A 72,089-nucleotide genomic window follows, 5' to 3' on the forward strand; every position below is an offset into this window, starting at 1 on the left:
TTTCTTTCAGTACATTAATACTATATATCATTTTTTTTTCCTCCTGCTTCTTCCATCTCTTCCGGCGCCCCTTTTCCTTTCCTTCTCGTTTACCTTGTTCGTTGGTGCTGCGGGGCTGTTAGGACTCGGCTGGGGGAGGTAGTCGTTCCCCTCGTAGACCAGTTGATATGAGCCCGAGATTGCAGATAGAAACCAAGAAGAAAGGGAGCCTGTTTGGTAGCGGGATTCCCTATGATATCTGCAATCTTCCAGATTATTCTGAGATTGGGGGCGTGGATTATTCTGAGATTGGGGGTGTGGATTATTCTGCTGGAGTGTATTTTTTCGTGGTGTTTGGTTATAAAAGGTCTTAATTCTTTTAACCAAAAAAAAAAAAAATGCAAACCAAACTGTTTGTAGTTTTCATTTTCTCAGTTTAATGGAAAAGGTCTGGAACACATTTTTTATGAACGTTGTCGGTGTGCAGTAAATTACAACATTATAGGTTGTCTTCTCCTTTTGTTAATCTACCCAAATATATAAATTTTTCATATTTGTATTTCTAAATTGTTCATGTCATCTACAATATCCATAGTAAATGTCTACGGCTAGTGACGTGTCGAGTGGTCCGTCGTTGTGTCACTGTGGAGTCCCAGCACAGGTGAGGAAGTCCCGTACGTCAACAAACCCCGGTAGAAAGTGGTATGGATGTATACATTATAAGGTAATTTCTTATTTAAATATTGTATGTAATTCATCCTAAGTGTTGTAGGGTCACTTTACCTATTATGCTTGCATGCAGAAATCTGATGATTGTGATTATTTTGCGTGGGTTGATAATATGTCTGCTACTGAAAAGCTCTTAATGGAACGTCTCGAGGAATTGGAGAAGAGATTGAATGCTTTTAATGACGGAGTTGATGAATTAGTTGAAAGAAAATGCAAGCACCATTGTGATGTCATACGACGGGAGTTAGGGTCGGGCCAAAAAAATATTACTCTTTCTCGGGCTATGGCATTACTACTCATGTTGTTAGTCTTCTACTATATTGCTCATATTGGGTCTAGAGGTCCCTCATCCTTTATGTTAGAATGAGGGATCTGGGAATAGGTTACTTCTATCTGTCACTTTGGACTTGTTTGGCATGTCATGGTTTCTTCTATATGCAATCTACTTTGGATGTAAATATTGGACTTTGTTTAACCTTGTAGTCAAGATATCTATTATCAATTGAAGTTGCATCACGGTGGATGGAGAGGCTAGTACGTACCCGGTATTGCCAAAATAAGGACATAAAATAAGGACCTGATCAGCACCTAATTAAAAATTTTGCAATCTGCATGCGCTTGTAAGGTAATTGGAGACAAAATTCAACTTGATTCCTTCCTTCATTATAAAGCAATATAAATTATAAAGCAACATCAACGAATATACTCCCTATTGTGAATACAAATCACGTAGTCCATAATTAATTTCTTTTATCTTCTTCTATTAGAAACAGCTCAAACAATTATTTTTCAAATTCCCATTCTCCCTTGTATTTGGCATGCTTTTTAGTTTTTCTAGTTTTTAAAAAGTAAGGGTATATTCAAACGGTCAATACTGATAAGTAGATGAAAAGAAAAAAAACATTTAGTATAAATTTTTTTTAAAAAAAATTGTGTCAAAGTTGATATAATTTAGACTCATATCAACAAAGACAGGAAATTAACTCAAAATTCATATAACAAAATAACACACACACACACACACACACACACACACACATATAACAGCCGAATTTCTTCATCAACAAAATGACTAAATGTAATCTCCTCGAATCTGACTACTTAGAATATCAAACTAGATATTGTTTGTCCAAAACCACTAGCCTAGAACTAAGGATAAGCCTAGAACTAAGGATATTGTCTGAAGTTGCACTTACAAAGCAATACACTAGATACAAGAAGAAATAAATGCACCAGATTCACATTTGCATCAATGCCTTGCAAAATGTAATCCCATGTAAATTCTAGTCCTCTAGCGCCCACCCAAAGAGGTGCCAATCTATGCAGAACAGAATCAGCAAAAGCCCACCCTACCAACAGGTAAAAAGGTGTCATAGCCCTAATAAAGTCAATAAATATGCAGTTGCAGAAAAGAAATTTCAAAGACAACAAGTGCTTGAAAGTTGATCTAGAATAAAAGAATAAGCCACTATTTTTTGAAATAAATTAAATAATCTTTGACTCACCAAGTCCAGCCTTTTATTTACAATCCTTGTGCATAGAGTTCCATATGCTCTCGCACATGGCATCCCGGTAAAGCTCCATATACCGTTTACTCTCGGCGTATTTATTCGGCCGATGACCCGGTATCACGGTTTGTAGGAATGGTAAATGATTGCAATGTGATAGATTGTACCATTCGTCCCCGTACATTTGTCGTAAAGCTTCTTTGAATAACTCATCGGACTCTCCGCAATCCTTGCGTATAAAATTATGAATACAACAGCATGCAACTATGATAAGTCGCTGGAAGTCAGTTGCGTATGGGTTCATTTTGTTCAGGATACGGAACCGTCTCTTCATTATTCTAAACGCTCGCTCTACTATTGACCGTAGTGATGAGTGTATATAATTAAATGTTTCGAGCTTACCCCTTGGACCACCACGTCTGCCACGAAAACTGGCTAGATGATATCTCTCGTTGCGATATGGTGGCATGAACCCCATAGAACAGCCGTATCTTGAATCCACTAAGTAAAAGTAACCTACCAAAGTAATTGTCACTCAGTCAATATTAATGCCACAACGGAATAAATAATTTATGATGCGATCAATCCACATTATAAAACATAATGTACAAATCATAGCTAAAAAGTACCGTCGGTCGGCGCCGGGAAGCGAAGTGTAGGATCATTTATGCACTCCGAAAAAATACGCGAGTCATGTGCGCTTCCTTCCCACCCAGCATACACATACGTAAAGCAGAGGTCCATGTCGACCACGCACATGACATTTTGCGTGGCTTTTTTCTTCCTACTACGGAATGGCAAGGCGCTTATACCCCTAACCTCAGCGTCAATCTGCGTGCCGTCAATTGCACCAATGCAGTTCTGCAAAAAAGTAATTGATGAATTCGCAATACATCCGAGTTAGCATAGGAATTGACAAATTTTTTAAAATATCTATTTCACACCCCTGGAATGTTGCTTACCCCAAACCATGGATAGAATTTGCCATTGCTGGAGACATATGGGTGAGGCGTTACTTTTAACGTGGGCTGTATGACTGTCTTCCCGAGCCTGCAAAGTGCCTTGCATGTCTGATGACTGTATTTATGAACTGTTTGAAGTGATCTTTGCAACCTATCAGCCACCGCCCTCATTGTGTGACCTTGACAGACGACAAGTAAAAACGTAGCCACTTGTTCGGTAATCTTGACAAACCGACTAGATATCAGAAGATGATTAATTTTCAGAGTGTTACAAAGACGACAAAACATTGTAGGTGACATTCTGAATTGCTCCTTACACGTTCTCGGATTCGGATTCGTTAACACCCAATGTATCCACATTGGTCCCCTCAGAATTGAGGTCCGTTGAGGAATACGCATCAATGGTGGTAATTGGTCTGCCACAATCTCGTGGTGTTGCGCCATCTCGAACAGTTGCTCTAGAACATAGTCTAAATAGTTATGAACGTTGTCGGTGCTTCCATTATTTCCTCCATACCGTGAGTCTGTCTTGTTAGAGTCTGGATCAGGCAGGCCATCTATGAGATCCTCCCAGTGTACCCATTCATCCTCTTCCCCTGATGGTCCACCTAATTCCATCGTTGGCAAAAGAACTATGGCAAACATGTTCGAAAAGAGAAAATAGTACATTAAATGGTATACATACAGTATTAGAAACAAAATTATAGACAATTCTATACGTACGCGGTTTTGAATATGAGGGAAAACAAGTACTCTATCGATAAAATGATAAAGAAACTAAGAAGTTCAGTTAGTAGTGATATGATGTCCATGTAGATACTAAATATACAACATAATAACTGCATAATAAGATGAAATAGTGGAACTCATGCATCCCCTCAGTCCTTAAATTCGTGTAGCAATTGTCGTTGTCCGTCTTCATCCATGTGAATGAACATGGTAGCCATTAGTGGTTGGGCTACAATGAATTTGCACACTTTTACGTATGAGACCGAGTCCAATCCAAGTTGGTCCCTCATTTTATTAATAATTGGCATGGCCACAGCTAAAGGGTCCTGTGCGACTGGAGGGGGGCTGGGTTGGATCTGCTGGGGCGAGGGACGACTAGATCCAGCGTTGCTCCGGCTTGAGCCGCCTACTGAGTGGACGTAGAAGGACTCGAACTGCTCACGCATGCAGTCTAATTTGCTGGTCCATTTCTCCACAACAGCGGCATCTTCTGCGGAACGTTTACTTGCTGGCTGGCTTCGTGTTGGGGAGGCAGCCCTCTTTAACTTGCCAATCTTCCTCAGTGGTGGATTGCATTCCTGGTCGGATAAATCTACGACATCCGGTGGGAGATTGAGGTTGACACCGCGCTGCTCCCCATTGTCCGGTGGGGACTGTGTACTAGCGTACCATAGTTTCCCCGTGGCGTGTGTCCCCTTGAATATGTAGACCAAGTCGTTGTAATGTGCGGGCGGCCCACCACGGAATCTATAGTACTTATCGGATCCATAGACCTATAAAACAACAGTACATTTCGTAAGCATGTGAAATTTTAACATCGCATGTGTCCTAAATTATTGGCAAAAATACTTACATCTCTCAATTGTATCCATTGATCGGCGGTCAAAGCAATTGTATTTCTCTCAGTGTCCCACCCCGATCCAGTAGTTACCACACCGTTGATAAGATTAGTGTACTCTCTGTACATCGTCTTGAGGTAAGTGATCTTTCTTTTGACTTGATCTTTTCAATAAATTATGCTGTCACCAATATGACTATTGAGATCCTTGGTAATTAGATGGAAGCGTTGCCCGTATGAGCCTTTTACACCAGCCTTGACCAAATCCATGAGAATATCTAGTAACACTCTCGCGTGTGCAGGCTTCCAGTTCGCTTGAGCATTTTGTTGGGCCTCTAGTTCAACAACTAATGGTGGTTGTCGGGGATTCTTACGGGGAGACCTTCTTAGAATATTAGACGTTGACATCTATGGGAACAAACATAACTTTATGACACATGAAGTTATTAAAGGTTTTTTATTTTTGAATTATTATTTTTTTATCTTTCTAAGGTAAATCATTGTTATAAAACAACATAGTAGGTAAGTGGTACTATGAAATAGTAACATGAATAACTATATATATATATATAAAGTACTAGGTATGTATTGTAAGAAAATTTTGTATATATGAATACAAATATAATTCGAGCGATAGTTGAGATAGCGACATACCTCTCGTTTCGCAGATTGGGGTCGAAGGTTGTATGGGTGACAACGCTTCTGCAAAGTGACATCAAAGTAGTTGTCGTTAGAAGCCATAAAGTATAAAATTATATATATATATATATATATATATATATATATATATATATATATATATACGAAATTATTTGACTTGGCAACATACCTTTTGAATTGTAGTTTGAGAACGAATGTTATATTGGTGACTGCGCTGGCAAATTGGCATATAGTATGTTTATTAGCATATACTGTTGGTATGTGATGTATATTTAATAGTGCAATGCATGTCAAAAGTGCAGAGACATAACTCTAGTATAGAGGAAGTATACAAGAAAACACCTATGTAGAAGAAGGAAAAAGTTGAAGGAAATCTTTAGATCAACCCTAGTATCGCATATAAATAAGACTTCTATCTACCATGTAGATCAAATCTAACAGCCATTAGTCAAAATGGTGTCATGTTAATGTCCAGATAGTAATTACCAAATTAGTGTGCAAAAACCATATTATATTCGGTAACGATGATGCTAGACTGGTTTCCAAGAGACAGTAAAGTGAAAAGAAGCTAAATTTTTTTTTTCTCTCAAATCAAACATTTTCCCTTATTTGGGACCCAAAACACCACAACTCAACCAGGCGCCGTACTGATACTTGGGTTGCTTGGCATAGGTTTCTTTGAACTTCCATCTGAAAACCAAATGCTTTGGAAATTCCTAATTTATTTTCTTCATTTTTATCATCAATCAATAATACAATAAGAAAGCAACAAGCACTTAAAATGAAAGTTAGCATCTTATAGCATAAACTAGAATCAGACTCTCTCTTCAAATCAAAGCCTACAGCCAAGTACTATAATCCTCAGGAAAAAAAAAAAACCAAAAGAATAGAGGCGAAAATAAAGACCCAGATGACTAACTTACCGGATAATGAGTTATTTGTCATTTTTGGTAGCTTACACATAAGTTTTATGTTACATTTTAAATTCTATAGATCTTATTACAAATTGGTGTAACTATAATAACTTAATGTAATTTTTATTTTTCCTCTAAATAAAATACAAATATATGGTTTCCTTTTTCATTGTTTTAATCAAAATCGATATATTTTAAGTAGGCAAACAACTCAGCGAGACCACATGGGGTTCGGCCAGCAAATCCAAGTCAGAATAATTAATGTCCAATAGCCTGGCACCTCAACAGCATTTCAAAGTATGCTTAATTGAAGGAAAAATTGTAAAGAAAAACTGTAAATATTAGATAATAAATTAACTTTCTTCTCATCAACATGTAGAATTTCCTAGGAAGAATACAGAAAACTGCCAATCAGAGAATATCACTATGGTCCTAAGAATTCCCACAACATGAAGAAATATCAAGCATAGCTTAGCACTCTGTGTTAATGGAAGAAAATCATCTAGTATACTATTTTAAACGAGAAAAAAACAAAAACAAAGAAAACAAATCTGGATCTCAAAATCTGGATCTCAAATAGAAGCACAGTACCTGTATATGTGCCGTTGCTCTAGTAGTTGGGCCTGTAGGAGGCATAAGCACCCTGCCGCCTCCTCCTCCCGACTCCCCCAACGGGTTGATACCGGCCAAACACCCATTCTTTTTGTCTGTTGTCTTCTCCGCATGGGTAAGGCAATTTATAGAAATTGCACTTGGGCGTTGGGGCATTAACGTCTCTGCCCTGTTCTTCCAACAACTTCGTCATGTCTACCAGGTACGGAGTAGATTGCATGGCTGCCTGAGATCTTCCTTGGCCGTATCAATTTCAGGGGCTCGTGCAGAGGAGACGGATGTTTCAGAAGAAAGTTAAAGAAAACAGCAAGCTAGAGAAGAAGCACTGCTGCGTTTTTTGACTTGAGGGCAAAATGGGAATAAAACTTACATAAAAAATGCAGGAGCACGTTAAAAGAAGAGCATCACGTGATGGAAGTCAAATTTGAACTGAAATACAGAATTATACTGTAGAGTGGGACCCTTTTGCACTACACAGTACTGCATTGTGTCTTAACAAACAAGCCCTGTATCTTTGGGTTTAGGCTTCACACAATTTTTTAAGCAAGAATTTTCAGAATCATCCAAACATGCAGTGTCTATTATCATAGGCTTAATAACAATAGAATCTAATTCAGAATCAGAAGCATGTGAAGTAGAAGCACTCAAATCATCAACAATTAAGTTAGACTTGTTAGAAATATTTGAATGAATACAAAGCATGCTCTTTAAATTATCACTAGAGAATTTTTTCAAGAGATCTTCAGATTCTTTTAATTTATTCTCAAGTGTATCAATAATGTGAAATAGCATGGTATTCTCAGATTTCAAAGAGTCAATCAAAGCATATGATTTAAACAATTTAATAATTAAAGACTCTTTTTCTTACTTAACCTTTTTGAGCCCTTTATTGAAATTTTTACTCAATTTAAGAAAATTCTCAGGAAGCTCATTATCATAATTCTCTTCAGACAACATAGAAAAATTCATGATAAAAGAAGTCAATAGAAAACAAGGATCACACTCAGTAAATTAATCCGAACACAAGTGTTCTTGCTCTGATATGAGTTGAAAAATTGATGACTTCTAATTTATCATGTGTCTGTGCACAATGTGTAACAAAATATTGTAAATGCAAAATTTAAATGACACAAATATTTTGTTAACGAAGTAGAAACTCAATAAAGAGAAAAACCACTCCGGGACAGCCAAACCCAAGAAATCAACTATCAGAAGACAAAGCTAGTACATAGACAGTAACACTCACATACCCATATACAGCGATCGTATCTAGCACTCTGAAACGTAACCCAAAGTGAACACCTCCCAACCAAGTCTCCTACTTGAAGGGGTCTTCTATGGATTCCTTTATCTTAGAGCTCCTCCCTAAGATAGACTTCAACGATGAGCACAGTAACAGCACAACGGCAACCCTTAGAGAGCTAGCATATCTTCACAATATCTACCTAAAAACCATCTCTAAGTACAGAAAAATTCAATACCGAATTCATGATTATTACATGCCTAGAGGCCTCTATTTATAGGCTACAGAAGACCTAAATTGACTCTGATTCGGTTTTCTCTAGGCGGCGTCCGGAAGCAAGCTGAGGCGGTCCGGATGGTGAACTGTGCAACTGACTTTCTATAAAGCGCTGAAAATCTTTCCTGAATAAGACCGCGTCCGGATGGTTGCACCTCTGCTGCATGCGATTACCATAATAAGGACTAGTGTCCAAACAGTGTTGCCTTGACGTCAGCACGGTTGTAATTCTTCTCCACTTCTTACCTTATCAAGGATGGCGTCCGGACGTATGCAGCTGTCTTCCCATATTTGTATCTGTGAAGGAAAACCTAATTCTCCTCAAACTCTTACTAGCATCTGGACAGTATTGTCACGTCATCCGGACGAATGCAACCTTAAACTGTTCGAAGCTTCTAGACACTGATGGGTGTCTAAATGGTATTGCTACGTCGTCCAGATGGATATTGCTGACTGATGAGCGTCCGGACGCTTTACTGGACCATCCAGACAGAAACAAGGGATCCGACTTCTGCTGAGTTGGAATTTGCACAGAATCTTCCTGGAACTCTGAAATTACCTTCTTGAAACTTGTGATACTAAAACTTGTCACATTAATGCCCTTTCCATATCAGAGAAATAAACTCTGAATATCTAAAGACTCTGAAATATACGACATCCCTGTTAAAGCAGCAACATTACATGATAGCAATTTTGTCAACATAATGCAGCCAATCAAAAACTAACACCAGGCAATGGCGCCAAAAACTTGATGTGCAAAGTTTAATACTCGCAAGCGCATGAATCGTATGTAGCAATGTGTATGCAAGTGCGAGATCGTATCTATAGGGAAGTGTGTGCGAACAAAAATCAACTCCTATTTAAATGAACCTTTTTTTAACTTAGTTCCGCGTTTTGGATTTTTTTTTTTTTTAAAAAAAAAAAAAAGGTAAAGATGAGTAAATAAGCAAAGAGAAAAGTACTTAGGTTTTGGAATCCACCAAACCAAATCGAACACTACATTCCTACACTCTATTCATAAATACGATTCAAATGTGTTTGTTATTCAAGTTCTTTAACAATAAATTATGAAATCATTTAATGAATTCAATAAATTAAAATGATTACCCCTTTGAGATCAAATCATCCCTTATATCCGTTTGTCAAACAAATCACAATGGATATCCATTCTCAAAGAAATCATCAATGTATCTATCGGTTGAAACACACCAAATATCCACTGAACAATAATAAAAATTTCAATCTAAAGGCATAAATCAATAAGCTGAAATAGAACTTGAATATAATCTTATAAATATCGAATTTACAAATATCATGACAAGAATGTAGGTGTTATCAATGATAAGTGATGTGTGTTTTAATGAGTACTCGCAAGCACACGAATCGTTTGCAATATAGTGTGTGCAAGTGCGAGGTCGAATCCACAGGGAAATGGTCAAATGTTGGTGTCTTGTTTAATCAACTTCATTTTAACCTAGTTCCAAAGGTTTGAGGATTGATTCAAGAGTAAAAAACTAAACAAAAGAGATGAAATGAAATGTGCAAATTAAAAGGAACTAAGGCTAAGGAATCTACCAAACCAAATCCAACAACTCACACTTCTTGGTTTCTACTTGAACACCCAAAGAACATTAAGCTTAGGATGTCATTCAAGTTTCTCAAGCACATATTCTAGAACCATTAAATGAATCCAACTCAAAGATAAATCACAAAGAGTACCCATTTGAAATCAAATCATCCAATGTATCCATTCAATGAACAAATCAAAATGGATATCATCATTCAAACCGATAAAACAATGTATACATCGGTTGAAACACATTCAATGTCCTATATCTACCAACAACCACATTCATTGCAAAAGATAAAGCATTTAAATGAATGGAACTTGAATAACAAATATGATATATCATCAAATGTGCAAGTATTATAACAAGAGTGTGAGTGTCATCAATGGAAAGGTTTCATCCTCAACCTTAGTTGAGGTTACTAGCCTTCCATGACTAAGAACACCACAAGAAAATGAAGAACAACCATGGAAATAAAAGGAAAGCTTTACAAAAAGAAAGTATCTAAGAACAAAAGCTATTGGAATACACTGCAAAATGCACGAAATTAAACCTAGCTACTGTTCTCTGAACTCTCCCAACAATGAGGTATGGCTATGGCTTTTATAGAAGGAAATTAGGGCTAGAAACCCATGTAAAATGACTCCTCTAACCCCCTCTAGGGTTCCTCTCTTGCTAGAGACAACTAAGGTCATGCAACCAGCGTGTTCTGCTGCGAAAATCAGAGTGAGAACTGCTTTTTGTCATGGAGAAGCTCCTGATTGGGTGTTCTGGTGCGCTTCTGCAAAAATCAGTTCTAGGAAATTTCGATCGATCGACTTTTATTCGATCGATCGATCGACTTCGGGCAAAATTCGATCGATCGACTTTTAGGTTCGATCGATCAAGTTCTGCAGAACTTCCGAATTTTCCAAGCAATTCCACATGAATTTTGCCATTCCTCACTTATTAACCTACAAAACATAAAAACACAAAAACTAACCAAAGCATCAGAAAATAACAAGGCTAAAGGTCTAACTTATGTAAATCAAGGGGTCCAAATACACAATATTTGGCACTCATCAATAAGGTTTCATCATCAACCTTAGTTAATGATTTTAGCCTCTCATGACTAAAAACACCAAACACACTTCTAATGAAAATATAAAAAATAAAAGAAAATAAAGTAGAAAGAAAGAATTAATCTAAATTGCAAATGAAAGAAAAGAGCTAAAAACATGCTTTGAAAAAAAAATGTGAATCCTTAAGTGGTGCCTATCTGGGGTTTTTATAACGAAACATTAGGTTAAACCCTATATTTTCAAAATGGAACCTCTACCCCTCAAAACCCTAATAAGAGAAAAGAATGCTAGGGTTTGGGTCAGATGCACTTGAGCTCACTTGGTTTCAACAAAACTGCTGCCACGTCAGGGCTAACACCCGTGCTTGAATGGCTCTGAAGACTTCTTTTCCTGCTTATTTGTAATTCCACATAAATACCGCAATTTTCTCTCAATGACCTGCAAAACACTAAAATACCAAAATTAACCAAAAACTTTAGAAAATAACAAAACTAAAGGTTTAACAAATGCAAATTAAGGGGTCCAAATATACAATATTTGGCACTCATCAGTTGCTACTATTATATTCTTTCTTAACGGTTGAGTACTTTATACTAAATAGCTTCATGTAAGCGGCACAAATAAATGACGCGTAGTTCCTAAATTAAAAAAGTATACACAATACTACCCAATTAAGGAATGGTACCTGTCACCACGTTGGTGCCCTCCTCTTCTTCGACATTATTATCTATCGGAGTAAGCGTATATACGCGTGCCAGAGCTGATTGCCTTTGTTGAAATCTGCCTCCTTTTGGGCAGTCCCTTACGAATGGCCAGTTTGGCCACATTGATAACAACTTTAATTTTCAAACCTACAATCCCCATTATGCAACTTCGCACACTTGCCACATGGAGATTTTTGGTTTCTTACTACTAGGGAGAAATTCCATTTCTCATATGGTTGGGAATTATCACCTACAACAAGTCTTTTGGAAGGGTAGGATGCTTGAGGCATCGATCGCTTTTTCAATTCGTAAGTAACAGTTGACTCACGAATCCCTCTCTCAGCAAGAGACACTATGTCAACCAGCTTGGCATAATCCCTTATCTCATGACAACTCACCCTTTCTCTAATGCGAGGGTTCAGTCCATTTTCGAAACGTTCCGCTCTTGACTCTTCATTTGGGACTAGGTTTGTGGCAAACATTGCTAACTCAACGAATTTCGAAGAGTAATGCTCCACAGTCATACTTCCCTACACTAGATTCTAGAATTCAATGGCTCTTAACTACCTCTGAGCCCTAGGAAAGAATGGTCGATTATACTCCTCCACAAACTGCGCCCATGTTATGGTCGTCCCTGGTGGTAGGTTCATTCGCATTGATTCCTTTTAAGATTACCACCATAGAGCGGCCTGATGTGTGTTTTAATGAGTACTCGCAAGTGCACGAATCGTGTGCAATATAGTATGTGCAAGTGCGAGGTCGAATCCACAGGGAAATGGTCAAATGTTGGTGTCTTGTTTAATCAACCTCATTTTAACCTAGTTCCAAAGGTTTGAGGATTGATTCAAGAGCAAAAGACTAAATAAAAGAGATGGAATGAAATATGCAAATTAAAAGGAACTAAGGCTAAGGAATCTACCAAACCAAATCCAACAACTCACACTCTTGGTTTCCACTTGAACACCTAAAGAACATTAAGCTTAGGGTGTCATTCAAGTTTCTCAACCACATACTCTAGAACCATTAAATGAATCCAACTCAAAGATAAATCACAAAGAGTACCCATTTGAAATCAAATCATCCAATGTATCCATTCAATGAACAAATCAAAATGGATATCATCATTCAAACCGATAAAACAATGTATCCATCGGTTGAAACACATTAAATGTCCTATATCTACCAACAACCACATTCATTGCAAAAGATAAAGCATTTAAATGAATGGAACTTGAATAACAAATATGATATATCATCAAATGTGCAAGTATTATAACAAGAGTGTGAGTGTCATCAATGGAAAGGTTTCATCCTCAACCTTAGTTGAGGTTACTAGCCTTCTATGACTAAGAACACCACAAGAAAATGAAGAACAACCATGGAAACAAAAGGAAAGCTTTACAAAAAGAAAGTGTCTAAGAACAAAAGCTACTGGAATACACTACAAAATGCACAAAATTAAACCTAGCTACTGTTTTCTGAACTCTCCTAACAGGGAGGTATGGCTATGGCTTTTATAGAGGGAAATTAGGGCTAGAAACCCATGTAAAATGACTCCTCTAACCCCCTCTAGGGTTCCTCTCTAGCTAGAGACAACCAAGGTCATACAACCAGCGTGTTCTGCTGTAAAAATCAAAGGGAGAATTGCTTTTTGCCATGGAGAAGCTCCTGATTGGGTGTTCTGGCGCGCTTCTGCAAAAGTAAGTTCTGGAAAATTTCGATCAATCGACTTTTATTCGATCGATCGACTTCGGGCAAAATTCGATCGATCGAATTCTTCAGAACTTCCGAATTTTCCAAGCAATTCCACATGAATTTTGTCATTCCTCACTTATTGACCTACAAAACACAAAAACTAACCAAAGCATCAGAAAATAACAAGGCTAAAGGTCTAACTTATGTAAATCAAGGGGTTCAAATAGACAATATTTGGCACTCATCAAATACCCCCAAACTTACATTTTGCTAGTCCCTTAGCAAAAACAAAATGGAAAACAAAATCAAAGCATGAAACATAAGTCCTCTTTCGTGGGAGAAACGATTGCATTTAGCATATGCAACAAGCCTTTTAAACCCCTAGAACTCCCTAGTGGACGAGTGAAGTCTCGTGAGGGTTTGTCAGAAATGATACCCACAAACATTGAAGTACTGAATTATCAGTTGAGCAAAAATCATCATTCAAACACATGGTTCACACATCATGAGTATATTTAACAAAATGAATATCATATTATCATGTTATCAAAAATCGATCAACTCATAGATGGAAAATTGAGACAACACATGGTCAAAAGTGTAAGGTGTGAATAACATGGAGTCATGGGGTTTCGATTTTTCTCAAAGCACATATATCCAAAAATTCGCAGGACTTCCATCAAATAACCAAGGCTTATCTTACGTTTATTATTGTTTATTTATTATTTTTGTGTCGGCTATGCAATGCTTGACTCCATTAAGCTTTCTAATTGACCCATGTAACGAGTGTTAGGCCAGTGACTCCCAAACCAGATGGTTTTAGGGCACTAGATGTAAAAACATCCCTAAGGGCTTAATTACTCAAGTCAAAAAGGCTACGAAGTCAAACTAGCCAAACAATCATCCAAGTTGAAATTCTCATCTTTTTACGCGAACACCCAATGTTTAATGAGGCAAGGGGCCCGGTTACTCAATGGGAAGTCAAATTGGTGATATTATTCTAAGCAGATTTTTTTTTAAAATATATATATATATATAACAATAAGCCAAGGTTTCATCAACAAGTCATTCTACAAATCTCAAGATACATTATTTTTAATTCAAATCTCATACCCCACAGAAACAATGCTAATGTGCTTGTGATAAACAATTTAAACATGTCAAGTCTCTCTAATCCAAAGATGAGTCAAAAGATCTTAGATTTTAATGATATGCAAAATTCAAAATGTTAAACAAACCAATGAGATGCAAACCATAGTAAGATGTAACCATGCTCAACTAACAATAAGGTATGTATTAACAAGTATTAACAAAGCAAACATAAAATGAAAACAGACAGAAATGTCTACCCCACCCCCAAACTAGAATAACACATTGTCCCCAATGTGGCTAGAGATACAATACCGAAATGGTGATGCAAGTTAGGCACACTGCAAGAGAAGCGCTCCCCCAAACTTGAACGGCAGACACTGTTCTGAAAATCACAACTAAAACACAAGAAATAAAATCAAATGATAAGGAAAAATGATGAGGGTTGCCTCCCACAAGCGCTAAGTTTTCAGTCTTCAGCCAGACTTTCCATCCTGACGACAATCACTCCAAGTAACTCGGATCCTCTAAAAGGGTCGTCTCAACCTCCGAGCTCTGTAACTCCAAAAATGGCTTCAGTCGTTGCCCGTTCACCTTGAACCTGCTGCCATTTTTTGGATCCTCAATCTCAACAGCCCCATAAGAAAACACTAATCGAACTATGAAAGGGCCTGTCCATCGAGATCGGAGCTTCCCTGGAAACAGATGCAGACGTGAATTGTAAAGAAGGACTTTCTGACCGGGCTCAAAGAATCGCCTCAATATGTTCTGGTCGTGAACCTTCTTCATCCGTGCTTTGTACATCCTAGCACAATCATAAGCATCGTTCCTCAGCTCTTCCAATTCATTGAGTTGGAGCTTCCTCTGTGAGATCGAAATTCAGCTGCTTAATGGCCCAATAGGCTCTGTGTTCCAACTCCACAGGCAGGTGGCATGCTTTTCCGTACACGATACGGTAAGGTGACATGCCAATCGGCGTCTTGAAAGCTGTCCGGTACGCCCATAATGCATCGTTCAACCGGAGAGACCAATCTTTCCTTGACGGGTTAACCGTCTTCTCTAAAATCCTCTTGATCTCTCTGTTTGAAACCTCCACTTGTCCACTCGTCTGAGGGTGATAGGGAGTGGCAACCTTGTGCGTGATGCAATATTTCTTCATCAGCTGCTCGAAGACCCGATTGCAGAAATGCTTTCCACCATCACTAATAATTGCTTGAGGAGTACCAAAACGAGCAAATATAGTGTCTTTTAAAAACTGAGCCACAACTCTGTGGTCATTGGTCTTGCAGGCAACCGCCTCCACCCATTTGGACACGTAGTCCACTGCAACCAGAATATACAGATAGCCGAAGGAGAGTGGGAAAGGTCCTATGAAATCGATGCCCCACACATCAAAGATCTCAACAATAAGAATGGGGTTGAGGGGCATCATATTTCGGCGTGAAATACTCCCTAGCTTCTGACAGCACTCGCATGAAACACAATAAGTGTGAGCGTCTTGAAAGATGGTAGGCCAGTAAAAACCATACTGCAAAATCTTTGCAGCTGTCTTCTTTGCACTGAAGTGGCCTCCACAGGCATGATCATGACAGAAGGAGATGACACTAGATTGGTCAGGCTCGGGAATGCACCTCCTAATGATCTGATCGGGACAATACTTGAACAAGTAAGGATCGTCCCAGAAAAAATTCTTCACCATGGACATAAATTTGGACTTATCTTGCCGCCCCCAATGCAAAGGCATTTGACCGGTGACAAGATAGTTCACTATGTCAGCAAACCATGGTGAGTGAACATGAGCAATATGCATCAACTACTCATCGGGGAAGGTCTCAGAAATGGGGACGGCTTCTTCCGTGAAGTCCACGGTAATCCTCGAGAGATGATCAGCCACCACGTTTTCGGAGCCCTTCTTGTCCCGAATCTCAATGTCGAACTCTTGTAAGAGCAAAATCCACCGGATGAGCGCGAGATTTAGCATCCTTTTTGGAGAAAAGATACTTCAATGCCGCGTGATCCGAGTAGATGATGACTTTCGATCGTAGTAGGTAGGATCGAAACTTGTCCAGAGCAAATACGACTGCCAGCAGCTCCTTCTCAGTGGTCGAATAATTCAGCTGGACGTCGTTCAGAGTTCGACTTGCATAATAAATGACGTGGGGAAGTTTGTCAATGCACTGCCCCAACACAGCTCCAACAGCATAATCGGATGCGTCACACATGATCTCGAAAGGTGTACCCCAGCTCAGGGGCCGAATGATGGGTGTGGACGTCAGAATTGCCTTCAAGGCCCCAAATGCCTTCTTGCAGTCCTCGTCAAAAATGAAAGGGGCCTCCTTCACCAACAGATTGCACAAGGGCCGGGCGATCTTGCTGAAGTACTGGATGAATCGCCGATAAAATCCTGCATGGCCCAGAAAAGAGCGAACCTCTTTCACCGTTTGTGGGGGTGTAAGGTTGGATATCAGATCTACCTTCGCCTTGTCTACCTCTATCCCCCGACGAGAGATGACGTGCCCGAGCACAATTCCTTGTTGTACCATAAAATGGCACTTCTCCCAATTGAGCACCAGGTTCTTCTCTTTACACCTCACCAAGACTAACGTGAGGTGGTGCAAACACTCCTCAAAAGATGACCCAAAAACCGAGAAGTCATCCATGAATACCTCTAGGAAACGCTCCACCATGTCAGAAAAGATGCTGATCATGCACCGCTGAAAAGTAGCGGGTGCATTGCATAAGCCAAAGGGCATGCGTCGATAGGCGAACGTCCCGAATGGACAAGTGAAGGTCGTCTTCTCTTGGTCTTCAGGGTCCACAGGGACCTGGTTATATCCAGAATAACCATCCAAAAAACAGTAACATTTGATCAATGAACGGAAGAGGAAAGTGATCTTTCCTAGTGGCGGTGTTCAGCTTACGGTAGTCGATGCAGACTCTCCATCCAGACTGTACTCGAGTTGGGACCAACTCGCCTTCCTTGTTCTGCACGACTGTTACTCCAGCTCGCTTGGGCACTACATGAATGGGGCTCACCCATTTGCTGTCAGAGATTGGGTAGATGACTCATGCATCCAACAACTTGATTACTTCTCCTCTGACGACTTCTTGCATGGTCGGGTTGAGCCTTCTCTGTGGCTCCCTTGATGGTTTGGTGTCTTCCTCCAGATGTATCTTGTGCATAACCACCGAGGGGCTAATTCCCTTAATATCTTCTATGGTCCAGCCTATAGCTTCCTTATGCTCTCTCAATACGTCCAACAATTTCTCCTCCTGAGAAGCATGTAGATCCGAAGCTATGATTACAGGCAAAGTTTCGGCTGGACCTAGGAACTTATACTTAAGATTGTCCGGCAGGGGCTTAAGTTCCTTCTTAGGAGGCTCAGGTACTGTTGCCTCCTATTCTTCCTTGCTCACCAGAGGAGCAAACTCTAAAATGGCGTTTGCTTGCTCAAGTAACTCATCCAAGTCCAGATCCTCTCCGAACTGAGCAAAGCATGCCTCCAAGGGGTCTTTAGTGCTTGATTCTTCCTTTATGATCTCCTCAATCAAGCAGGCACTTCCGATCTCATCACATTCCCTCGGCCTTTTGCTGATGTCAAAGATGTTCAGCTCCACTGTCATATTGCCGAAGGAGATCTTCATTACCCCCGTCCTACAGTTGATCAAGGCGTTAGCCGTGGCTAAGAATGGTCGCCCTAGGATTACCGGTATCTGAACTCCAACGTTCTGTACCGGCTCGGTGTCAAGCACTATAAAGTCCACGGGGAAATAAAACTTGTCCACTTTAATCAAAACATCCTCCACTATTAACTGACTGGTCAGCCAGCTGGTATCTTAACTGGTATCTTAACTGACCGGTCAGCCAGCTGCAGTGTCATAGAGGTGGGCTTCAATTCTCCTAACGCCAATTGCAGGTAAACTGAATAGGGCAGGAGATTGACACTGGCTCCAAGGTCTAGCAGTGCCTTCTCAATGTGGCTGATGCCTATTGTGTAGGAAATGGTAGGACATCCGGGGTCCTTATACTTGATAGGCAGCCTACATTGGAGGATTGAGCTGACTTGCTCGGTCAAGCAAACTTTTTTCGGGACATTGGTTTTTTACTTTACAGTTACCAAATCCTTTAAGAATTTAGCGTAAGACGACACTTGCTGGATGGCATCCAAGAACGGGATGTTGATCTGCACTTGTTTGAACACCTCCAGAATGTCCTCGAACTTTCCTCCCTTCTTTGGCGCGAGAAGTCTATCAAGGAATGGCGCCTTAGGTATGAACGACCTAGGAGGAGTCTCTATGGTCGGAGCTAGTGTAGATGGCTCGGCATCTCTCTTCTCTACGCTCTTGCTTCCTTGTCCTTCTTGTGCAGCAGGGTTCTCCTCAGGGTAAACCACTTGGTTGTCTACTTGTTTCCCTAGCCTCAGTGTGACAACGGCTTGCACATGCTCCAGCCCATGCACTGCATTTGACGAACTTCCCTCATGGAACTGCAACTTTGGATTTGGCATAGGCTGACGAGGGAGCTTTCCCTTCTCTCTCTCCCCTAGGTGACTAGCAATTTGCCCGATCTGGGTCTCCATCTTGGCAATAGCATGAGTGTTCACCATGGTACCATTCTTCATGTCATTGATGGATTGGCTTGTAAGCTGAATGAAAGCCTTAAGAGTGTCTTCCAAAGAAGACTATGAAGAAGAGGCAGGGGCTTGAGTAGGGGCTTGGTATGATGGTGCTGGCTGGGAGGACGGGTTTGATGGTGAACCGGCTGATGAAATCCAGGGGGTATTGAGTATGGGATTGGTGAGGAACTCCCCCTTGAGCCATAGGCTGGTTCTGCTTCCAAGAAAAGTTAGGGTGGTTCCGCCACCCTGGATTGTACGATTCGGAGAAAGGTCCATTGGCTTGCTTCTTATAGTCGTTGAAAGCGTTCACTTGCTCCATTGGTGACTCGACAAAAGCCGGCAATGATGAGCAAGTCTGTCCTACGTGCATGGGACTAGCACAGATGGAACAGCAGTCAACATGGAATGGATTGGCAGCATTCATGGATTTGCTAACAACTAGGGCTTCGACCTTTTTGGTGAGGGCATCTATCTTCATTTTTAATTCTATATCCTCCTTAACCTCGTAGATGCCTCCCTTCTTCTGAATGCGAGCAGCTTTATCTCGATAGTTTGAAAAATCCCACTGTTGGGAATTGTCGGATAACTGATCTAAAGTCCTATACGCCTCCTCTCCCGTCAAACTCAGAAATGTGCCTCCGTTCATCGACTCGATCATGCTACGGTTGGATTGAGTTAATCCTTGATAGAAAAATTGCACGAGTCTCCACTTCTCGTATCCATGTGGAGGGCACTTAATCAGCATATCTTGAAATCTCTCCCAACTCTCAGAAAATTTCTCATCTTCTTCTTGAGTAAATGAGCTTATCTCCTTCCTACACTCATTGACTTTGGACATGGGGAAGAATTTGTTGTAAAACTTGTTTAGCAAGCTCTCCCAAGAAGTGATGGAATCAGGCATGTTTGAATCCAACCATGCCTTGGCTCTATCATGGAGTGAGAAAGGAAAAAGCCTAAGATGTACAGACTCTTCAGAAAAATTTTGAAATTTGAAGGTGGCACAGATGTCCTTGAACTTCTTCACATGGCTATAAGGATTTTCGAGGTCCAAGCCATGGAATATGGGTAGGAGTTAGATGACATGAGGCTTGAGGTCAAAGTGAGTGGCATTGGTTGGGGGTAATACATGAAGGAGAATTTGTTGCAACGGGTGCAAACAAATCCCTAAGTGTCCTAGTATGATCAACGTTTTCCCCCCGATTCCTCTCATTCTCATTCGCATGCATGTTATCTCCCATCTCAACAGAATTTCTAAACCTTCTCCTAAGAGTTCTTTCAATTTCGGGATCTAAAGATGTCAAGTCTAGGTTCAATGATCTTCTACCAAGCATACACCAAGCATACACAAATGTTTAATCAAAAGACAAACAAAAATAAGGAAAAGAATTTTCTAATGGGGAACAAAATTCTCCAAAGTACAATCTAGGCTAGTTCCCTTGTAGGTGAGGGGGGTCACACTGGACACACTTAAATCCCAAGACCTTTCCTTGCCAGAATTCACCTTGTCATTGCCTTTAGATAGCTAAGTAGACCCACACTAGCAAGAAATGTTTTTTTTTTTTTTTTTTAAATCAAAGAAAAATAATACAACTAAGATAAAATGTAAAGACTAAAAAAAATGCATACAAAGATAGCAGCTAAAGTAAAAATAAGAATACTTACAAATTGGGACCAAAAAGAAGTTTTGGTAAAAATTTCTGCTACTAATCTTATCCAGGAGCTGCCTTCTGAGTTGAGGTCGATCGATCTAATTTAAAGTCGATCGATCGAAAATCGATCTATCGAAATTGTAGTAGATCGATCGAATATTTGTGCAGGAACAGAAACAGAAACAGGAACAAAAACAGAACAGAAACTCTCTTCTTCTTTTTTTTTTTTTATCTTTTGTTAGAACAAAATAAAACAAATTGAGGGTAATATGAAACACAAACTACACAAAATTTGAACTAAATTATAACGAACTAAAAGAAAATTAAACAAACAGCAAAATACTATTAAACAGAAACAAATTATGAACAAAAATGAACAAAATGGACTAAAAGAAGTACTGGAACAGAGATACTCACCTAATTCCGAGCTGCTGCTGTGCAGAAAGTTCGCTCGATCGAAGTCTATTTCGATCGATTGATCGACTTTATATGAGGCAAATGCTAACTCGATCGATCGAATTTATTTTCGATCGATCGATTCTTCAGGGCACCCAGTAAGTTGCAGAAGCTGCAGAACAGATCCGGGAAAAACAAAGAAAGGACTTAGAATGCAGAACAGAAGCTAAACAACAGGAAAATGAAACAAAAATCTATCTAACTAGTAGAAAAACAAAATCAATCAAACAAAAACCAATTTTTGAACCGATTTCCCCGGCAACGGCGCCAAAAACTTCATGTGTGTTTTAATGAGTACTCGCAAGCGCACGAATCGTGTGCAATATAGTGTGTGCAAGTACGAGGTCGAATCCACAGGGAAATGGTCAAATGTTGGTGTCTTGTTTAATCAACTTCATTTTAACCTAGTTCCAAAGGTTTGAGGATTGATTTAAGAGCAAAAGACTAAATAAAAGAGATGGAATGAAATATGAAAATTAAAAGGAACTAAGGCTAAGGAATCTACGAAACCAAATCCAACAACTCACACTCTTGGTTTCCACTTGAACACCCAAAGAACATTAAGCTTAGGGTGTCATTCAAGTTTCTCAACCACATACTCTAGAACCATTAAATGAATCCAAATCAAAGATAAATCACAAAGAGTACCCATTTGAAATCAAATCATCCAATGTATCCATTCAATGAACAAATCACAATGGATATCATCATTCAAACCGATAAAACAATGTATCCATCGTTTGAAACACATTAAATGTCCTATATCTACCAACAACCACATTCATTGCAAAAGATAAAGCATTTAAATGAATGGAACTTGAATAACAAATATAATATATCATCAAATGTGTAAGTATTATAACAAGAGTGTGAGTGTCATCAATGGAAAGGTTTCATCCTCAACCTTAGTTGAGGTTACTAGCCTTCCATGACTAAGAACACCACAAGAAAATGAAGAACAACCATGGAAACAAAAGGAAAGCTTTACAAAAAGAAAGTGTCTAAGAACAAAAGCTACTGGAATACACTACAAAATGCACGAAATTAAACCTAGCTATTGTTTTCTGAACTCTCTCAACAAGGAGGTATGGCTATGGCTTTTATAGAGGGAAATTAGGGCTAGAAACACATGTAAAATGACTCATCTAACCCCCTCTAGGGTTCCTCTCTTGCTAGAGACAACCAAGGTCATGCAACCAGCGTGTTCTGCTGCGAAAATCAGAGGGAGAACTGCTTTTTGTCATGGAGAAGCTCCTGATTGGGTGTTCTGGCGCGCTTCTGCAAAAGTAAGTTCTGGGAAAATTCGATCGATCGACTTTTATTTGATCGATCGACTTCGGGCAAAATTCGATCGATCGACTTTTAGGTTCGATCGATCGAATTCTTCAGAACTTTCGAATTTTCCAAGCAATTCCACATGAATTTTGCCATTCCTCACTTATTGACCTACAAAACACAAAAACTAACCAAAGCATCAGAAAATAACAAGGCTAAAGGTCTAACTTATGTAAATCAAGGGGTCCAAATAGACAATATTTGGCACTCATCACGGCCTCTTCAGTTAATCTTAACCCTATGTACCTGAACTTCTGCTCGTTAGTACACCCGAGCATTTCATGTAGTAACTGGATGTTTGTCATTTAGGCTTCTGCTGCCCTAGGTCCTTCAGTGCCGGCAAACATGCGAAATTGTTGACTTGCAAAATTTTGCATTGAGCAACCTACATGCTCAACCTGTACTATAGGCTGAGGAATTTGCGGAATTGCTTCTGTGAATTGCCGAGTGGTATTTGATGAGTGCCAAATATTGCATATTTGGACCCCCTTAATTTGCATTAGTTAAACCTTTAACTTTGTTATTTTCTAATGTTTTTTGTTAGTTTTGGTATTTTTAGTGTTTTGCAGGTCATTGAGAGAAAAATGACGATTTTTCATGTGGAAATACAGAGAAGCAGGTAGATTATCTTTCCCCTGAAAGAAGCGATCGAGTGCAACATAATGCGCTTGAGCGCATCCCCCGCACACAGCGCAAGCAACGCTCATGCGCTGTGCCGCGGAAGCCCTTATGAACGCCTGAGTGCGCGCGAGCTCACCTATGCTGACCTGGATTCACAGAAACCCTAGTTAGCTCTATAAATACCATTCTTTTCTCTTATTAGGGTTTTTAGGGGTAGAGGTGTCATTTTAAAAATATGGGGGTTTAACCAAATATTTTGCTATAAAAATTCCATGATAGGCACCACTTGAGATATTCACATTTTTTTTCAGAACATGTTTTTAGCTCTTTTCTTTTGTAATTTAGATTAATTTTTTCTTTCTATCTTCTCTATTTTACTTTAGTTTCATTTATTTTTTATGTTTTCATTACAAGTGTGTTTGATGTTTTTAGTCATGAGAGGCTAAAATCCTCAACTAAGGTTGAGGATGAAACCTCATAATTGATTACACCTACATTCTTGTCATGATATTTGTAATTTCGATACTTATAAGATTATATTCTAGTTCTATTTCAGCTTATTGATTTCTTTAAATTGAAAATTTTATTATTGTTCAGTGGATATTTAATGTATTTCAATAGATGGATACATCGATTTATTTCTTTGAGAATGGATATCCATTGTGATTTGTTTGAGAAACGAATACAATAGATAATTTCTTCTCAAAGGGGTAATCGTTGTGATTTATTTTTGAGAATTCATCGAATGATTTCACGATTTATTGTTAAAGAACTTGAATAACAAACACATTTGAATCGGATTTATGAATAGAGTGCAAGAATGTAATGTTTGATTCGGTTTGGTGGATTCCAAAACTTTAATACTTTTCTCTTTGTTTATTTACTCATCTTTACCTTCTTCTTTTTTTCAAAAAAAAAAATCTAAAACGCGGAACTAGGTTAAAATAAGGTTCATTTAAATAGGAATTGATTTTTGTTTGCACACACTTCCATGTGGATACAGTCTCGCACTTGCATACACTTTGCTACATACAATTCATGCGCTTGCGAGTACTTTAAAACTCACATCAGTTTCAGCCATGAATTGGGCCAAAGCAAAGTGCATTCCATCATAAAATGGTGGAGGTGGTGGTAGAGATTCACCATCAACAATTTTGTAGTGAGGTGCATCTCGGTTTTGTCCATGGAGCGAACAACGTTGAGGTGGCATATTTATGTACCATGTCATTCTGGTAACAAACATTTAAACAAAACAACATAGTTTATTCAAACATAAACAAAGATTAGCTTTTGTAGACCATTTCATTCACTACTAGTCCCGTAAAGAGATAGTAAACATAGATATAGCTATCTACCTATTTTGGGAACATAGTAGACTCCCTTATGAAGTTGCCCTGTTACGGTCTTATTATTCCTTTTGACTAAGGAGGAGTTCTTCTCTTATTCATTGTCCAGGCTTCAGGGATCATTTAAGAATATTTCTCTACTTTTACCGAATTAGGGTCTACAATTGACTCAAGATTAAGAGCTTGGGTTCATTCTTCAGATGAATCGCTATCAGTTGTCATAAGATAATTTTCTATCCTTGGAATATAGATCTTTCTCAAGAAAACCGTTCTAGGTATTTATCCAAAATCTTAATATATTTAACTGGGGCTCTTAGTGTACTACGAAAACACCATCACTTTTGATTTGGCATATTAGATCCTCACTACTAAAACTAGTCATTAATCATCGGTCCATGAATTCCTAATTTTCCAAGGTTAATCAGATACGTATTACAGCCTTAATATTTGGTCTTTTCACTCTAAGGTTGCTCTTACTATGGACGTAGAAAAACTTCTTCTCTAAGTACACGAAATATCAATAAGCCGCTTAATTAATTCATCATCTTAATATTCCATAAATCTGCAAAGGCAATAAGCATCAAAACTTAACCGATTGATTAGATTTAGGAGAAGAAAATGTTGAAACAGTTTTCTGACTAGTGAAATCTTTATATTTCCGAAACAATTGAAGAATTAAACACAAAAGCTTGTCGGAACGTGTTGGCAAGGGATAGCTTCGATACCTAAGTCAATGAGTGGTCTTTGTATAAGGTGATCGCAAGAACACTTATAATTCAAGTGTCAAGAGTCCCCATACATGTGTCCCCGTTCTCCATTTCCATCTATAATCGATAATCGAGCATTGCTGGTCGGTAGGGATAGCTTTAACTTTCACAACTGTACAATGCCCTTTTCTTATTTCTTAGGGTATGTTCCGCTGGAGGACGTATTATGCATCATCTCTTTCCAAAAATCATATACAATAATATTTATAATATAATACACAATGGACCAACACCAATCCCATGACTCCCAACATTTCCAACTCCAACAAGTGTGTTCTGGATTTCTTACTAACATGCCCTTTTAAGAAATTCTCAAAAACCACTATTTTCCAGTGCCATTAAACATAACTTACACATGCATTATGCTGACAAAATCATGTCGCATGAGCACCATGTGTCCGCGAAGCCCATATGCCAAAGACAAGAAACCAAAAGACAAACAAGATCGCCCAGTAGCGTGCAGGTCCATACTTGATTCTGGTAAGCACAAACTGCAAAATTCAAAATCAAAATTATCAGACTCTGGACAGAATGAAATCCATACTTGCTACATTCCAATTGGAATTCAGTTACAACTGCAAATAATATCTGGATGACAAAATACTTCAAATAACATCTAAAATGTTCTGATTATGTATCAATTAATTCACAGAAAAGAATCCATGTAGATGAAACTTGAGATGGCTAAGAATTTCTAGTAAATCTTATTGGTCAAGAAAAAAAAAATACAAGCCCTATGGCCAATGTTACATATTAGTTATGACTTGCTTTTGGAATCAAATTTAAGGTGGCACACAACTTCAGTTCCACAACCCCAACCACAGAATCTGACTTGAATTTGTCTTAAAATTAGGTATAGTAACCTCTCAAAGGTAAATCCTATCAGCTGCAAGCCTTAACAAGCCTCTTCCCTTCCATAATAAGCAGCCTCATAGTCAAAGATGCCCAAGGCTTTAATCCATAGACAATAATGGTAAACAACGTGCCCAAGTGAGTTGCACATTCTCTATGCCTGATGTCATATTCAAAGTGCTTTGTGAGTGTGCGTGCTTGCGCACACGGGCATGCCCGTCTAGGTAAAGCAGCGCAATAGTATGGCAGGATAAAACCTCTCTTTTTTTTCTGATAAATAATGAATATAAAGCGCAAAAGGATGCAACCTAAGTACACATAAAGTTTAAAAAGAAACTCCTAACCTATACAGAAAGAAGAACATAACCCTAAAAACTCAGAAAAAGTAGAAACAGACGAAGTATGCCATGCCTCTCCATGTATACAAGGTTTCGAGCACCAACTTTTTCAAATCTAGCAAGCCATTTTCACGGTCATCAAAGCTTCGGGCATTCCACTCTCGCCAAAGACACTACATCAAACACAATGGATCCATCTGTCACCCAACGAGGGTTTCTCAACTCACCCCACGAGGAAAAGCTGAAGACCTCCCTTTCTAAGCAAAAGCTAACAAGGAGTATCAACAGAATGGATGGAATTGAGTTTCTTTGAAACTCAGAATGGCCCTACCTTCTCTAACTGGTCTTTCTCTCATCTCTCTCCATCATCTTATCTTTAGAAACTTCTACTCTCTTTCCTCTAGGTAAAAATTCTCAGCAGTTCAACATTTGTCCCCTTTCCCCCTTAATCTGAGTTTTTTTTTTTTTTTTTTGATAAGTAGAGAATTTTATAAAAAGCGTAAAGGCACCCCTAAGTATACAGGAAGTATACAAAAGGACACCAAAACAGGAAAGAGAGGGGAAGGGGAAAAACACCCGAAAAACTCAAACAGAAGGAAACCCCAAAAACCCCTACAAAACCAGCCCACAAAACCCAAAGACTAATACATCACATTATGCCACTTTGCCTTGCCCTGGCTAGAACCAAAACCTCTAGCATCATAATTAATTGAGCACTCTAGGTTCTTCACTTCACAACTCCCTTTAAACTTATAAGAGGAAACAGAGGCCTCTAGACAATGCCCCCCATCAATTAGAGTCATGAAGTCTAAAAAGCCATTCACATTCCCCTAGTGGGAGACCCCCAAAGTATTACAACAGAAGTTAAGATCAATCGCCACCTCGGGAGGACCACCAATCTCTTCAAAACCACCTCCCTGCAAAGATTCACTCACCTCTGAGAAAGACAAAAAAGGCAAGCACCCAAGTACAGACTGGACCAAAGAGAGTGGAACCACACCCACTTCTGACAGAGGAAGAGCCGTGTCTCTTGGGAGAAGGAAGCCACGCCGAAGGAGAAGCTGATAGCCCTCGTCTTGAGCAAACATAGACTTAGCAGGAGCTGACAAGGGCTTGGAGACAACCCCACATAACGGCCCGGAAATATCCTTGGGAACACTGAAAGTCTCACGAGCCTCCGCAAGCAGATGCTTATCCAATTTGCCAACCTTGTTCTTCCGAGAGAATTTAAGCACCGACTTGAATTCTGACAGGTAAATAGGCACGCCAGACTCCGACATCACAAGGAGAGAGTAACGCAGTCTTTCACCTAGAGCGTCCGCGCCTGAAGAGCAGTTGTCGAGAGCTGGATCAAACCCAACAAGAGCCGAAGGAGTTGTCTCAGACGAAGGCGGCAAAGGAGGATCTCCACTCCACCCAGAGCTGACCTCACCAAAGCAGAGACAGTTGGTTGAACACTCAGCGTCGCAGCCCTTGAAAGGACACCAAAGCCCTTGGAAGCAGAAGTATCGGCCGTCGACAACACGTTAGAAGCTTCAAAACTGGACGGAGTAAAGGACTTTTCCACGAGTAACTCTGTAGCAGAAAAAACGGGAGGATAGGGAGAGGAACGCTCTTTTAACGCCGGAAAAGAGGCTAATGAAAAACCCATAGCTTCCAGCGCCGGGGCCCCCTTAATCTGAGTTATGACACCTAGAATATAGGAAGCTGATCATAAGAATTGAGATCGAGGTTGAGGATGAACACAAAGCAAACAAAAGGGGTTTGGACTGAGCTTTAAGAATTTTAAATATCCAAACCAGGGGGAAAAAGCGCCTTGGGATTTTGACATTTCCAGTCCCTCATAATTTTAAATGTTTGCACATTGTTAATCCAAGTGATATTATTGTCTCAAATGAGGAGACATGAGCATGTGAGTGAGTGCATGCCCATGTTTTCAAAAGGCCGAGCTTTCATTTTTCATTGTGTGGTGCCAAGAGTAAGAAAGGTACTTTTATCACCCGACCTGCTTATTTATATACCAGCTCAGGCTTTTGAGCAGAAACAGTAATATGCTAGTCAGAAAAAATAAACCACTAAAACTCTAGAACAAAGAAGAAAAAAAAACTATTCTCACACAGACACATTAAGATTTTTAATCCATTATTGTAAAAAATCTAAGATTTTTCACTTCAAACAGTAGCTTGAAAATCAGGGTGACCCTAATCCCACCTCTCAGGCCCTGTTCTCAAATTGAATTGTCAAAATTTTGTTGGAATAGTGAACCAAGTCAAGCAGACATTAACTAATGGATAAGGAGCAATTAACTTATGCCCCAGAAATCAGGGCAAATTTTGGTTGAGAGATGAAGCAAACAGGTGAGTCATCATAGAAATGCACTCTCTTTGGCTTGTATGGCACCTGCTTCATTGCCACTGCTGACTGGATAATCTGCAGCTACAGGTGCTGTTGTTGAAGGGAGGAAAAACCTTCAGCCTAAGTTATTTGCCAGATGCAACCTAGGAAATACAAATATCTACTAATATAACATGTCGGTAGATCCACTAAATCGTGAGAGATGTATTGGAAACTTGAAAGAGCAATTACTCAACCTGAAAATGAATTACATGAAAACTTAACACCCCCTGCCCAAAAACCCCAAAAAATAGAAAACTCTTATCTAGTATCTTCCTCACTAAAGACCCTCATGTTCTTTTGTAATTGAAAATTAAGGGAATCTAGCATCATTTTTTATCAACAAAATAGAAAAAAGGCACTCTCTTGGGATCCTCAAAAAATCATATGCACTCTAATTCCGATTTGTTCATCAACAAAGTTTGTAAAGCCTATTAAATTTCTTTAATGTAAGTATAATATTATGGTCCCAAAATGGGAGTAATCCACGTAGAGAGTGGGTGGTTTATAAGAGATAGTCCCACGTGCTTGCTTACTAAGTGAAATTGGACTTTATATGTGATTCTAGATAAGCTCCAAATTGACTAGTTCTTTTGGGGTGATAGCACAGATGTGGCTAACTCTTTTCTCTGGGCTATTACAAATGGTATCAGAGCCACCTAGTAATACGTCATATGGTACTGTCAGCACAATATGATGTGGTCCTGACGAGGACATCAGGGATATAAGTGGGGAGTTTGTAATACTCTGATTCCATATTAGAAAGATGAGTAGCTCACATAGAATTGATGGTTTATAAGAGATGTTCATGAGCGGTAAGTCTCACATTGCTTACTTACTAGGTAAAACTAGCCTTTTTATAAGTGATTCTATGTTAGTTTTAAATTGACTAGTCTTTCTAAGGTGATAGCACAAACATAACTAGCGTTTTTCTCTGAGCAATTACAGTTAATGGAAGACCTGAAGCACAATCTCAAAATCTAAACTACTTACAAAGCGAAAGAAAACCACAACGGTTAGAGCACAAATGCCTCCAAGGAGAATATGAAGACCACTTCTGGCAGTTTTCTGCATATCAAAGAAGAACGTGTCAAATAAAGCATAAAATAAAGACATGATGACTAAAGTGATAAACACAAGCACCACTGAAAAACAATATAAATGGATATCCTTAGATGTATATTTTTTTTTTAAAAAAAAAAAAAAAAAAAAAAAAAAAAAAAAAAAAAGGAAAAAGAAAAAAGAAAAAAGAAAAAAGGAAAGAAAAGAAAGAAAGAAATGAAAAAAAAGAAGCCAGCATTTTTCTTAGCAGTTAATAGCTCCTAGCCAGAATCGTAAGTATATGATAACTATGACGATCTGCAATTTTTTCTTTAATAATTAGGATGTAGACATACAATATATTAGAGGCTTATATAATCATATTCCTATTTTCATTCACCATTTTACAAGATGTCTTGAAAATGGGTCACACATATAGGAAGTATCATTTACCAAACAAGTGAAATAAAAATATTTGCAAAGATGAAGAACTGGTCAAGAGGGAGAGAAAAAAACAGACAGCTGCATTATATAAATCCAACCAATCTACTCTTTAACCATCAAAGCACTATAAGTTAAGAGAGTAGCTCATCAATAATAAACCAGATAACACAAATCAAACCAAGAAAGTAATACATCCCAACACTTGATATATTTCACAAAACTGACGTCCACAACAGGAAATCTCCAACTCATAATGACGTTATTCTAGTTCTTCTTGGCTCAAAATATCACAGCACCCAGCAATAGTCAATAAGAGGTATAGAGCTAAATTTGATTTACAAGAAAATGCAAACTCACATGCTTAACACCAGGGTGGAACCAGGATTTTTTATGTGGGGGTCCCAAACCCACGTAAATAAATAAACACATAGATACATATATTCTCTGTGTGTGTGCACATGCGTTAATGTAAAATAAAATCAGACTAGTCTTAAATTTATTTTCATACCAAGTTACAAGTCATAACTATATAGAAAAGTTACACATCTATAAGATCATCTTAAAAAAGAACTCTCCTTTCGAATACAAAAGTTTCTTAGTTTGCCATAAACATGTACCAAAAAAAAATTATGTTTAAATTAAAAAGATTTGACATAAGAGTAGTCATGTCATCTGGGGGTGAAAAGTTAAACATTTGACCGGGCCACGGTATAAAAAGTAATTATAGGAGTTCTAAAAAATTTTGAGGATGCCGAAAACCCCCAAGGACTAACGTAGGTACGCCCTGCTTAACACATTGGGGGGGAAATGCACCTAGTAATTTTGGGGATATATCTGTTGAAATATGCTAGATTTCTCCCTCAAGAAAATCATGCCTGGATTTATTTATATAAATACATGCATAAGGGTATGATAGTGATTGTTCTATGAATATATTCTTATTATGAATGTATGCATATTAATATATAAAATAAATCTGGACATGACTTGCTTATCAGTATGCATGTATGTAATTCTGTATGAATACATGCACACAAGCATAAATGTATTTATGTCGATTACATAGATCCAGGCACGATTTCCTTATAAAAGTGGTTATAATAGCAACTGTATTATTCTCCATTTGGCACATTTTACAATTAGAAAATACAGTGAAGAGAAGTAGGGAGTACTGAAGAAAAGAAACCAAGAATTTATTATTTTTTCAATTTTTTAGCTATTAAAAAAGGTGGAGAGAAAATAGAGGGAAGAAAAATGAAGTTTCAGTCCTCTCTTCCTTACACCCAACGTTGTCTCCAGATCTGACCTAGTCTGGAGAGAATACTTTGGTGGACCTAAGAGGAAAATGTTGGCATCTTTTCCTCACATTCCTTTTCTTTTCTGCCCCTTTTGACAAACCAAACATTCTATTCTTTTCCTTAGGAACGAAACCAATGTGGTGTTAGTGCTTGGCTGTGTCCAATAAATAAACACCAATCTTACCACTTGCTAGTTAATAGAAATTCTGCCATGCATTTACACAAGCTACTGTACAGGAAACAATATTTGGCACCGTTAGCTTATAACAAATTAACAATATTTGCAAAGTGCCAAACAGCACATGCAACTCCAACCAGCATGACACAGAATTGACAGAACAAATAGACAAAGTGATATTCCAGTAGTTCCTATCATTTCTATCACTTGCCATGTTCATCTTGAATGGCACAAGGTGCCTAAACTTTGGAAAGTATTTTAATCCGGACCAAAGAATTAAAATGCCTCTACACATAAGACGAGCTAATAACCCTATAAATTGAATTTCCATGTGATTGCAAAGTTCCCTGTGTGCACTGTATTCTTAATAAACAAAAAGAACACTTAATCGAACTTACCTTCCCAACACGAGGGGCAATGAGCCATGCAAGAGTAACAGTAAGAAGCCCTGTAGCAAGTAGAATCCCAGTACCTTCTACAGCCCACTTAGTTGCAGGATTTTCATCAGGGACAACATCTTCAGAGACAGTATTCACAGGTTGTTCAGATGCAACCTGTGAAACTGCAGCAGAAATATTGTAGTTAATATTATTATGTGGATTAAACCACAATGAAATCTCAATAAGCCGTTGCCTTCGGATAGCAGCAACAGCATCAGGATCCACACCTGTACTTGTATGCACCAGTGCAGGATTGGGTTCTCCACTAGCAGTCCTTTCTCTCAATGCTTCGTATTCTTTCAAAGAACCCACAACCTTTTTGAAGTCAGCAGTTCTAATATTTTTCGCAACATGTCCACAGATTTCACAAACAGTGGATCCATGGTTAACAAACCATTTTAGAGCACAAGCATAGTGTACTAAAGCAAGGTCATTTTTGCAAGAGCAACCAAGCTCCACCAATGTGTCATGATGGTAACATGAACCCATCTCCAAGTCAGTATTACAAATGAAAACCTCTCCGTCAGGACTAATAAACTCCACAAGCCCAGCTTCTCTTCCAGCATTCTTTTTGAGGGATAATCTACTTTCAACATCTTTAAAAACTTCCTTGCTACCAGGCTTCACCTCCCCATAGCTTTTACTTGCTTCTTGTAAAGGAGAAATGATTCCCAAAAATCCTAATGCAACATCCCCTCTTTTGTCAGATTCAGAACATTGGCATACACGACAGGCTGGCAGGCCTGCCTCCTTGTCTAGACTATGGCGTGGATGAGTCCCTAATTCTTCACTCTCAATGGGTAAGCAATCCTCATTGCTGACTCCATCATTTAACAAATTTTCCATGCCCATCAAATTAGTCAAGTCTTTGGATTCAAACACGCAACTTGCATATCAGATTATTGCACCATTTGGCTTCAATATATTCTACTTAATCAAGCTCAGGAGGCCAATGTCCCCATTGTGTGTTTCTGTGGCAAAGATAACAAGCACTACTGCAACATAAAATTGACAAGTAAATAAAGCTTTTGTTCCAGCTGTAAAAGAAACTCAAGACCTTTAGCATAACTTAAGGCTGTGGTGTAAGTCAAGAAGATGGAGAAATACACATGCAGAAGAATATTCCCAACTTTCTGTTCCCACAAATTCCTCTTTCAGAAGCACGATGACATGAAAAGCTGTTATACTGTGACTTGAGGCACATCAATCTCCTCCATAGCACCTTTATTAAAAGCTCTGGTTAATGCACTGACATGTGGAAATGGTATCATCATTAGGAATTAATAATTTCAGTATCCAAGAGATCCAATGATCCAAAACAAATTGAAAAAGAAAACAAATAATAGGGAAAACTTCCCTTATAACCCCTGATCTTTCATCCCTTTTACAATTAAGTACTCAAACTGTAAAAAATGTTAATTTAAGGTATCCATCTTTCAAAGTACGGTACTGCTTGGGCTAGGTGGTGTTTCTTAGATCTCCCTAAGTCTTACGGAGTGGGGCATTGGAAAGACATAAAGGGTGGCGTTTGTTTTGTAGTCATACCAGACTTATTTTGGGAAATGGGTCTAGGATCAGATTTTAAGATGATGTGTAGTGTGGAGAGATGCCCCTCAAGGAAACTTTCCCGATTTTGTATAGCATAGCTTGTGACAAGGATGCGCTTGTTGCAACTCATTTGGTTTCGAAGAGTGGTTCCTTTCAGTGGGATGTTAGCTTTATTCAAGCGGCCCACAACTGGGAGGTGGACGTCTTGACTTCCTTTTTCACCTTGTTGTATTCCATTAGAGTGAGTCGTGAAGGGGAAGACTAGCTTTGGTGGTCTCCTTCTCACAAAGGGAACTTTGATGTTAGATCTCTTTTTTTTATATAAGTAAGAATTCATTAAAAAGTGCAGAGGGATGCAACCCTAGTACACAGGAAATATACAAAAGTGCCCCTAAACAGAGGAAATGAAAGAACAAGAAAGTAAAAAGTTAGCGAACAACAAACTACCCGAACTATGCGCCGACACCCAAAGATATAACAAATTAAGCACCTTTCTACAAATAGCCCCAACCGAAACCTCCACATCCTCAAAAAGCCTAGAATTTCTCTCACGCCACAAGCCCCACAAAACACATAAAGGAACCTGCTTCCAAATACGAAAAACAGGACCACGACCCAGCAAAGTGCCACAACCACTCAATAAATCCACAACACTACTAGGCATAACCCACTTCACCACGAACAAGCTATAAAAAAAAACTCCAAACAACCCGTGCCACATCACAATGAAGAAGAAGGTGATCAACGGACTCCCCATGCTTTTTACACATAACACACCACAATACCACCACAATACCACGCCTACGTAAATTGTCATGAGTTAAGATCTTTCCTAAAGCCGCTGTCCAAACAAAGAAGGCCACCCGCTTCGGAGCTTTAACACGCCCTATACCCTTCCAAGGAAAAGAGGCCACCTCGTGACAAACTAAAGCTTTGTAGAAAGTCTTTACTTCAAAATTCCTCATCTTGGAAGGATTCCACACCACCCTATCAACCTCCCCATGCCGAACCCGAGTAGAGTATAACTGATCAAAGAAGGACATCACCATCTCCACCTCCCAATCCTAAGCATAGCGCGTAAAGAGAACATTCCAATGAACCACGCCTCCTACCACAGATAAATTATCCACCACCCAAGCATCAGGAGAACGCGCAATAGAGTACAAAGCTGGAAAACAGAGCTTGAGAGGCTTGTCCCCACACCAAAGATCATGCCAAAAGCGAATATGAGACCCATCACCCACCTCAAAACGCAAAAACTTGGCAACACTATCCCACCCCTTTGAATAAACTTCCAAACACTGACACCATAAGGCCCCGTAACCGGTAAAGAACACCAACCTCCCCTCACACTCCCGTACTTCACCTCAATCACCGATCTCCACAAAGCATCACGCTCCTGAGAGAACCTCCAAATCCACTTCCCCAATAAGGCTTGATTAAAATTAATAACATTACGAACACCCAGTCCACCAGCCTTAATTGGAGTACAGACTCGATGCCAATTGACTAAATGAAATTTAGTCTCATCACCCAAACCACTCCACAGAAACTCCCTTTGAAGCCACTCCAGTTTCTTAGCTACACTCACAGGAATAGGGAACAGAGATAAATAATAAGTAGGAATGCTAGAAAGAGTACTGTGAATCAAAGTTACCCTACCACCCTTAGACAAATATAGTTTCTTCCAACTAGCCAACCTTCGTTCCACCTTCTCAATAACCCAATTCCAAATAGAAATAGATTTGAACGACGCCCCCAACGGCATACCCAAATAAGCCATCGGCAGAGACCCAATTCTACAACCCAAAATATGAGCCAAAGACTCTACATCTTCCACCTCTCCAATAGGGACCAATTCGAATTTGTCTAAATTGATCCTCAACCCTGACACTGCTTCGAAACATAAGAAGGTACACCTCAAATTTCGAATATGCTCGGCTTGTGCTCCACAAAAAATTAAGGTATCATCCGCAAACAGTAAATGATTCACCACTAAAGCTTCATTACTCATGAAGCCCACTGAGAAGCCTGAAAGCAAGCCTTGGAGCATAGACACATTCAACATCCTGCTAAGAGCTTCCATAACCACTACAAACAGCATAAGAGAAAGAGGATCACCTTGCCTAATCCCCCGCGAGATCTGAAAAAAACCAGAAGGGACGCCATTTACCAAAATGGAAAATTTTACCGTAGAAACGCAAAATTTAATCCATTTCCTCCACCTCTCCCCAAACCCACACCTCTGAAGCATGTAAAGGAGGAAATCCCAATTCACGTGATCATAAGCATTCTCCAAATCCAGTTTGCACAATAATCCAGCCTCCCATGACCGCCTTTGGCTATCCAGACATTCATTGGCTATAAGAACCGAATCCAAAATTTGCCTACCACCAACAAAAGCATTCTGAGAGTTCGAAATAATTTTCCCCAACACTGATTTGAGCCTATTAGCAAGGACCTTAGAAATAATTTTATAGACCCCTCTCACCAAACTGATAGGCCTAAAGTCCTTAACCTCCAAAGCATCAGCCTTCTTAAGAATAAGGGAAACAAAAGTTGCATTCAAACTCCTCTCAAACTGGCAACTATTATGAAATTCTGAAAATACCGCCATAATATCTTTTTTGAGAACCCCCAACATTTCTGAAAGAAAGCCATAGAAAAACCATCTGGACCCGATGCCTTATCCCCGTTCATCTCCCGCACCACCTCCCACACCTCCTGCTCCTCAAAACCTCGTTCTAACCAAAGACTCTCATCCGCATCAATGGAGGAGAAAGAAATACCATCCACCCTTGGCCGCCACGAACTATGCTCGGTGTACAGAGAGTCATAATAATTTACAATATGATCCTTAATTACCACCAGATCAGAAGACAAAGCCCCATTGATCCTCAAAACTCCCACATGATTGTACCTCCGATGCGAATTGGCCACCCTATGAAAGAATTTAGTGTTATTATCCCCTTCCTTCAGCCACAAAACCCGAGATTTTTGCCTCCAATTAACCTCCTCAAACAAGAGAGTTTTTTCCAGCTCCCTGATCATGTCTGACTTCTGAACCCACTCCGCCTCCGCTAACCCCCGAGCTTCTTCAAAACACTAGCTCTTTAATACCTTCTAATAATTCCTTTTTCTTCTTCCCCACGTCACCGAAGACCTCCGCATTCCAAATCTTCAAGTCCACTTTTAAAGCTTTCAACTTGCTAGCTAGCACAAAACTCGGCAGACCTTGAAAATCATAAGACTCCCACCAACATTGCACTTGTTCTACAAAGCCAACAAATTTGAGCCACATGTTTTCAAATTTTGAAGTATTTTTCCCCTCTCTATGCAATCCACAATCCAACATCAAAGGAAAATGGTCTAATAAAAGTCTAGGCAAACGACTTTGTGATACATCAGGGTAATGTTCTTCCCACTCCGGAGATAACAAAAATCTATCAATTTTAGACCATACCTGATTATTGGACCAAGTGAATTGCCCTCCTTGGAGAGGAATATCCACCAAACTCTGCCCATGTATGAACTCCGAGAAATCTTCCATAGCAGCAGAAAAACCACCAACTCCCGATCGCTCACTCGGAAACCGCACCACATTGAAATCACCCCCAAAGCACCACGGTCTATCCCACCAACTCATCAAGCCAGCCATCTCATTCCACAATACCCTCCTCTCCCCATCATCATTAGGCCCATACACACCCCCAAAAGCCCATAAGAAATTATCTTCAGCGTTACGCAATGAAACAGCTAAGGTATACCGTCCCATGCATTCACCCACCTTCTCCACAACCCTCCTATCCCACATGATGCCCCACTAGCCCCCATATAACACCAATCCACATGATGGCAACCCCATAAACTTCGAACCACCTCACTAGTAATGACTTCCATTTTTGTTTCCATCAAACACACCAAATCAACCTTCCATTCTCTAATGAGCCCTTTAATACGCAATCCTTTATCCAGCTCATTAATCCCCCTTACATTCCAAGAAAGAATTTTAAGCTTCATAACACAAGACACGCCCTTGCCCTTTCCTCTCCTTCTATAAGATTGCTCTCCCTTCTTTTCATAGTTAATGGAACAATCCAGCCGCTTAATCTCCCTCTAGCCTTTTACTCCTGATACAGAGGTAACCAAAGCCAAAGAATCAACCAAAGATTGGTCCCGCTTGGCTTCAATTTGTTCAAACAAAGCCAACAATTTATCTTCAAATTGGTCACAAGACACTCCTACTAGTTTGTAGTAACCCGTCACCCTCTCCATCACCCATCTAGGAGACACATTCGAAGCAGAATCCTTGTCCAACTCCACTGCCAAAGGCAAAACCGAGAATGGGCCCAAACCCTCCACCTTATCCCCTAAACCACCCTCCACATTTACAGACCTGAAATCAGAATGGAAACCGAAAGAGGACAACTCCTTTGAGCCCTCCTGCTCTCTTGGAATGCCCACAGAAGAAACACCCTCCCCCTCAGAGATCGAAACAAAAACCAGCCCATTCCTAGACCTCAAACCGAGAGAGCCAGAACCAAAGAAGGAGAGGGAGAAAAATCAGAAACAACCAAAGTGTCCGAAGGGTCCGAAACAACCCCGACCACTAGCGCATCTTCTGCCTTCATCGGAGAGTTGACCACACCAAGATTGGCCTCCGGACCCTCCAGACCAAGAACGGAAGACACAGCCCCAAAAAAAGGTTCCGGTTGATAGACCAATCTAACCAAATCGTGGACATCAGTAGAAGAAGACAACCCACCGGAACCCTCTGGAGTCACCGGAGAAGTACCCATCCTCACCGACGGACCCGCTCCATCCTCCCTAGCCGCTGCGACAGAATCAGGCTGAGGGCCCTGCACGGGACTGGAAAACTGATTCTCCGGAACAGAGAGACCGGCCGTTAACATGGGACACGACCCACCTGGAGGCTCAGAGACTGCCGGAGGATTCTCAGACCCGCCGCAGTCCAACGTGGGCGATGGACCCACCTCAAGACACCCTACCGATTCCGCTAACGGGTCAAAAGAGCTGGGTTTCGGGGCTTTCGGAACCCAACGCAGTCTTCTCTTCCTATTCTTAATTTTTTTTCTTCCGCCGAACACACTTGGACTTAGACCCAGGCCCAAACGAGAAAAGCCCTTCACAAACCCTGCTAAGAGCTTGATCCACATCAACCTTCAGCTTCTCCAGCTGGCTTTTCCACAGCAAAAGAGAGGGAAACGTGTGCTCTTCTCCTATCAGTTGATAAACTGCAGAAACACCACAGAAGCTACCACCCTTGCCTCGAGCAGCAGACTTCATAGGCAACAAACTGACACCCATCCCATCCTTCACGTTCTCTGCGCCACAACGGTCACAAAAATCCTTCTCCAATGGCTTCTCTGTTCGGGACAGCTCCTCCTCAACCGAGTGATCACGGCGCTTCTCACCTACCGGAGCCACTGGATGAGGCAGCTTCTTCTCCACCCCCGGACATTTGGCACCTCTACGCAGTACTTCCATGAAGGAAGAAACTCCATTTTTGCAGGGAGAACCAACCGGGATAAAGGGGACAGAAACTTCATTGACATCCACACCTGCTCCACGAATCCTCTCTGGAACTGAAGCTAAACGAACCGTGCCATGCCCATTCGGAATATTGAGAAAATCTTTGACCTTACCCAGCTCAAGAACAAATTTGCTCCAACCCCGCCCCTCATATCCTTCAGGGATGCAAATAAACCCTCTCCGACCCCCCCACAGCGTAAACAGCCACTTCGAGGAATCTACCAGCTACATTACCACCTCGTCTAACAATGAGAACCTTTGACCCCTCCCTGAAAGACCTAACAAAATCCTTATCCCCCGGAAACCACAACAGACTCTCCATCGTCGAAACTAGCCACCCAATACTTTGAGCACCAAGCAAAACCAGTCCTGAAAAATTCCTCCTCCTTTCTTCCACTCTCACCACCGAGGCTCCTTCTACCACCGTAAACACAAACAACTTCACCTCCACCCAACACCACCTCTCCATTGAACTTGATTCTTAGACAATACATACAATAAATAAGAAATTTTAAGTGATGATTGTTAAAAATTTGCAGCTACCTTTGTCCATGAATCAAAACCATGAAAACAGTCTGCCGCCTACAGTTACTAGTAGTTAGGAATCAATTGATGTTAGATCTTTATATAAGGTCCTTGCTTGCAAAGAGGTAGTTCATTTCCCTTGGAAAAGTATTTGGCGGACCAAGGTTCCCTTGAAAGTGGCTTTTTCGCATGGTTGGTGGTGCTAGGGAAGATCCTTACATTGAATAATCTTAGAAAGAGGTGTGTCATAGTGATTGATAGATGTTGTATGTGCAAAATGAATGGGGAGTCTATAGATCACCTCCTTCCACATTATAAGGTTGCACGCGCTCTATGGAATGCTATTTTTAGTCGCTTCAGGCTGTCTTGGGTTTTTTTTTTTTTATAAGTAATTTCAAATTCATCAATAAAGCGCAGAGGGGCGCAACCCTAATACACGGGAAGTATACAAGAGCGCCCTTAAAAGGGAGGAACAGGTAATAAATTTAGAAAGTCTACAAAAGTAAAAACACCTAGGTGGCAAAGACTGAACACTAACCAAAGAAATAGCGTGTTAAGCACACGCTTCCTTGGGTTATGCATCTTCACGTAGTAGATTTGTTTGCTTGCTAGTGGACAGGTGGTCGCTCTCGTAGTGCTATTGGGTGAAAGATCATTCCTTCTTGCCTTATGTGGTGCATGTGGAGGGAACAAAATGATAGACATTTTGAGGACAAAGAAAGGACAATTGATAAGCTCATTACTTTTTTCTTTGTTTTTCTTTGTTCTCTTGGACTATTGCGTTCCTAGCTCCATTAGTGATTAGCTTTAATGATTTCCTTGTTCTTTTTTCTTCTCCTTCTTAGCCGCTTCTCTTATATACTCCATGTGTACTTAACTACGCTTTGCGTTTTTTAATGTACTCTTACTTATCAAAAAAAAAATTTTGCAAGGATTTAGGTGTTGGTCAGAATTTAACGAAATTTGCAAAAAAAATACCCATGCTTGAATCTTTGAAAAAATTTACAATTTTTTTTTTTAAAAAAAAAAAAAAAAACACGGGTATTTTAGGAATTTTGATAAGATTTAATGAAAAATTCTAAAGGATGGTTAAAATTGAAAATAATCGTAAGATTGATACCCTAAATTGACATTTTATAAAGTTTGAGTACTTAATTGCAAAAGTGAAGAAAGCCAGGGGTTATAAGTGAAGTTTTCCCCAAATAATAAGAAAATATTACATTTTGAGAATAATATTCATCAAAATTGAAAATGTCTCCTTAAAAATAAAAATTTTTAGAATTAGGTGCTTTTAAAAGCTGGAATGGGACATGCTTAAGTTAAAAGCTGTCAGTTTGGTACAGTTTCAGACAATTATACCAATCAAGATCAGCCATGCAAGCAATCTATTTAGAAGCTTCCTGACTTAGAATTAAATGCAAAAATGTGGTAACATACAAAATTTCCACCTTACTAAAAGAAGTCCTTTAAGCAATGAGACTTCACACCATCTTATTTGTCCCTAGATCACTACTTTGAACTAGGAAAAGATAAATTGTACCTCTGTAACACCTCAAAATGCACTAATGGCAGTTTAACCAATAAGAAAAGCATGTCAAGTAATAAGTTAGAGAAGGTTCACCTTCAAACCCTTTCATCATCAACTCAAATGGCATTTACAGTCTGAAATAAACGATGGTATATCTTTCTAATTTTAAGATTTTGTGCTCAATAATCAATTTATGCACAATTTAACATTGACATCTAATTGCATTGAAGTAGGGACCAAGATAAAAACATGGGACAGCATATATGAAAATGCCTTGTAAGCCATCGTTAACTTTTCAATCAAGTAACGTAGTGATTCAAGAAGGTTCTCATGAAAACCAAAGATAGCTTGTTAAAGGTCTAATTTATCTGGAAATTCCAGATATATCATTTCACTTAAACCGTAGAACAAATCCAAGAGAAGAAGAAGAAGAGATACACAAATCTCAGGAACTGAATTTACATCTTTAAATTGAAGTACACAACCCGCGCGCACACTCGCATTGCAAAGCCTCAGAAACAGCAATTACAGCTTGTGTGACGCACACCATTAAATCATAAGTAATCTATAGGATCAAATACCTCCAAATTCAGGCAATATAATCATAGAATTGAAATGGGAAAGCAGCAATTTACCTAGTGCGGATCATATTTCATAGAAATTAAAAGAAATGAAAAGAAGGCAATAGATCACACTCGTAAACAAAGCCAATAACTCAACCGAGAACCAGAAATCATGGAATGAAGTTTAATCTATGGATTCTATTCTCAACCGGATGAGATCGCTCTGTACAGAACGGAAATAAACGAAAGTAAAAGAAAACGAACCTCTCTCAATACACACGCCTGGCTTTGGAGAAGAAATGGCATCAGATACCAAGATCGATCACCATAATAAACCAGAACTGAAGCAACTCCCCCTCTCTCTCTCTCTCTGTGACTCTGTCCTTTTCGGGTGGAGGCTTCCAGTAGACGTCACCACTCAACCGAGACTTCGTGCATAGCCGGCTCTTCCATTTGGCAACTTAGCTGTAGCCTGTCGCGTAAGCCCTCAATGGAATAAAGCACATAAATAGTACGATTACTCTTTCTATTTTTTTTTCCCTAATTATAGCAAAGAGAAATTGAGACTTTAGAGGGAAAAAGTATTTATATATATATATATATATATATATATATATATATATACATATGTGATGAAAAAATAAAATAAGGGCTTCACAATGAACTCATTAAAATATTTTTAAATTTAACTCTAAACATTTACTTTTGTTGCTCTAACTCTTTACATATCTCTCTACTTTAAATAAATACTATTTTTTATTAATAAAGTTAGCTACTCAAAGCATTCGATGCATTAAATTTAAGTGAAACTAAACCTTTTGAAACGTTTAATTCAAACAATAATATTAAAAACCTTTAACATTCACTTTTTGGGACTTTGCACAAAAGAAGACTTTTGTGCCCTCTAATGAAAGGATGACACATCAAAATGGAACACCAAACACAACAAACTCCAAAACATTATGACCTCGTTTGGTTTGCTAAATGAGTATTGTAACACTCCTAGACCGTTAGAGCTGTTCTTCCATTTACTTTGTTGGTACAGTTTCCGGTACGGTGACGTGTTGCCTTGTGATTCGTTGTCTTCCTTGATATTCGCTCTCCTCGTAATCTGCAAAATAATAAACGGCTCGTCAGCTCGTGGGAGTGCCAACCATACTCCCACTCCAATGCCTAAGTCAGTTCAAACTATTTATTTTCTGAAAAAGTATCAATAATTTCAGAGCTTAGAAAATCTGCATGTTAAAAATACCTGGCGTAGTGGTCTTATTTATAGGCTCACAATTCGCAGTTCACAGTTATAGAACTACTAGAATACTTGGAGCATAATCTGATTAGAAGTCTGAGTCCTAGATCACATAGTCTTTAATCTTATCTTCATAGAATTCAAATTGGGTAGTAGAGTCCAAGCTGGGTAGGACATTACATCTGGACATTACATCTTTGTCTGACGTCATACTATTAGGTACCTTATCCCGTATTTGATGGGATAAAAGTCTTATCTTGATATACTCAAAATATCCGTCTTTTTGGAGATAACGAATGGTCTTGTACTTAGGTCTAATCTGGCCGAGCCGACCCGATGAGCTCGACTCCCGATACTACCTTAGGCCCACGTGTCTTTGGAGTTAATTATTTCTCCAACATACTTATTCAAAGACGCAAAGAATCATAAGGTCTGCTAGAGAATTTAACTAAGGTACTGAATTATTAAAGTAAAAGAAAATAATTTTAATTCAAAACCTCAATAATTGCGAAACGATTATCTTAAATAACATTTATGTTCAACAGTATAAATAAAAACCCAATGAAAACATAAGTTCTATGCTAGTGCACTTATAATGGTGAATTCCATGCAATAATCCTATTGCTATCCTAGATTCCAATTCCCACCGCCTAAGTCCCTATCCTCATATCCTAAAAACAAAAACAAAGTAAGAATGAGCGAAAAATGCTTAATAAGGAAATCCTCAATCATAAAACGATTGAGTTAAAATTTATTTTCTTGCAAAGCTGTACATGTGACATTATTACTCTTTAAATCTCAAAAAGATATAAATCTATTATTTGTCAGACACTTAAATCATACAAATATTTGCTTAAAGATAAAATTACTCATTTTAGGGCCCATGTACACTATTACGTCCTGTAAACTAGAGTTGCGCAGTCCTTGTGACTATGGCAGCGACTGTGGCCGCAGGCTTGCCTGTTAGCTAATTAATCGAAGTGCACTTAGCATGACTAACTGATGAATTACTGTCTTCTCAATGTCTTTCAGCGGTTGCACTTCCATCTCAAGCTACGATACCGAACTCATACATCTATGAATATCTCTGGGGCCAAAATCTCCTACACACACGTGTCCTTGACATAAAAAATCATTTCTCTTTCCTTTACTTCACATGAAACTTGTTCGGACAACCTTTGGGAAGGTTTTCATAACATTATAACTTTCATTATTCAAAACATTCCATTATTGGAAACGTACCTTCAATAGAATAATTGAGAACTTTCCAAAAATATAATTTCTTAAAATAGATTGTCTTTCATTTAAAACTTCCATAAAAGTTGAGGGTTGTACCGATACAAATTGAGTGATATAAAATAATTCTAGGGATTTAAATTCTCTTATAAAAATTATTTCATGTAAGCACAATTATTAATGTAAACATAAGGATAACATAGCATTAGAACTTTTCATGAAGAAATAAAGAGATTTTATAATGATATCATGCAATGAAATTATATTTAGAACGAGTTAAGAAATCTCTTACCTCGATACTACTGCTAAAAGACTGATATGAAATATCACACACTTGAATGGATAAAACTTAACTACATTAGCCTAGGCTACAATGCAAATCATAAATAAAATCAAACCTAGCGTATGCAGGCTTTTCGATCTCTACCTATATCATGATTATAGGTGTTTTCTTGTTATTAGGAAATTGTTAAACAATATTTGAGTGTGTATGTTTTGGGTTTCATGAAAACTCTTTTATCATATTCATAAAATAGGTATTAGTTTTACTATGTTAAAAAAAATGTTCTTTAAAGAATAGTAGTTGTTCAAGTCAAAATCAAGAAAAGATATATATATATATATATATATATATATATAGGCATGACAAGAGAGAGAGAAATCAAAAGTTTGATTTTTTTTTTTTCTCTAAGACATACGTTATCTAGATAGTGATGATTTCAAAACACAAAATAAACCATGTTTATGCACTTACATGACTATGACAGATATCTTCCGCAAAAAGATGAAAAGTATAACAAAATATTACAGGAATTCTGTATATTTACAGAATTCTGTATTGATTTCTCTATACCTTAGAGAGAGTGTTTAAGGAGATATTGAAGATTTGCTAGCTTTCTAGTTGTTGCCAGTGTATGATTTGATCAGCTGTGAAGTTTATCTTAGGGAGGAGCCCTAAGGTAAAGGATTTCGTTGAAGACCCCTTCAGATAGGAAACTTGGTTGGAAGGCATTCGTGTTAGGGTACACGTCAGAATTCAAGGTACAACCACTGCATCAAGGGTATGTGAGCGCTACTGCTTTGTAACTAGCTTTGTCTTCTGAATAGTGGATATCTTGGGTTTGGCTACCCCATAGTGGTTTTTCTCTTAATTGAGTTTTCATTTCGTCAACAAAATATTTGTCCCCTTTAAATTTTGCATTTAATATTTTGTTGCAAACTATTCACACACACAGAGTTAATTAGAAGTCTCTTTATTTTTCATGTACTGTATGTTGGTTGAGCGACAAGTAGTCATACCATTGTGAACATCCGTTTTTTGTATGTTTTCAAAAAAAAAAAAAAAATAAGGGTCATCACAGCTCTTCTCCATTTGGTCACACATCTTGATTAGCGTTAGTGCCCATCTTCATAAGGTCCACCAGTTGGGCAGCCAACGTGGTCAAAGCCTTTGGGTTTTCGTTCGGTGCCGGGTTTCCCCCAGTTCCGCTGATGTGTGTTTTAATGAGTACTCGCAAGCGCATGAATCGTTTGCAATATAGTGTGTGCAAGTGCGAGGTCGAATCCACAGGGAAATGGTCAAATGTTGGTGTCTTGTTTAATCAACTTCATTTTAACCTAGTTCCAAAGGTTTGAGGAATGATTCAAGAGTAAGAGACTAAACAAAAGAGATAAAATGAAATGTGCAAATTAAAAGGAACTAAGGCTAAGGAATCTACCAAACCAAATCCAACAACTCACACTTCTTGGTTTCTACTTGAACACCCAAAGAACATTAAGCTTAGGATGTCATTCAAGTTTCTCAACCACATATTCTAGAACCATTAAATGAATCCAACTCAAAGATAAATCACAAAGAGTACCCATTTGAAATCAAATCATCCAATGTATCCATTCAATGAACAAATCATAATGGATATCATCATTCAAACCGATAAAACAATGTATCCATCGGTTGAAACACATTAAATGTCCTATATCTACCAACAACCACATTCATTGCAAAAGATAAAGCATTTAAATGAATGGAACTTGAATAACAAATATGATATATCATCAAATGTGCAAGTATTATAACAAGAGTGTGAGTGTCATCAATGGAAAGGTTTCATCCTCAACCTTAGTTGAGGTTACTAGCCTTCCATGACTAAGAACACCACAAGAAAACGAAGAACAACAATGGAAATAAAAAGAAAGCTTTACAAAAAGAAAGTGTCTAAGAACAAAAGCTACTGGAATACACTACAAAATGCACGAAATTGAACCTAGCTACTGTTCTCTGAACTCCCTCAACAAGGACGTATGGCTATGGCTTTTATAGAAGGAAATTAGGGCTAGAAACCCATGTAAAATGACTCCTCTAACCCCCTCTAGGGTTCCTGATGTGGTCTTTTGTTTACCAAAATATAACAATAATAAATAACCACTCGCAATAGGACGAATCCTTGTAGGATAAGGCTATAGAGAGGGTGTCGAACCTCAAGGACTGCAGGGGTATTGCTATCAAGTGATGTGAAGTATTGCCTTCTACCATGTAGTGTCCTTTCGGGTTGGCCACCGGCTGACTTGGAAGTGTCCCTTCTTCTCTCTTGTTGAGGGTATTAGCCATCTGTCCCATTTGAGCCTCTAACTTGGCGATGGTTTGAGAGTGAGAGTCCACCTTCTGAATGATCTCGCCTAGAAGTTTCAACATCTGAGCCTGAATGCCAGAATCTGACTGAGAAGATGGTGTGGCCTGAGATTGCTGTTGTGAAGGGCGGTATGTGGAAGAAGATTGGTAGGGCTGCCTGTTAGATTGAGCTTGATTATGCACCCCTAGGACTGAGTTACTTGAAGCTTGAGCCTTACATGAGAAATTGGGATGATTTCTCCACCCTGGGTTATAAGTATTGGAGTATGGATCATTACCCGGATGTGAAAAAGCTGCATTGACCTGCTCAGTTGAATCATCAGAAAACTTTCCAGCAGTTGGACAATCATTTGTATGATGCATAGGGTTAGAACAAAATGAGCATGGTGTGTGCTGTGTGTGCATGTGAGTAGAATTAGGAGCAAAACCAGCAACCATCATTTGATCTAATTTCCTAGTGATAGCATCAACTACTTGGGTAGCTACATCTGAAGAATGTCCTATTTCAAAAAAAACCTTCGATCTTTGGTGCTTTAGGTGCAGGCACTCTACGTTTAGTGGATGCATGCTGAATGGAATTATTACTCAAGTTTTCAAATAATGTCCATGCTTCATCCTCACTTTTCATCATAAAATGTTTCCCCACAAGATGCATCTACCATTTGTCTATTAGGCTCAGTTAAGCCTTCATAGAAGCTTTGCACTAGCTACCACTTCGGGACAGCGTGGTGTGGGCATGATCTAAGCAGGTCCTTGAGTCTTTCCCAGGTCTCATACAGTTGTTCTCCCTCATTTTAGGAGATACTAGTGATAGCTCTCCTAATATCATTGGTCTTGCCTATGGGAAAATACTTCTTCAGAAATTCTTGTTGCAATTGAGCCCAAGAAGTAATGGAGTTTGGTGCTAAGGAATGAAACCAATGTTTGGCTCTTTCCTTGAGGGAGAAGGGAAAGAGACGCATCCTTAGAGCGTCCTCGGTGAACCCGCTCAATTTAATGGTAGAACAAATTGCTAGGAATTCACCGAGGAAGTCGTAAGGATTTTCAGTACTAAGTCCTAGAAAAGATGGTAAACTCTGTATAGTACTAGGCTTAATCTCATAGTGGGCTGCCGTCACATCTGGCAGCCTGAGACATGTGGGAGAAGTGTATGTGGTAGGGAGATAATGATCTCTCAAAGCCATAGGTGAGTGGTGCGTTCTCCTAGCAAATTAGAGTTCCTTTCGGATCTAAGTTGTCTAAGAGTGCATTCAATGTTGGGGTCGCAAGAAATTAAAGGCAATGATAAAGAACGACGACCCAGCATACAACAAAACAAAATAAAGATAAAAACAGGATAAAAGCTCACAAACGGCCCATAGGAATGCTGGAATTTAGCTGCTGCAGATGATGATGGCGGTCAGCGAGGAAAACTGAGAGGGAAAAGGAAAAGAAAAACTAAAAGCAAAATTAGAAACGAAAATCAAAAGTAAAAATAAAAAGAAATAGAAAAAAATGAAGCTAGATTTAATCTTTAAAACTTAATAACATAACCGTTTACAGTCCCCAGCAACGGCGCCAAAAATTGATGTGGTCTTTTGTTTACCAAAATATAACAATAATAAATAACCACTCGCAATAGGACGAATCCTTGTAGGATAAGGCTATAGAGAGGGTGTCGAACCTCAAGGACTGCAAACGATCGATCGACTTTTAAGTTCAATCGATCGAGTTCTTCAGAACTTCCGAATTTTCCAAGCAATTCCACATGAATTTTGCCATTCCTCACTTATTAACCTACAAAACAAAAAAACACAAAAACTAACCAAAGCATCAGAAAATAACAAGGCTAAAGGTCTAACTTATGTAAATCAAGGGGTCCAAATACACAATATTTGGCACTCATCAAATACCCCAAAACTTACATTTTGCTAGTCCCTTAGCAAAAACAAAATGGAAAACAAAATCAAAGCATGAAACATAAGTCCTCTTTCGTGGGAGAAACGATTGCATTTAGCATATGCAACAAGCCTTTTAAACCCTTAGGACTCATTAGTGGATGAGTGAAGTCTCGTGAGGGTTTGCCAGAAATGATACCCACAAACATTGAAGTACTGAATTATCAATTGAGCAAAAATCATCATTCAAACACATGGTTCACACATCATGAGTATATTTAACAAAATGAATATCATATTATCATGTTATCAAAAATCGATCAACTCATAGATGGAAAATTGAGACAACACATGTTCAAAAGTGTAAGGTGTGAATAACATAGAGTCATGGGGTTTCGATTTTCCTCAAAGCACATATATCCAAAAATTCGCAGGACTTCCATCAAATAACCAAGGCTTATCTTACGTTTATTATTATTTATTTATTATTTTTGTGTCGGCTGTGCAATGCTTGACTCCATTAAGCTTTCTAATTGACCCATGTAACGAGTGTTGGGCCAGTGACTCCCAAACCAGATGGTTTTAGGGCACTAGATGTAAAAACATCCCTAAGGGCTTAATTACTCAAGTCAAAAAGGTTACGAAGTCAAACTAGCCAAACAATCATCCAAGCTGAAATTCTCATCTTTTTACGCAAACAACCAATGCTTAATGAGGCAAGGGGTCCGGTTACTCAATGAGAAGTCAAATTGGTGATATTATTCTAAGCAGAATTTTTATTTTTTATTATTATTTTTTTTTATATATATATATAACAATAAGCCAAGGTTTCATTAACAAGTCATCCTACAAATCTCAAGATACATTATTTTTAATTCAAATCTCATACCCCACAGAAACAATGCTAATGTGCTTGTGATAAACAATTTAAACATGTCAAGTCTCTCTAATCCAAAGATGAGTCAAAAGATCTTAGATTTTAATGATATGGAAAATTCAAAATGTTAAACAAACCAATGAGATGCAAACCATAGTAAGATGTAACCATGCTTAACTAACGATAAGGTATATATATTAACAAGTATTAACAAAGCAAACATAAAATGAAAACAGACAGAAATGTCTACCCCACCCCCAAACTAGAATAACACATTGTCCCTAATGTGGCTAGAAATACAATACCGAAATGGTGATGCAAGTTGGGCACACTGCAAGAGAAGCGCTCTCCAAACTTGAACGGCAGACACTGTCCTGAAAATCACAACTAAAACACAAGAAATAAAATCAAATGATAAGGAAAAATGATGAGGGTTGCCTCCCACAAGCGCTAAGTTTTTAGTCTTCAGCCAGACTTTCCATCCTGACGACAATCACTCCGAGTAACTCGGATCCTCTAAAAGGGTCGTCTCAACCTCCGAGCTCTGTAACTCTAAAAATGGCTTCAGTCGTTGCCCGTTCATCTTGAACGTGCTGCCATTTTTTGGATCCTCAATCTCAATAGCTCCATAAGAAAACATTGATCGAACTATGAAAGGGCCTGTTCATCGAGATCGGAGCTTCCCTGAAAATAGATGCAGACGTGAATTGTAAATAAGGACTTTCTGACCGAGCTCAAAGAATCGCCTCAATATGTTCTGGTCGTGAACCTTCTTCATCTGTGCTTTGTACATCCTAGCACGATCATAAGCATCGTTCCTCAGCTCTTCCAATTCATTGAGTTGGAGCTTCCTCTGTGAGCCAGCCTTAGTGAGATCAAAATTCAGCTACTTAATGGCCCAGTAGGCTCTGTGCTCCAACTCCACAGGCATGTGGCATGCTTTCCCGTACACGATACGGTAAGGTGACATGCCAATCGGCGTCTTGAAAGCTGTCTGGTACGCCCATAATGCATCGTTCAACCGAAGAGACCAATATTTCCTTGACGGGTTCACCGTCTTCTCTAAAATCCTCTTGATCTCTCTGTTTGAAACCTCCACTTGTCCACTCGTCTAAGGGTGATAGGGAGTGGCAACCTTGTGCGTGATGCAATATTTCTTCATCAGCTGCTCGAAGACCCGGTTGCAGAAATGTTTTCCACCATCACTAATAATTGCTCGAGGAGTACCAAAACGAGCAAATATAATGTCTTTTAAAAACTGAACCACAACTCTGTGGTCATTGGTCTTGCAGGCAATCGCCTCCACCCCATTTGGACACGTAGTCCACTGCAACCAGAATGTACAGATAGCCGAAGGAGAGTGGGAAAGGTCCCCTAAAATCGATGTCCCAAACATCAAAGACCTCGACAATAAGGATGGGGTTGAGGGGCATCATATTTCAGCGTGAAATACTCCATAGCTTCTGACAGCGCTCGCATGAAACACAATAAGTGTGAGCGTCTTGAAAGATGGTATGCCAGTAAAAACCACACTGCAAAATCTTTGCAGCGGTCTTCTTTGCACTGAAGTGGCCTCCACAGGCATGATCATGACAGAAGGAGATGACACTAGATTGGTCAGGCTCGGGAATGCATCTCCTAATGATCTGATCGGGACAATACTTGAACAAGTAAGGGTCGTCCCAGAAAAAATTCTTCACCACGGACATGAATTTGGACTTATCTTGCCGCCCCCAATGCAAAGGCATTTGACCGGTGACAAGATAGTTCACTATGTCAGCAAACCATGGTGAGTGAGCATGAGCAATATGCATCAACTGCTCATCGGGGAAGGTCTCAGAAATGGGGACGGCTTCTTCTGTGAAGTCCACGGTAATCCTCGAGAGATGATCAGCCTCCGCGTTTTTGGAACCCTTCTTGTCCCGAATCTCAATGTCGAACTCTTGTAATGAGGCAAGATTTAGCATCATTTTTGGAGAAAAGATACTTCAATGCCGCGTGATCCGAGTAGATGATGACTTTCGATCCTAGTAGGTAGGATCGAAACTTATCCAGAGCAAATACGACTGCCAGCAGCTCCTTCTCAGTGGTCGAATAATTCAGCTGGGCGTCGTTCAGAGTTCGACTTGCATAATAAATGACGTGGGGAAGTTTGTCAATGCGCTGCCCCAACACAGCTCCAATGGCGTAATCTGACGCGTCACACATGATCTCGAAAGGTGTACCCCAGCTCGGGGGCCGAATGATGGGTGTGGACGTCAGAATTGCCTTTAAGGCCCCAAATGCCTTCTTGCAGTCCTCGTCAAAAATGAAAGGGGCCTCCTTCACCAACAGTTTGCACAAGGGTCGGGCGATCTTGCTGAAGTCCTGGATGAATCGCCGATAAAATCTTGCATGGCCCAGAAAAGAGCGAAACTCTTTCACTGTCCGTGGGGGCGGAAGGTTGGATATCAGATCTACCTTTGCCTTGTCTACTTCAATCCCCCGACGAGAGATGACGTGCCCGAGCACAATTCCTTGCTGTACCATAAAGTGGCACTTCTCCCAATTGAGTACCAGGTTCTTCTCTTTACACCTCTCCAAGACTAACGTGAGGTGGTGCAAACACTCCTCAAAAGATGACCCAAAAACCGAGAAGTCATCCATAAATACCTCCAGGAAACACTCCACCATATCAGAAAAGATGCTGATCATGCACCGCTGAAAAGTAGCGGGTGCATTGCATAAGTCAAAGGGCATGCGTCGGTAGGCGAACGTCCCGAACGGACAAGTGAAGGTCGTCTTCTCTTGGCCTTCAGGGTCCACAGGGACCTGGTTATATCCAGAATAACCATCCAAAAAACAGTAATACTCGTGCCCGGCCAACCGCTCCACCATTTGATCAATGAACGGAAGAGGAAAGTGATCATTCTTGGTGGCGGTGTTCAGCTTGCGGTAGTCGATGCAGACTCTCCATCCAGACTGTACTCGAGTTGGGACCAACTCGCCTTCCTTGTTCTGCACGACCGTTACTCCAGCTTGCTTGGGCACACTACATGAATGGGGCTCACCCATTTGATGTCAGAGATTGGGTAGATGACTCCTACATCCAATAACTTGATTACTTCTCCTCTGACGACTTCCTGCATGGTTGGGTTGAGCCTTCTTTGTGGCTCCCTCGATGGTTTGGTGTCTTCCTCCAGATGTATCTTGTGCATAACCACGGAGGGGCTGATTCCCTTAATATCATCTATGGTCCAGCCTATGGCTTCTTTGTGTTCTCTCAACACGTCTAACAATTTCTCCTCCTGAGAAGCATGTAGAACCGAAGCTATGATTACCGGCAAAGTTTCGGCTAGACCTAGGAACTTATACTTAAGATTGTCCGGCAGGGGCTTAAGTTCCTTCTTACGAGGCTCAGGTACTGTTCCCTCCTCTTCTTCCTTGCTCACCAGAGGAGTAAACTCTAAAAGGGCATTTGCTTGCTCAAGTAACTCATCCAAGTCCAGATCCTCTCCGAACTGAGCAAAGCATGCCTCCAGGTGGTCTTTGGTGCTTGATTCTTCCTTTATGATCTCCTCAATCAATCAGGCACTTTCGATCTCATCACATTCCCTCGGCCTCTTGCTGATGTCAAAGATGTTCAACTCCACTGTCATATTGCCGAAGGAGATCTTCATTACCCTCGTCCTACAGTTGATCAAGGCGTTAGCCGTAGCTAAGAATGGTCACCCTAGGATTACCGGTATCTGAACTCCAACGTTCTGTACCGGCTCAATGTCAAGCACTATAAAGTCCACGGGGAAATAAAACTTGTCCACCTTAATCAAAACATCCTTCACTATTCCCCGTGGTATCTTAACTGACCGGTCAGCCAACTGCAGTGTCATGGAGGTGGGCTTCAATTCTCCTAACCCCAATTGCAGGTAAACTGAATAGGGCAGGAGATTGACATTGGCTCCAAGGTCTAGCAGTGCCTTCTCAATGTGGCTGATGCCTATTGTACAGGAAATAGTAGGACATCCGGGGTTCTTATACTTGATAGGCAGCCTACATTGGAAGATTGAGCTGACTTGCTCGGTCAAGCAAACTCTTTTCGGGACATTGGTTTTTCGTTTTACAGTTACCAAATCCTTCAAGAATTTAGCGTAAGACGGCACTTGCTGGATGGCATCCAAGAACGGGATGTTAATCTGCACTTGTTTGAACACCTCCAGAATGTCCTCGAACTTTCCTCCCTTCTTTGGCACGAGAAGTCTATTAGGGAATGGCGCCTTAGGTATGAACGACCTAGGAGGAGTCTCTATGGTCGGAGCTAATGTAGATGGCTCGGCATCTCTCTTCTCTACTCTCCTGCTTCCTTGTTCTTCTTGTGCAGCAGGGTTCTCCTCTGGGTGAACCACTTGGTTGTCCACTTGTTTCCCTGATCTCAGTGTGACAACGGCTTGCACATGCTCCAGCCCATGCACTGCATTTGATGAACTTCCCTCATGGAATTGCAACTTTGGATTTGGCACAGGCTGACTAGGGAGCTTTCCCTTCTCTCTCTCCCCCAGGTGACTAGCAATTTGCCCGATCTAGGTCTCCATCTTGGCAATAGCTTGAGTGTTCACCATGGTAGCATTCTTCACGTCATTGATGGATTGGCCTGTAAGCTGGATGAAAGCTTTAAGAGTGTCTTTCAAAGAAGACTGTGAAGAAGAGGCAGGGGCTTGAGTAGGGGCTCGGTATGATGGTGCTGGCTTGGATAGATGGCTTTGATGGTGAATCGGCTGATGAAATCCAGGGGGGTATTGAGTATGGGATTGGTGAGGAACTCCCCCTTGAGTCATAGGCTGGTTCTGCTTCCAAGAAAAGTTAGGGTGATTCCGCCACCCTGGATTGTATGATTCGGAGAAAGGTCCATTGGCTTGCTTCCTATAATCGTTGAAAGCGTTCACTTGCTCCATTGGTGACTCGACAAAAGCTGGCAATGATGGGCAAGTCTGTGTTAAGTGCATGGGACTAGCACAGATGGAACAGCAGTCAACATGGAATGGATTGGCAGAATTCATGGATTTGCTAACAATTAGGGCTTCGACCTTTTTGGTGAGGGCATCTATCTTCATTTTTAATTCTATATTCTCCTTAACCTCATAGATGCCTCCCTTCTTCTGACTACGAGCAGCTTTATCTCGACAGCTTGAAAAATCCCACTGTTGGGAATTGTCGGATAACTGATCTAAGGTCCTATATGCTTCCTTTCCCGTCAAACTCAGAAATGCGCCTCCGTTAATCGACTCGATCATGCTACGATTGGATTGAGTTAATCCTTGATAAAAAAATTGCACGAGTCTCCACTTCTCGTATCCATGTGGAGGGCACTTAATCAACATATCTTGAAATCTCTCCCAACTCTTAGAAAATTTCTCATCTTCTTCTTGAGTAAATAAGCTTATCTCCTTCCTACACTCATTGACTTTGGACATGGGGAAGAATTTGTTGTAGAACTTGTTTAGCAAGTTCTCCCAAGAAGTGATGGAACCAGGCATGTTTGAATCCAACCATGCCTTGGTCCTATCATGGAGTGAGAAAGGAAATAGCCTAAGATGCATAGACTCTTCAGAAAAATTTTGAAATTTGAAGGTGGCACAGATGTCTTTGAATTTCTTCACATGGCTATAAGGATTTTCGAGGTCCAAGCCATGGAATGCGGGTAGGAGTTGGATGACATGAGGCTTGAGTTCAAAGTGAGTGGCATTGGTTGGGGGTAACACTATACATGAAGGAGAATTTGTTGCAACGGGTGCAAACAAATCCCTAAGTGTCCTAGTATGATCAACGTTTTCTCCCCGATTCCTCTCATTCTCATTCGCATGCATGTTATCTCCCATCTCAACAGAATTTCTAAACCTTCTCCTAAGAGTTCTTTCAATTTCGGGATCTAAAGATGTCAAGTCTAGGTTCAAAGATCTTCTACCAATCATACACAAATGTTTAACCAAAAGACAAACAAAAATAAAGATAAGAATTTGCTAATGGGGAACAAAGTTCTCCAAAGTACAATCTATGCTAGTTCCCAGGTAGGTGAGGGGGGTCACACTGGACACACTTAAATCCCAAGACCTTTCCTTGCCAGAATTTACCTTGTCATTGCCTTTAGATAGCTAAGTAGACCCACACTAGCAATAAATGTTTTTTTTTTTTTATCAGAAGAAAAATAATACAACTAAGATAGAAAAAAAAAAAAAGAAAAAAAAAAAAAGGTAAAGACTAACAAAAATGCATACAATTTACACAAAGCAGCAATGGTAAAAATAAGAATACTTATAAATTGGGACCAAAAAGAATTTTTGGTAAAAATTTCTGCTACTGATCTTATCTAGGAGCTGCCTTCTGAGTTGAGGTCGATCGATTGAATTTTTGAAATGATGCAGGAACAGAAACAGGAACAAAAACAGAACGTAAACTCTTTTTTTTTTTTTTTTTTTTGTTAGAACAAAATAAAACAAATTGAGGGTAATATGAAACACAAACTACACAGAATTTGAACTAAATTATAATGAACTAAAAGAAAATTAAACAAACAACAAAATACTATTAAACATAAACAAATTATGAACAAAATGAACAAAATGAACTAAAAGAAGTACTGGAACAGAGATACTTACCTAGTTCCAAGCTGCTGCTGTGCAGAAAATTCGTTCGATCGAAGTCTATTTCGATCGATCGAATATATTTTCGATCGTTCGACTTTATATAATGCAGATGCTAACTCGACTGATCGAAACTTGATCGATCGAATTTATTTTCGATCGATCGATTCTTCAAGGCACCCAGTAAGTTGCAGAAGCTGCAGAACAGATCCGGGAAAAACAAAGAAAGAACTTAGAATGCAGAACAGAAGCTAAACAACAGAAAAATGAAACAAAAATCTATCTAACTAGTAGAAAAACAAAATCAATCAAACAAAAACCAATTTTTGAACCGATTTCTTCGGCAACGGCGCCAAAAACTTGATGTGTGTTTTAATGAGTGCTCACAAGCGCACGAATCGTTTGCAATATAGTGTGTGCAAGTGCGAGGTCGAATCCACAGGGAAATGGTTAAATGTTGGTGTCTTGTTTAATCAACTTCATTTTAACCTAGTTCCAAAGGGTTAAGAATTGATTCAAGAGTAAAAGACTAAACAAAAGAGTTGAAATGAAATGTGCAAATTAAAAGGAACTAAGGCTAAGGAATCTACCAAACCAAATCCAACAACTCACACTTCTTGGTTTCTACTTGAACACCCAAAGAACATTAAGCTTAGGATGTCATTCAAGTTTCTCAACCACATATTCTAGAACCATTAAATGAATCCAACTCAAAGATAAATCACAAAGAATACCCATTTGAAATCAAATCATCCAATGTATCCATTCAATGAACAAATCACAATGGATATCATAATTCAAACCAATAAAACAATGTATCCATCGGTTGAAACACATTAAATGTCCTATATCTACCAACAACCACATTCATTGCAAAAGATAAAGCATTTAAATGAATGGAACTTGAATAACAAATATGATATATCATCAAATGTGCAAGTATTATAATAAGAGTGTGAGTGTTATCAATGGAAAGGTTTCATCCTCAACCTTAGTTGAGGTTACTAGCCTTCCATGACTAAGAACACCACAAGAAAATGAAGAACAACCATGGAAATAAAAGGAAAGCTTTACAAAAAGAAAGTGTCTAAGAATAAAAGCTACTGGAATACACTACAAAATGCACGAAATTAAACCTAGCTACTGTTCTCTGAACTCCCTCAACAAGGAGGTATGGCTATGGCTTTTATAGAAGGAAATTAGGGCTAGAAACCCATGTAAAATGACTCCTCTAACCCCCTCTAGGGTTCTCCTCTTACTAGAGACAACCAAGGTCATGCAACCAGCGTGTTCTGCTGCGAAAATCAGAGGGATAGCTGCTTTTTGTCATGGAGAAGCTCCTGATTGGGTGTTCTGGCGCGCATCTGTAAAAGTAAGTTCTGGGAAATTTCGATCGATCGACTTCGGGCAAAATTCGATCAATCGACTTTTAAGTTCGATCGATCGAGTTCTTCAGAACTTCCGAATTTTCCAAGCAATTCCACATGAATTTTGCCATTCCTCACTTATTAACTTACAAAACATAAAAACACAAAAACTAACCAAAGCATCAGAAAATAACAAGGCTAAATGTCTAACTTATGTAAATCAAGGGGTCCAAATACACAATATTTGGCACTCATCATCCGCCATTCTTGTTCACATGGTGGTTTCCTTGGTTGCGAGTTTGAGGTGCCATCTCTACAAATGACGTTATAAGCGTTAGAACTGATCTAGGGAATATTTCCCTCGTACTATACATAAGACATAAAGGACTAACTCTAGTAGGCCGAAATGCGACCTCCCATTGCACCACTAAGTCTAACCTAATGCTCTGGCTCCTACAAGTCTTTAGGACCTGATAATCTTTGCTCTAATACCAAAACATTAACGCCCCCAAACCGTTTGGGCTAGGTTCATCCATTTACTTATTCAGAAATGCAAAGAATCATAAGGTCTGCCAGAGAATTTAACTAACATGCTGAATTATTAAAGTAAAAGAAACAGTTTTAATTCAAAACCTCAATAATTGCAGAAACGACTATCTTAAATAACATTTATGTTCAATAGCATAAATAAAAACCTAATGATAACACAAGTTCTGTGCTAGTGCACTTATTGTGGTGAGTTCCATGCAATAATCCTATTGCTATCATTAACTCCAATTTTGGCCTCTTAAGTCCCTTTACTCATATCCTGAAAACAAAAACAAAGTAAGAGTGAGCGAGAAATACTCAGTAAGGAAATCCTCAATTGTAAAACGAAAGTGTTAAAATTCATTTCCTTTCAAAGCTGTACATGTAACACTATTACTCTATAAATCTCAAAAAGATATAAATCTATTATTTCTTAGACACTTAAATTATACAAATATTTGCTTATACATAAAATTACTCATTTTTTTGGCCCATGTACACTATTACGCCTTGTGCACTAAGGTTGAGCGGTCCTTGTGACCATGGTAACAACTGTGACCGCAAACCTGCCTATCAGCTAATTAATTGAAGTGCACTTAGTGTGACATAGAGATGAATTACCACATTCTCAACGTCCTTCAGCATTTGCGCTTTTATCTCGAGTAACGATATTGAACTCATACATCTGTGAATATCACTGAGGCTAAAATAACCTCATCCACACACGTGTCCTTGACATAAAAAATCATTTCTCCTTCCTTTACTTCACATGAAACTTGTTCGGACTACGTGTGAAAGGGTTTTCATAACATTATAACTTTCCTTAATCAAAACTTTCCATAATTAGAAACTTACGTTCAATATAATAATTGGGAACTTTCCAAAAATAGAATTTCCAAAAATAGATTCCCTTTCATTTAAAACTTCCATAAAAGTCAAGAGTTGTACCCATACTAAGTTGAGTGATATAAAATAATTTTAGGGGATTTAAATTCTCTTATAAAAAATATTTCATGTAAGTACAATTATTAAACATAAGAATAACACAGCATACGAAATTTTCATAAAGAAATAAAGAAATTTTATAATGATATCATGCAATGAAATTATATTTAGAACGAGTTAAGGAGTCCCTTACCTCGATATTGCTACTAAAAGACTGATTTGAAATATTACACATTTGAATCGATAAAACTTAACTACGTTAGCCCTAGGCTAGAATGCAAATCCTAAATAAAATTGGACCTAACATATCTCGGCTTTCATATCTCTACCTATATAATAGTATAGATGCTTTATTGTTATTAGGAAATTGTTTAACAATATTTGAGTGTGTTATGTTTTGGGTTTCATAAAAACTCTTGTATCATATTCATAAAATAGGGTATTAGTTTACGTGTAAAAAAAAAAAATGCTCTTAAAAGAATATTAGTTGTTCAAGTCAAAATCAAGAAAAGAGATATCTGTGTATGTATAAATATTTATTCTTGAAGGGCATGACAAGAGAGAAATCAAAAGTTGTATTTTTTGTTTTCTAAGATATACCTTATCTAGGTGGCGGTTTCAAAACATAAAATATGTCATGTATATGTACTTACACATGATGATTAGAAATAAATATAGTGAAAATAAAATAATAATAGTGGATAAAATTCCGTAAATGCTAGAAATAAATATTTTTATTTAAAAAAAATATTGTCTCTTTATAGATTTTGAAAAAAATATTAAATTGTGAGACCGTATTAAAATTCCGTAAATGCCGCTTCTAGAATTTTACTTCGTCATTTAATATTTATTGATCAATATTTTGAGAAAAAGTACTGTGAATTTAAATTTTTTCCTCTTTAAATAAATTAATTCTCAATGACTTCTAAAATTACGTAAATCTCCCCAAACGAATACCAAGACCGTTACAAATATTTCATTGGAAAAATGAATTATTTTTAATGGGAGTAAAAGAGAGTGGAATTGAATATTTATTCCTACTCCTTAGTTTGGTGACAACACATTTACTTTACGAAAAATTGAACCATTGGTTCCTGTGAGAGCGATTTGTAATTTAGGCCAGCCACGTGGAAAAATGTTGCAATTTTTTCTATACTTTAATAGGAATCGAATCAAAATTACTAAAAAAGTCCCAATATTATTATTATTATTAAAAGAAAATCAAATTATATATATATATATATATATAATCTTGAAAACTGATGGGTGACCAACCAACATTCCTCTTTGTTTCTCCTCTTCTCGCCCAAACACAGAGAGATGGAAAGAGAGAGAAGAGAGAGTCTGAGCGAGAGAGAAGAGAGAGAGAGAGTAGAGAGCAGAGGGAGAGAGGTAACAGAGAGGGAGATTAGGGAGAGAGATCGGAGACCCGATCCTCCATGGGTCTGGTGTTTCGTCGCCAGTGGAGCCAAGGGAGATGATTTCTGGTGAACCAGGACCTGCTCTCCGGCAATTCCCGGTGGACGAAGCTGATGACGCCGGCGGTAGAACTATATGTGATTTCTGGCGATCTGAGGTGATTTCCGGCAAGTGATCCGACCAGTTTCACTATCTTTCTTGGTGGATTTTCTAGGTAGATTTTCGAAGTAAGTGACTTTGTAATTTAGACTAATTCATTGGTTTATTCTTTTTGATTATTGGCTGATTAAAGTGCTTTTATATGTTGGGTGTTTTGCGTTCCTGATCAACTGAGCCGTGAGTGTATGATTGATGATTTTCTGGATGGGTTTCGTATTTCAGCCGGTTACTATGATCTGGGGATTATTGTGGTTTTGGGTTCTTGATAACCGAATGGGTGTTTTGTTTTGATTATCCTCTCTGTTGGTCGAGTGATATTCTTCTTTGAATGGTATTTGTGTTTGGGCTATGTTTTGATTCGGTTGATTATAGGTAAGAGAATTATATTTTGGGTAATTTTCTGAGAAATGGGTTCACGGCTGAAAAGGGGGTTTTGGCCGTGTGGTTTTAAAGTTGGAATTTGTTCCCCTGTTTTGGTCATGTACTGATTATGTGGTGTGTATTACCTGGTTGCTATGATTATAGGATTTTGGGGTTTTGGTTGTTATGATCTTCTTGATACTGTTTTGATTGTAGTTAAATACCTGTTTTAATTGACTGCATGAGTTCTCAAGTCAACCGGGTTTTGTAAGGAATTGTGATTTAATAATTTGGCCATGTACTATGTTTAGGGATTTACTGATTATTGGATGAAATTGGGTGTTTGTGAAATTCTGTTGAGGTTTTTTTCAAAATTAATTTAACATGATTTTATAGGATTCACCGAATGTGTTGATGAGTTTTTATTGTTTTATTTTAGGTAGTTTTGGTATTTTTATGGAAATGGGAATTAGGGTGTTAATGTTTGAAAATTAACATGGTGAATTCCTTTGGTTAAAAGCATGCTGAAAATAAGATCATGATGATAGGCTAATTATGCTAAGATTCTCTTTAATTGAAAAGAGAACTGATGATGATAACATATATATGTGTATATATTTATTGCAAATGATGAAATGAGAACTGTACCAAAGGGCTGCAAGTATAAACTACATATTAAGGATGCTGAATTTTATAATATCATGTTTATAGTTTATTTAATATTGCATAATGTTAAATAAAAAACTTATTAATATTAGGATGGACGGATCCCAAAGGTTTAGGTTAGTGACGATTGCCTATGCCGAAAGCAATAATAAATAATATTGAGAGGGAAGGCTCTCAAAGTGCTAGAGAGGGACGGCGCCGAGGATAACCGCTAATTGAGTAACGGCTCAAAACGAGTGGAGTAAAAGAATCAAACAAAACTAATTAATACTTTGCATATAAAATTGTCATTATATCATTGCATTATGTACATTTGAATAAATTAGTAAGCATTATGTTATTAAATTAGTTGACTCACACAACTTTAGTATGGGATTGTGGGAGCATCCACCATCACATATTCATTGTTGTAGGTTCAAAAGATAATGGATGGGATAATCTGCTAGTTTAAGATATTTGAAGTCAGCATAGCTAGATTTTATTGCCTTGTAACTATTAATCTTTGTATTCTTTTGCATGAGATTTACTTTTATTTAGTAAACTTTCCATGTATGCTTTTGTGTCGTTTGTGACACATGTTTCATTGTAATTAGTGAAATTAAATGACTTATAATAAATGTCTAGAGGTATTTCAGTCAGCTCAATATGTTATGTTATGATTCCCAAGTCTTTAAGAAAAAAATATATTCCGCTGCTATATAATTCTAATGACGTCGTAATGTCACATGCAAAATTAAAGTTTTCACATACGCTTTTTTGTAAAAGGCAAGGTGTTACAGATGGTATCAGAGCAATTTGCTCTAAGGACTATTAGACTTTTGACCCTAGATGTTTAGAAATAACATAAGAGCTATAGGAAACATTAACTCTGAAAAACGTTTTGAATGAATTTTAATAGATAAGATTATTAACCATTAGCCACAGTTAGGATTTTTGGAATATGACTATGTATGCTTCTATGAGTATTAAATAGTGTATGTATATGTGCACTTTTGATACTTTGGGTGATGAATGCTCATATATGCTTTTAATCCTTGATAAAATATGAATGTATGCATTTTAATGCTTTGTTGTATGTATTTTAATGCTTTTTGCACAAAAAAAAAAAAAATCATTCATATTCGTTGTATCCACCATAGGTGGTCAACCACCCCTTAGGGTTGGTTGGTGACAGCGGCAGATGGTGGCTAGTGATGGTAGAGGGTTTCTACGAATGGTAGTGGTCGATGTTTGTAACCTTTGATTCATGGAGTGAAAATTACATGTATCTTTTTTCTTCTTCTTCTTCTTTTTGAAACCACAAAGTGACTTTTAAAAGAGATAAGTAAACATGATAGCTTTGCTAAAGGGACCACTTCATATAATATCAAAAGTCATTTCGGATTTTAGATAATAGTGTTCAAACTATTACAAAAGTGCCATTAATGGCAATGCTAGTTTGCTACTAATTATGGTTGATCATCACAAAATCTAGCCATACCTCATAGTGTAACGTTCCAAAAATTAATTAACTATAGCAATTAACTCGGAGTGTTACTCGTAGTGTCTCCACACTAATTAACTTATAGTTAGTTGGCATTACTACCTTAAACATTAATTATCAAAGTAAAATATAGTGGAAAATGGAAAAGCAATGATTTGAGCCGAAGATTAGGTATCCTCAACATTATCATCTATCATCAATTACAAACACAAAGCTTCCAAGAGAAAGTAATTCACAATAATCATTATTGTCTAAACTATATTATGCAAACTTGTCTACACAAGCTTTTCGCTTAAAATCTCCAGCTTTACGAATCGCTTTGGTCTATCTCCTTGATAACTTGCTAAATTGCAAAACACCGAGATACTTTACAGGTGGAAAAGTAACTGCGTAACTCCTCGACTTGGTTAGAAAATTATCACAGAACTTGTCATATAGTGATCCTTAATTTGCATAATATAAATGACTGACTTTGAGAATTGAAAATGTCATGTGTTTTGCAAAATTGGTAAGTGTTGTCTCTTTTAGTATGCGACTATCATTTTTTTTTTGGTTTTGTTTAAAATCAGGATTCACATAATTCTAGGGACAATTGACATATATATATTTTTTTAATGAAAAAACCATACTAGTAAGATATTTAAAACATTATTCATAATTATTAATAATTCATAACTTTCCCAGATATGGTATATTATTTAAAAAATTATTCAGAATTACTAATAGTCCATAACTTTCCCTCGTATCATTGTATGGTCTATTTGAGCTTGATAGGGTTTGCGTTGTTCTGTGAGACCTGTAGTACAACAAATGATGCCGTCATTGTGACCACCGCCCATACATGGTTGCGTCGGTCACTTATAAAATCATTGAATCCAAGGCCAAACAACATAAACATAAAAATCTTTGGACCATAGGTTCATGCCTTTATAACCGTGTGCCCGCCATCCATACATTATTGATGGACTATTGTTCTATACCGACTACCACCACTAATCTTGGTAGTTGGAATATTATGAGTGATCGTCTTTACATTTGTTGTCTTTAAAATCGGTCTTTAACTTAAGCACTAGGAGGAAAATGGAAAAGCAATGATTCATGTTTAACCCCTCGTAATATTCTCTCTCTCTCTCTCTCTCTCTGAAAAAACCCTTAGGTTTCCCTCCCAGTAAAAACCGTCTTGAGGGAGCCCTCCCTCCCTCCTCCTCTTCTGGTCCCTTCCTCCTAGTGCTTTTCTTCTTCCTTTTTTAGTCTTTTAGCTTGGGGTTTCTCTTCTTCTTGGGTGTAGATCGACGGTGGTTGGGTTTTTCCGGTGCTCTCGCGTCCCGCCAGAGGACTACCGGCCTGCTCCGGTCTTCTACGTTGTTTTGTGGATGGTTGATGGGTTCTTTTGCTCCTTGGGTAGTAGATCTACAGTGCTTGGGTCCTCACCCACATGCACGTGCTTCTCTGGAGGGTTCTTTGTCGTGGTCCGGCTTTTCCCCGCCGCCGTAGCAGCTGCGGGTGACCGCCACGCGCCGGTGCCGGAGTGCGTGGCCGTGGGTGTTTTCTGAAGCTTGGGTGTTAGATCTGCGGAGTTTGGGTCTTCTTCACCGCGCACGCGCACCTCTGGCGGCTTCACCGGCGATTTTCGCGACTTCTGCGGGTTTTCCAGTGGGTTTCTCATCGGCGCCGGCGCATTTCTAATCGGCGCCGGCGTGCATGGCTCCACGCGCCACCGTGTTTGCGGTTTTTTTTTGGGTTCTCTGTTGTATTTTGGGCCTGTTTTCGGCTGCTGTTGGCTCGGGTTTGGGTGTCTCTCATGGGTTTTGGGGAGGGTTTTTTCGGGTTTGTGGGGTGTTTTTTTCTTTTTTCTTTTTTTTGTGGGTTGGGTGTTTTTTGGGGGCTTTTTCTGTAGCTGGGTTTTGGGTTTCATTAGGGTTTTGTGGTTTTTTGGGTGTTTAATGGGGGGTTTTTACTGTTTTGGGTTTTGGGGTTCTTGAGGGTTTTGGGTGTTGTTGGGTTATAGGGTTTATGGCGGTCTTGTTGGGTTCTGTTTTATGGGCTAGCTGGGTTGTTCCTTTGTATACTCCCTGTGTACTAAGGGGCGCCTTACGCTTTTTTAATCAAATTCCTTTTACTTATAAAAAAAAAAAAAAAAGAACAAATTTTGCCGTTTAAGCATTGATCTTGCTATCTTGACTATTATGAGTAATAGTCTTTACATTTATTGTCCTTATGATCGGTTTTTATCTTAAGTTCATGTTTAAATGAACGAATTTGGTTGTTTAAGCATTGATCTTGGTATCTTTACTATTGTGAGTGATCGTCTCTACATTTATCATTTTTATAATATGTTTTACCTTAAGGTTTATGTTTAAATGTTATGTTAATACAGCTTCGGCTTGTTTCAACGTTTAAAACATTAATCTTGGTAAAAACAAAAAAAATATAAATGATTGTCTGTACTTTTAATTGTCACAAAATAATGAAGTGATATAATAATGTATATAAAGAAATGAGAATCCAAAACAACAAATTATTTTGATAGAAACTAATGTGTGTACTTTATAGTATGTTTATGAATATATAGACATGTATATATTCATGCAGAAAAGAAGTAGATGATACTATCAGAAAATAAGTATGGAAATATTTACTGAGAGATAACACTGTGTTTCATTACTATAATGATTATTGTTTTATTTATTATTTTCCTTGAAATATTACACTTGAAAAGCATATTATGTCCAAACAATTAAAGAGTTGAGATGATAGCTACTAAACAAAGCTAGAATTGAGGGCTTTCAGTGGACTAGGTAGTATTGGTTTTCAGTCCAAAGACTACCAATAATAATCAAACTGGAATTAATGTGCTTCCAGTGGATTGGAATTGATGGGATTCTAGTCTGAAAAACAAGTAAACTTCATATGATGGGAGTATCAAACAGACGCTAAGATGGGCTGTCATTTAGCCTTGGTACAAGAGGAATGAAAGATGATAAAATTTAAGACTCAAACAAATTAGCGATTACGATGCATATTCATATATTCATTATCTTTGCTATTACACTGCTTCAATAATCCATCGGCCTTTTATACTATGAAAACAGAAGACTCACTTGTTTGCCTATGTAAATATGATGATGTCATATTTACATAAACCTTAATGCAGGACCCGAGGTTGAGGGCGAAGGTCCCTTCGCCAGTTTTGATGGATACTAGACCATCTGCCATGTGCTTGTTGCTAGTCTTTGATGAGCTAGTTTTATCAGTTTGTGTTTTTTTTCTTTCAGTTTATGTAATATGACTATAACTTAGTTTATATTTGGTGTTATTTGAGTATGTATGTTTATATGTTGCCTGTAGCATTTACTTTATTTTATGCATCTAGTGTTCATTTATTATGTAACTAAAACTATGGTTATCTTTATATTATATTAAGGTATTTTAGTTAGCTCAAATGTGTTATGTGAAGTATTCCTAGTGTGTTTTGAAATAAAAAAAAAAAAATATTTCGCTAGGAGATTGTATCTCTAATGTCAAAATGTCACATGGAAATCAAAGGTTTTCGCTTATGGTTTTGTTGTACAAATACCAGGGTGTCATGTTACACTTTTGTATAGCCATTTTTTTGTTATGTAATTGTCACAATGTAAAAGTTTAAGAACATAGATGTTAATGTCAGCCGTGTGTGTTATATAATGGTTAATGTGTAGATGTTTCAACTGCGAGTTATAGAACTCTTATACGATGTGTTCATAGCATGAGTTATTGCCTATGATGTGATGTATTGTGATGAGTGGGCCCCTATTATTGAGGTAATAGGGTCTGGGTCGCCACAAAAGAATATCCATAGTTTACTTAGGGTGGTAAGTTTATTACTCCCACTACGAGATTGCAAGGGGTGGCTAGGGTTAGTGGATTAACCCTATCCCTTTCCCCCATGCCACACGTATAGGGCTAGGGTTAATCCCCTGGCCCATGCGCTTATTCCTTAGGTGGGTTGGGCTGGATTTTATTCCAAGCCCAATCCTCTTTACACGTCCTTGCACTGTCTCTATAGCCCATGTTTTAAAAATGAAACATGCAGCCCAAATAAGTAGAAGCTTGTGAGTATGGTGAATTTACATCAGTTCGAAGAGCGAACCAAAGGAGAAAATAAAAACTAGCTTTTAATAGAGGCCTGTGACACTTGTCATCTCATGACTAGGCACAAGTTACTACTTAATTACAATTTATTTCACTAAACAATTGTAATTGCACTCTATTTTATATTTTTTTATTAAATCAATTAATGGTTTAGACAATTCTTATATTTGAATTTTGATTCCTCCCTAAAATATTTCGCAATCAATTTAAAGTCATCATGAACTATCACTTTTATATTCACTACATCTTATCCTTGAGTAACCAATTAGATCACATAATTATTCTTGTACTTTTGAAATCTCATTTCACTATTGACATAAATATTTTAGTAACTCTTACCAAAATGCTCTGACCAGAGATTTGATATAACTATTCTATTAAATTTATCTCAAGGAAAATTTTCTTATCATTTTTAAATAAAGGACTTGAATTTCTTCTTAAGAATGATATTCCCATAATGCTACATGTGATCACTCAATGCACCGAGTATTCTGACTACATGAAGGTCTTACTTCTAAATGCATCAAAGTGATCTCCACTTTCCATTTGAGTTCACAATCGTCTCAGGATTTAGAATCAATATCATAAGAAGTCTTGGAGTTACAATCATTCTTTTTGACTGTGTTTTAAAGGATTAACAACTCTGGTGGTTTATTCAGTGCATTGTATCAATACCAACACATTCGAAGTCAGTACTTCACATGATCAAGATAGATCATCACAATTGATGTGTTGCAGTTTTCGTATATCTTACCCATTAACTTGGATAAAATATGAAGCAAAATATACAATCTTAATACAAGAAAGTTGTCTAAAATAAACCACAATCTAATAAATAACCAGAGAAAATACTAAGTTTCCAAATTATAACAAATCCTTACAACATTCTCAAAACATCAGTGAGTAATATAAATCTCCCCAAAATAACAGAAAGGAAATTAAACAGATACCAAGTCTCAAGATCCAATCCTAGAGATCTCCTCTGAATTTGAACAAGATAAAATAAATATAGAATCTCAATGACCTCACTACTCAGGGCTTGCCATCTAGCTATTGAGTAACTGTAAGACAAAGACATGTTTAACAAGTATAAAGAAAATAAGTGTAAGTCCATGACTTAGTGGGCCAATATCATATGGAAGGCAATTATCTAATTTTTGAACTTAATTTGATAAAAACGTTTACCAATTCAAGGTGTAAGGCAGTTGATAACAAGAATAAATAAGAATGCAACGCAATATATATATACATATATGATAAGCATTGATAAGCGTTAATAAATCTTGCACATTCAAGCCTCTTAACTTGCATATGTTAATTCCTTAAACCAAGGGAAGGATTAAATCGAAATTTATCCAATAAAAGTCAAAATCGGATTGGATTCAAATTTGGATTATGCACATGTATCAGTGTTTTAATCATAACTATTGGCTCAGATCTCGGATTGTGATGAAATATATGGCGTTGGAAAGCTAATAAAAAATGAAACAAATATGTCAGAAATATCTTTTCCCTAATTCAGACGTTTACTATGCCAAGATCACCCCGCAATAAAAGACTGCAATTCTGGATGAATTTGGAATCATTTTCCTACTTGAACTAAGAGAATAAGTTTTGATTTTTCTTGGATTTCTAGAGTTTTTAGGCCTCTTCTAGTCTCCATAAATAGACCCCTAAACTTAAAAAGAAAGGATTCTTGTTCTTAGATTTAGACATAAAATTTTTTTTGGAGGCTTGACAAAATTAAAGAGGAGAAGAATATGGCAGGAGGCTATCCCAGCACCACAATGAGTGGCTAAATTTATACTAGGGTGTTGATGTAGCCCTTTCCAAGTAACAATGGCTTAATTGTATTTTAATTTGGTATTTTTTATATGTATGATGGTTGTATAACTGTGAGAATTGATCTTAATGTTTATATTTAATCATTATAAATTTCTTATTTTGTCTTAGAAAGTCTTTTATATTGATTGAACTCAATCCTTCATATTTTTTGTGATTACGTGAATGATTGTTATACAACGGTTTTAATTGATATATGAATCAAAACAGTGAAAACACAAGACTGGAAGAGTGAAAAGTGAAAAGTTGAAAACCCTAACTTCTCCTTCAGCCTCGCCACGCCGCTGCCTTTCTCTTCTTCTTCAGCTTCGCGCTGCCGCCCTTTCTTCCTCCCGCAAGGCCCAATTGGAAACTGGACCCGCTAGACGGACGACGCTCTCTCTCTCAGTCTCTCTAGTCTCTGCTCTCCGCTCGCCGACATCTCTGCTCTCCCCGTCTCTCTGCCGCTCTCTCTCTCTCTCTCTCTGGGGCCAATGTCGCATTCGGTACCCCCGGGTCCGTTGGTATGTTAATAATGTGTTTCTTGATTAATTAGTTTAACTTATTTGGCTTCTGCAGAACCTGTATACTTTTTGTCAGTATGAATGAGGACTTGTTTGTAACTAATTTTTTTCTTTTCCGTAATATATGTTTGCAAATTTGTATAGTCATATTCAAGTACCATCTTCCCCACCCTCAAAACCCCCATTTTTGACTATTTAATTTATAGGTAATTAATGCAACAGGCAGTCTCATGTACAACATCCTTATCTTGAGGTACTAACACCAGCTCAACCAGTAAGTAGTAACCACTGGTAGCATGCATCCTGAATCATGATCCTATTGAATATGGTTTTTTTTTTTATTTTTTTTATTTTTTAAGTATAGAAACCAAAACTTATCCAAATTTAAATTCATCTTTTTTATCATTTGAGTCGGTGTTTAATTGACAACATTCTAACCAATAAAAATAGGAAGAGAGAAAATATAAAATTAGGTAGAAGTTAAAGCAATTTGACTTGCATTCATGTCTATTCACTATAGCATTAAGATTTCCACAAGGCCGCCCAAACCTAACCTTAACCAGCAGCCATTGACAATTCTAGAAGCACAGTGATAAACCCAATACCAGTAGCCTTATTATTAGCCGTCTTATAGTTTGGTCAACCAGATCATATATTCACATATTATAAATGTTTAAAGTCTATTTTATAGGATGAAACTTAATTGCTTAAACTCTTTAATTGCAACAGTTTCTTTTAAAATCAATCAATCAATCTCTCTCTCTCTCTCTCTCTCTCTCTCTCTCTCTCTCTTTTCTTTTTTTTTGGGGGTTTTTGGGGGTGGTGGGGGTGTTTGATATGCTTTAGAACTTGTAATCTAAAATTAATTAGATGCTTAACAACTTAGATTGGACATTATAGCAGGTACTTTGATGTAGATACATTATATGTTAATCTCAGTTTTGTTAAAAGGGTTTTTTTTTTTCTTCATTCTAACTTACTAACGATTATGTGTGTAGGTGATTAACGAAGATTCAGTTGTATTCGATGACGATGTGGTTGAGATAGATACAATGGAGGATCCTTCTATTCATACGAATCCAATGACGACAAAAAAGGTCCAGAAGAAGCGTAGGAAGACCTCAACAGTTTGAACCCATTTTGATGAACTCCCTTCTACATATCCTAATGACAAAAGGATATGGGCAAAATGCAAGTTTTGTAATCACAAGTATATAGCTAACAGTTCACATGGAACTAAAAATCTACAGAAGCATATGAAGGTTTGTGGGGGGAAAGCTGATCAAGATATTCAACAAATGCTCATATCTAGAGATCAAGGAACTCTATCAGTAAGTGCCTCAAAATTTTGTCCTAAAAGATATTATTGTTGGTTGGTACAATTATTAAGCATGACTTGCCTTTTTCATATGTTGAATATGATGGTGTAAGAGAAGTGCATAGATACTTGCGTAGTGATGTATCATTAATTAGTAAAAATACTGCTAAGGCTGATTTGATTAAGATGCATATGTTGGAGAAACAAAATGTTAAGTCTTTGTTAAATGTTTGTCCTGGGAAGATTAGTTTGACATCAGATTTGTGGACTTCTTTGACAACCGATGAGTATATTTATCTCACTGCTCATTTTATTGACAAGAATTGGGTATTATCTAAAAGAGTGTTAAGCTTTTCATTCATGCTCCCACCACATAATGGTGCATCTTTGACTGAAAAGATATGTAGTTTGCTAGAAGAGTGGGGGATTGATAAAAAGGTTTTCTCTATAACATTAGATAATGCTTCTGTGAATGATTTGTGTTGTGAATCTCAAACCAAAATTAAACATGAAGAAAGCCCTTCCTTGTGATGGTGATTTGTTTCATATGCGTTGTTGTGCCCATATTCTTTTTTAATTGTGCAAGATGGATTGAAAGAGATCACTGGTGCTATCCAAAATATTTGAGATAGTGTTAAGTATTTTAGAGGATCACAAATAAAAAAACAAAGTTTTCTTCAAGCTGTCAATCAAATGTCATTGGATAGTAACAAGGGATTAAAACAAGATGTGCCAACTAGATGGAATTCGATATATCTTATGCTTGAGAGTGCAATTCATTATAGGCGTGCTTTGGCTTATTTAGAGATGACTGATAAAAACTATAC

General features: G+C 38.4%; 1 protein-coding gene and 1 pseudogene across 6 annotated transcripts; both read right to left on the minus strand.

Annotated features, from left to right (window-relative positions):
• Positions 1-25,538: 25,538 nt before the first annotated feature.
• LOC133856963 (uncharacterized) lies at positions 25,539-42,576 on the minus strand. Of its 6 annotated transcripts, none has more exons than XM_062292033.1 (5): positions 42,327-42,576; positions 33,453-33,567; positions 32,304-33,337; positions 29,938-30,012; positions 25,539-25,851 (listed from the first exon to the last, which is right to left on the minus strand). In XM_062292033.1, exons 3-5 carry the CDS (start codon positions 33,195-33,197, stop codon positions 25,735-25,737), a joined length of 1,086 nt encoding a protein of 361 aa, XP_062148017.1. In that variant the 5' UTR covers positions 33,198-33,337; positions 33,453-33,567; positions 42,327-42,576; the 3' UTR covers positions 25,539-25,734. The 6 variants fall into 6 exon arrangements, with proteins under 6 accessions (XP_062148017.1, XP_062148016.1, XP_062148015.1 ...); XM_062292032.1 differs by having other exon boundaries at positions 32,304-33,340; XM_062292031.1 differs by having other exon boundaries at positions 33,453-33,593.
• A 5,391-nt stretch (positions 42,577-47,967) lies between these two features.
• On the minus strand, positions 47,968-52,678 carry LOC133856719 (uncharacterized; annotated as a pseudogene).
• Positions 52,679-72,089: the final 19,411 nt, after the last annotated feature.

Source organism: Alnus glutinosa, chromosome 14 (genome assembly GCF_958979055.1).
Source record: "Alnus glutinosa chromosome 14, dhAlnGlut1.1, whole genome shotgun sequence".
Taxonomy (NCBI): domain Eukaryota; kingdom Viridiplantae; phylum Streptophyta; class Magnoliopsida; order Fagales; family Betulaceae; genus Alnus; species Alnus glutinosa.

What these genes read in the sequence shown, in the direction of transcription:
- LOC133856963 (XM_062292033.1), bottom strand. Translation starts at nt 33,197, where the DNA reads ATGGGCATGGAAAATTTGTTAAATGATGGAGTCAGCAATGAGGATTGC. An exon ending in TTGCCCCTCGTGTTGGGAAG is followed by an intron (nt 30,013 to 32,303) that starts GTAAGTTCGATT and finishes TTTGATATGCAG; the next exon opens with AAAACTGCCAGAAGTGGTCT. An exon ending in TTGTGGTTTTCTTTCGCTTT is followed by an intron (nt 25,852 to 29,937) that starts GTAAGTAGTTTA and finishes TGAATTTTGCAG; the next exon opens with TTTGTGCTTACCAGAATCAA.